A 72,089-nucleotide genomic window follows, 5' to 3' on the forward strand; every position below is an offset into this window, starting at 1 on the left:
ACAAATTGAAAGATAAAAACCACAAGATCATCTCAATAGATGCAAAGAAAACCTTTGACAAAATTAAAAATCCATTTGTGATAAAAACTCTCAAGAAAGTAAGCATGGAAGGAACATGCTGTTGTTGTTTAGTCACTAAATAATGTCCAACTGTTTGTGACCTCATAGAATTTGTAGCCCACCAGGCTCCTCTATCCATGGGATTTCCCAGGCAAGAATCCTGGAGTGGGTTTTCACGCCCCAGAAATTAATACACAGAAGCCCCTTTCATTCCTATACACTAACAATGAAAAATCAGAGAGAGAAATTAAGGAAACAGTCCCATTCACCATTGCCACGAAAAGGATAAAATACTTAGAAATAAATTTACCTAAACAGACAAAAGACCTGTATGCAGAAAACTATGACACTGCTGAAAGAAATCAAAGATGACACAAACAGGTCGAGAGATGTACTATATTTCTGGGTTGGAAGAATCAATATAGTGAAATGCCTATGCTACACCGTTCGTCCTTTAATGGACCGGAACCTGGTGGTCTGGAGTCGATGATAAGAAAGTAAGATAGAAAGAGGCTGATAGTGCTTGTTGGTCCTTTAATGGACAGGAACCTGGTGGCCTGGAGAGTAAGAGAGAGAAAGAGGCTGATATCCCTTGGTTTAAGCAGAAAGCCAATAGAGTCATGTTCTTAGGGCTTGCGCTGCTGCACATAGGCACTGGGCACCCTCTCGAGTGCGTGAAGGCACAGTGTGCCTTCTCAAGAGGGTCTTAGAAGCCCGGGCAAGAAAGTGAGCTCAGCGGGCCTCCGTGCTCCAAGGAATTAGCCAGAAATAGAGAGAGAGAGAGAGAGAAAAGAAAGAAAGACACGGGGACCAAAGCTCTGATGGAGTAAAGGTGTTTTAATCAACATGGCGTGGGCATATATACTGTCTTACAAGGTGGTTATTCTCAGCAAAGACAAAGATTAAAATTCCAGACTTACAAAACATAAGACGATCCCTATCAAAGAGAGAGAGTTGCAAACAATCACATTTTACCATATGGCTCATAAAAAGGAAGAGGGTACTTATCACTGTAATGAGAAATGCCTGGATTCCTCAGCCCCCGGAAAAGCGTGCCTCTCCTCTTAATTCCTGAATATTCAGGAATCAATAAGGGCCAGAGGGTTCCTGACAGATCCAAAATAGCACACAGGAAGCCTCTTGTTAAATGCTTCCTGACACTACCCAAAGCAATCTATAGATTCAATGTATCTGTATTAAACTGTGCTGTGCTGTGCTGTGCTTAGTTGCTCAGTCATGTCCAACTCTTTGTGACCACATGGACTGTGGCACACCAGGCTCTTCTGTCCATGGAGATTCTCCAGGCAAGAATACTGGAGTGGGTAACCTATCCTTTCTCCAGCAGAACTTCCTGACCCAGGAATCGAACCAGGGTCTCCTGCATTGCAGGCAGATTCTTTACCAGCTGCGGCTACCAGGGAAGCTACCAATGGTATTTCTCACAGAGCTAGAACAAGTAATTTCACAATTTGTATAGAAACACAAAAGACCTCAAGTAGCCAAAGCAATCTTTAGAACCAAGAATAGAACTGGAGAGATCAGCCTTCCTGATTTCAGACTACACTACAAAGCTACAGTCATCAAGACGGTATGGTACTGGCACAAAAACAGAAATATAGACCAGTGGAACAAGATAGGAAGCCAGAGATAAAACCACACACTTATGGGCACCTTATCTTTGACAAAGGAGGGAAAAATATACAGTGGAGAAAGTCTCTCCCACAAGTGGTTCTGGAAAAACTGGCCAACTACATGTAAAAGAATGAAACTAGAACATGTCCTAATACCATACACAAAAATAAACTCAAAATGGATTAAAGACCTATATGTAAGACCAGAAACTATAAATCTCTTAGAGAAAAACATAGGCAGAACACTGCCTGACATAAACAACAGCAAGATTCTCTATGAACCACCTCCTAGAATAATGACAATAGAAACAAAAATAAGCAAATAAGAAACAAAAATAATCAAACTTAAAAGCTTTTGAACAATGAAGGAAACTATAAGTAAGGTGAAAATATAACCCCCAGAATGGAAGAAATTAATAGCAAATGAAACAACTGTCAAAGAATTAACCTCCAAAATATCCAAACAGCTCATTCAGTTCAATACCAGAAAAACAGACAATGTAATCAAAAAGTGGGCATAAAACCTAAGCAGATACTTCTCCAAAGAAGACATACAGATGGCTAAGAAACACATAAAAAATATTCAATATCACTCATCATTAGAGAAATGCAAGTCAAAACTGCAATGAGGTACCATCTCACACTGGTCAGAATGGCCATCATCAAAAAGTCTACAAACAATAAATACTGGAAAGGGTGTGGAGAAAAGTGAGCTCTCTTCTACTGTTGATGGGAATGCAAATTGATATGGCCACTATTGAGAACAGTATGGAAAGTCCTTAAAAAACTAGAAATAAAGTCACCAGTAGGGCTTCTCTGGTGGCTCCAGATGGTAAAGAATTTGCCTGCAATTCAGGAGACCTGGATTTGACCCATGGGTTGGGAAAATCCCCTGGAAGAGGGCATGGCAACCCACTTCAATATTCTTGCCTGGAGAATCCCTATGGACAGAGGAGCCTGACAGGCTACAGTCCATGGGGTTTCAAAGAGTTGGACATGACTGAGTGACTAAGCACAGCACATCATCTAGTAATCCCACTACTGGGCATACACCCTGAGGAAACCAGAATTGAAAAAGACACATGTACTCAAATGTTCATCACAGCACTATTAACAGTAGTAGGACATGGAAACAAACTAGATGTCCATCAACAGGTGAATGCATAAGGAAGTTGTTTTATATATACACAATGGAATATTATTCAGCTATTAAAAAGAATGCATTTGAATCAGTTCTATCGAGGTGGATGAACCTAGAGCCTGTTATACAGAGTGAAGCAATTCAGAAAAAGAAAGACAAATATTGTATATTAATGCATATATATATGGAATCTAGAAAGGTAGTACTGATGATCCTATCTGCAGGGCAGCAAAGCTGACACAGACATTTTGGACACAGTTGGGAAAGGAGAATGTGGGATGATATGGAATAGCATTGAAACATATACATTACCATATGTACAATAGGTAGCCAGTGGAAGTTCAATGTATGATACGGGGAATCCGAAGCCAATGCTCTGTGACCATCTATAGGGGTAGATGTGGAGGGAAGTGGAGGGGGCTTCAAGAGGAATGGGATATATGCATATCTTGCTGATTCATGCTGATGTATGGCAAAAATCATTGTAATATTGCAAAGTAATTATCCTCTAATTAAAAAAAATTATATATAAAAATGCCCATACTACCCAAAGCAATCCACAGATTTAATACAATCCTTATCAAAATACCCATGACAGTTTTCAAAAAACTAAAAGAAATTATCCTAAAATTTATGTGGAACCGCAAAAGACACTGAATTGCCAAAGCATTTAAAACAGAGCTGGAGGTATCAGGCTCTCTGACTTCAGATTATACTACAAAGCTACAGTCATCAAAACAGCATGGTGCCAGGACAAAAACAGGCACACAGATCAACTGAATAGAATAGATAGCCCCAAGAAATAAACCCATACACTTATTAATACAGCAAACAAGGTAAGAATGTGCAATGGAAAAAAGACAGTCTCTCCAACAACTGATGTTGAAAAAAAACTGGACAGCTACATGTATAAAGGTGAGATTAGAACATTTTCTCACATGATTTTTAAAAATAAATGCTAGATATAGATGGCTAACAGGCACATGAAAAGAGGCTCAATATCACTAATCACTTGAGAAATGCAAATCAAACCCACAATGAGATATCACCTGACATCTGTCAGAATGGCTGTCATCAAAAAGTATACAAATAACAAATGTTGGTGAGGATGTGGAGAAAAGGGAACTCTAGGTCTTAATTTTTAATGATTCTTTGACTAAGTCATACTTTTTTCTGAACCTTTACAACCCCCTATTGCACCCTTTGTCTCAGCTCCATTACAGATTCCTTTGGCCCTTGAGTTCTCTTCCTTTACCTTCTCCAGTACTGTTCTGAGAAAAAGCCTTACTTTGAGACCTTAACCCATGAACATGTGTGGGGTAATCCTGGGCTTCTCATTCTGAGCCTTATTCCTCATTGTGAAGTAAAGGACTCTAGAGAAAGGTGTTTAGGCCTAAGCCACTGCCAAGACAGGGCTTATGACTTGTGAAAGTATACCAGTTGGTAAATCATCTACTTTGATGTTTTTGTAAAGCTTATCCTAGTGAGATAAGGGCTTGCCAGGTGGTGCTAGCAGTAAAGAACCCACCTTCCAATGCAGGAGTTGTAAGAGACACAGGTTCGATCCCTGGGTTGGGAAGATCTCCTGGAGGAGGAAATGGCAACCTACTCCAGTATTCTTGCCTAGAGAATCCCATGGACAGAGCAGCTTGGCAGGCTACAGCCCATAGGGTTGCATAGGGTCAGACATGACTAAGGTAACTGAGCACAGCACATCAGGTGAGACGGCTAAGAACATAGCATAATTCCACAAACATTCTGAGGATTCAGAATAGTCACATACTATGACCAGAAATTGTAGCTACAAAAATTAATTGAGCTAATTTTTCCCAACTCTTCTGTTATATCAAAGAAACTCATAATCCAGGGGGTTAATAAAGGCCCTTCTGATCTCCCTCACTATGATGATTCCTACCTACCAATAGGTAAGAAGATAGATAAGAGAAGTTTGTTGATTCCTAACTAATGGGGGAGCACATGGAAATAGAGCTATGAAAGTGGTGAAATTTCCTCACTGCAGGTATAAATATGAGCTAAGATAAAATGGATCTGGCTGGCCATGGGCGTAGGCCAGGGCACCAGATGGTGGGAAATGGTACTTGTTTCCTAGTAAGGACCTCAAGAATTAGCTTGGAAATGCTAATGACAGAGTATAGACACACTAAAGAAAGTTGACTAGAAAAGGCTTCTTGCTGAGATATAACCAATCCAGAGTCAGGTAGGAGTCAATAATACAAAAATCTGTCCCTTGAAGCTTATTATGCCAGAGCTTAGGAGAGGGAGGAACCCTCAGTAAAGCCAAGTTCTGGCAGCAATTATACAAGATAGAGGTCAGACTGAGAGAAGCTGAAAAATCCAGAGTACCCTGATGGAAAAACAAAGACTAAAAGGGAAGCCAAAATCCAAAGCCATGTAACGGTTCACCAAGCAGGGAAAAGGGAGGTGTCAAAAATTTGATCTGAACTCAATACTCTCTCAGATCCCTCTGCCTCTTAAAGTGACTAATTTCTGGAATCAATCCTGGTAACAGCCTGAGTAAAGGGATAAGAAGGCAGGGAAATAAGGCAATGCCAAAGATATTAGCTCTGGGAGAAAAACAAAGATGATTAGTAATAGCTTAAGAAACCATACAAATTCACAGAGGAGCAATAGAGAATGAGTTGGAAAGCTAGCAATTAGGCAATATGCTACATGACAACAGACACACTGCTCTGCACTACCCGCCTTGGTCCCTAAAAGTCTCTTAGAAATAAAAGAGAAAAAGACTGAAAAGTAGTGAATAATGGCGCTTTATTTCCCTTACCACCAGTGATTTCTTCAAGTGTCAAAGCTAGGAATAAAAATTGGAGAGAGGAAGAAGGCTACCTATCTAAACCTCCTCTTGTTTTTCACTTTTAAAATCTTGAAATGAGGGCCAGGTTCTGTGGGGACAGCTGTCTACTGGTCATTCTTTAAAGTAGCTGTTGCAGTATGGAAGCTGTCTGTGTGAAAGAGACAAGAATATTCCAAAAGCAGGGTGAATGGAAGAAGAGGTAGTTTTGGGTGGTAGTTTGGGGCTTGGCACTCTGCCTCTCTAGGCTTATCTTGTTCCCGTATCAAACTGTTTGTAGTTTCTCAAATGCAGCATGCTCTTTCTCTCTTCCATACATTCTCATAGTGTGCCCTATCCGTGGAATCTTCTTTCTCCCTCTGCTTGGTTGAAAAGGCCAACTATTATTCTTCTGTGAAGGTTTACATGCTTCCGTGACTTGTTCCCACTCATCAACTCCTAGGACTCATATATTGTATTATTTATTTACATATGTGCTCCCCCCCACCAAAATATAGGCTCTAATCAATTTTGAGAATCTGATAGAAACTATAGGTTTTCTACAGAAAAATGCATGTGTGCTCACATGCCTACTTTTTCTCAGGTCTATGACTTCTGAATTTTATCCATTAAGTCCTGCTGAGAATCCCTTTTATTCTAGGGGTCCATGAGGATGGGGACCATGTCTTACTCCTCTTTGTATCCCCAGTATCTAGCACAGAGCCTAAGATAATCAGTGAAAGAATAATTGAATTAGTGAACCTTTGGTACTTAGCAGAAAGACAAAAGAAGTGTAACATTGTGATCAAGGGGCTTGCAGTATAATTGGGTGACTATTCATACACATGATACTGCAATTAACAAGACAATATGTGATAAAGTAATACAAATACCTGCTGGGAATTCATAAAAATCTTGCTGTTGTCCTTCTGACCTCTTCCCACCATCTCTGGAATTCTGATATTAATCCAGGTAAACAATTTGTCCACTGTTCCTTACTATCCCCCATCCTACTCTAGTTTAGATTTAAAACTAACTTGGCTTTGATAAATTGCTTCAGACCCTCTAGTTGGATGCCCTATTTAAACAAACTATTCTAGTTTGAATGAAGCACACTCTATTAGGAAAATGTAGTTTATTCCTCCTCTACCACAATCCAAAACAGAAGCTAACTATACCTCCTTTTGCCCCTCCTTGCTCCTCCTCCACCTCACCACTATACCTACTCTCTCCAATAGCCTCATTAGTCCAGGCCTTGTCCTTCTACATCCTTACCTATATCATGGCCTCCCTTTCAGGGAACTGGGTCATGCATACTTTTATAATTAAGCTCATAGGCTTTGAAATCTTACCTCACTTTCAGTCATGATTCTGCTGCTGGCTAGCTCTAATCATACAGAAATTGCTAACCTTTCTAAGCTTCAGCGGGGGTAAAAACAGGAACTCCTTAAGAAAAAATTTAAGAGGATTACATGAGATAATGTGAGTAAAGATAACTTTAAAGAGTAGAGTTCCACCAGCATACTGATGAAAATAAAATTCATTGCAACTTTAGAATGTTGAAAAATTTGGAGTTTTATTTCTGATGGTTATGTCTGAATTACTTGATGTAGAAGCTCAGAAACTAGGCAAGCACTTGACAGAGGATATGAGGAAGTACTTGCCAAACCAGGGAAGGCTTTTTTCTAGCGAAATGGATTTGAAAAGGGTTGCCAGTGGGAGGACCCTGTGTGAAGACATGGCACTATCTTAGTCTGTTAAGACTACTATAAAAGAATGTCATAAACTGGGTGGGTTATACACAACAGAAACTTTTCTCACAGTTCTGGAAACCAGGAAGTCCAAGATCAAGGTGCTGGCTGATGTGGTGTCTGGTGAGAGCTCGTGTCCTGTGTATTGTTGATCTAGCTCGCTGCACCAATTGTATTGTTGTTCACACTGTTCGATGAACCCACGGTAAGCAAGGCACGAGCTAAGAGGCTGAAAGAAGACTTGAGGAGCCATGGGAACTGCAGACATGTTTATTCTCTCCTAGCTGACACAGCAGCCATAGCAGTAGACATGCTATATTCTCTCCTCTCATGGCTGACCCAAAGGACACAGCCGTGATGCAGCAGTAATGCCACCACTTTTTTTAGGTGGAGCTCATACAGACGTACCACACACAGTAACCCATGACCAAGTGAGTATCTCATGGTGTGCATGCACAGTGCTATAAATGATCTCAGCTGTTACATAGTCATTATTTACAAAAGTGGGGTGAGAGAGCCCGGACACGCCATCTTTGCTAATTTGCTCTCTCCCCATATCCTGGTTCATAGATGACCATCTTCTGCTATGTCTTCATATGGTGATGGGGGCCAAGGGAATTTTTTGAGGTCACTTCTATAATGGCACTAAGCCCATTTGTGAGGTCTCCATTCTTATAACATGATCACCTCTCAAAGTCCCCACCTCCAAATACCACAAGGCTGAGATTAATTAGGTTTCAAGATATGAAATTTGGGGTGACACAAAACATCCATTGTATACAAGAGATCATAAAGTGTTTCATAAAAGATAGGGAGCTTTCTGAAATTGATAATGGAATCTCTTACCCTGAAACCTTCCCATCTCTTCCCCAATATTCTATGACTGCTGCTGCTGCTGCTAAGTCACTTCAGTCATGTCCGACTCTGTGCGACTGCATAGACGGCAGCCCACCAGGCTCCACTGTCCCTGGGATTCTCCAGGCAAGAACACTGGAGTGGGTTGCCACTTCCTTCTCAAATGCATGAAAGTGAAAAGTGAAAGTGAAGTTGCTCAGTCATATCCACTCTTCGCAACCTCATGGACTGCAGCCTACCAAGCTCCTCCATCCATGGGATTTTCCGGGCAAGAGTACTGGAATGGGTTGCCATTGCCTTTCCCACTGACCCCAGATAGACTGAATCAATATATTTGGGGATAAAGCCAGATTGAGTTTTTCCCCATAGCCCAAGTTATTTGGTTGCCATCAAAGTCTGAGAAGAATTACCATAGAAACTCATGGTACAAAGTTATCTCTTTGCTAAGGCTATTTTTGAATAGGTAACAGTTACCTGTAAACTTTGAAAATTCAAGAGAGTGGTTGCAAACTGTGGTAGGAAGGTCAAAAGTAACTATCCACCTATGCTTTAGCAGGAGGAGATAAGAGGTCTAAGGGAATTCCTGGCCTCCTATTTATCAAGAATTTTGGTGGTGTTTTGCAATGGTCATATACAAGATTGAGCTGGAATAGGCAACAGTTCCAGGAATTGTGGCCTGAAAATTTTATGACCTTTGAGATTGACTGAGTTTAACACCTGGAGTTATATTTCAAAGCGAACAGTCAGCTGCTTCAGACTTTGCAGAGGACAGGAGTCACATGCTCGGAACAGCCCTATTCGCAGGGGATAAGAAGGGAAGAAATGCACCTGGGGTTAGTGAGGGGAAATCCCTGTCTGAAGAAATTCTTTCCTTCCCAAGTTGTAGACATTCACCTGCATCTCTATAAGCTGTTCCAGCCACACATCACACACACACTACACTTGAAATTTTTGACATGCCATGGCATTTCGATTTTAGGGACTTTATGTTTGAATCAATTTCCTGAAAAACTCCAAACTTAGTATTGGGGAGCTACACAGCTTTCATTTTGCTGGAAGAACAGCAAAATAGTATAATAGAACGAGCACAACTGGGAAACAGGAGACCTATGTTCTAGCCAGGTATTTCTAATGAGTTCTGTGACCTTGAGCAAGGTGCTCTCCTATCTCCTGTCCCTCAGTTTCACCATCTGACAATATGAGGGATGAGCAAATTGTTTTAAAGGCATCTAAGTTCTGTATTACTCAGCCATGAAAAAGAATTCATTTGAATCAGTTCTAATGAGATGGATGAAACTGGAGCCCATTATACAGAGTGAAGTAAACAAGAAAGATAAAGACCAATACAGTATACTAACACATATATATGGAATTTATTTTTTTTTTTTTTTTTTTTTCTTTTTTTTTTTTTTTTTTTTAATTTTTTTTTATTATTATTATTATTTTTTTTTTCCAGTGGGTTTTGTCATACATTGATTAGAAAGATGGTAATGATAACCCTATATGTAAAACAGAAAAAGAGACACAGATGTACAGAACAGACTTTTGAACTCTGTGGGAGAAGGCGAGGGTGGGATGTTTCGAGAGAACAGCATCAAAACATGTATATTATCTATAGTGAAACAGATCCCCAGCCCAGGTTGGATGCATGAGACAAGTGCTCAGGCCTGGTGCACTGGGAAGACCCAGAGGGATCAGGTAGAGAGGGAAGTGGGAGGGGTATCGGGATGGGGAACACATGTAAATCCATGGCTGATTCATGTCAATGTATGACAAAAACCACTACAATATTGTAAAGTAATTAGCCTCCAACTAATAAAAATAAATGAAAAAAATAATAAAGGCATCTAAGTTCTGACACTCTGGCTTAGTAGCTTTTCAGCTGCTGAATTATCTGAATAGGGTCAAATGATGAGGGTCAAGTGATGTAGTGCTTAAGAGCACAGGTATTGTTATCAAACTGTATGGATTCAAATCCAAGCTCTACTACCTAGCTGACCCTTGACCAGCTTCTAAAGTTATCTGATAGTCAATTTTATCATCTATAAAATGGGATTATTAACTCATGGAGCTATAAAGGAAATAAAAAATATCTGGTGTATTAACCCTCAATAAGTTCATTATTCTTCTTATTCTTGATTCTTGTCACTCTCTGCCTGAATTAACATACTGGACATGGAACAACAGACTGGTTCCAAATAGGAAAAGGAATACATCAAGGCTGTATATTGTCACCCTGCTTATTTAACTTATATGCAGAGTACATCATGAGAAATGCTGGACTGGAAGAAGCACAAGCTGGAATCAAGATTGCCAGGAGAAATATCAATAACCTCAGATATGCAGATGACACCACCCTTATGGCAGAATGTGAAGAAGAACTAAAGAGCTTCTTATGAAAATGAAAGAGGAGAGAGAAAAAGTTGGCTTAAAGCTCAACATTAAGAAAACTAAGATCATGGCATCCGGTCCCATCACTTCCTCGCAAATTAGATGGGGAAACAGTGGAAACAGTGGCTCACTTTATTTTGGGGGGCTCCAAAATCACTGCAGATGGTGATTGCAGCCATGAAATTAAAAGACGCTTACTCCTTGGAAGGAAAGTTATGACGAACCTAGACAGCATATTAAAAAGCAGACATTACTTTATCAAAAAAAGGTCCATCTAGTTAAGGCTACGGTTTTTCCAGTGGTCATGTATGGATGTGAGAGTTGGACTATGAAGAAAGCTGAGCACCGAAGAATTGCTGCTTTTGAACTGTGGTGTTAGAGAAGACTCTTGAGAGTCCCTTGGGCTGCAAGGAGATCCAACCAGTCCATCCTAAAGGAGATCAGTCCTGGGTGTTCATTGGAAGGACTGATGTTGAAGCTGAAACTCCAATATTTTGGCCACCTGATGCCGAGAGCTGACTCATTTGAAAAGACCCTGATACTGGGAAATATTGAGGGCAGGAGGAGAAGGGGACGACAGAGGATGAGATGGTTGGATGACATCACTGACTCGATGGACATGGGTTTGGATGAACTCTGGGAGTTGGTGATGGACAGGGAGGCCTGGCGTGCTGCGGTTCATGGGGTCACAAAGAGTCGGACATGACTGGGCGACTGAACTGAACTGAACTGAATTGAAACTATAAGATGTCAGTAGATATTGAATATTTGGGAAATAGAGGGCCCCTGATATAAAACTACTTTCCATACTATCTGAAATTACAATTCTAAAGAATTATTAATGTTTGTTTTCTTATTCTTTGCTATTCTTTGTTAAAAAATAAATCTGGCCATGCCACTTTGCTACCTGTTTTTAATGGTGTTCTATTATCCTTGGAAGAAATAAAGTCTCAGCTCCTTAGAGTGGTAAACGAGTCTCTGTATTATATGGTCCCTGCATATTCAAGCTTCACATTTCACTGACCTCTTCATAAACTTTTATTCTGGCCAGAGAGAACTAAAGGTAGAGTTCTTCGTTTACATCATTTCCTTTCCTATCTCTGTGCCATTGTTCCAGCTCTTCTTTCTGCAATAAATGGCTTTTCCTGGTATTTACAACTTTCAGAACTTGCACAGGGCCATCTTTTGAGGCCCAGCTCAAATGCTACTTCTTCCACAAAATTTTCTTTGCTTCTTCAATCTGTAGTCTTATCTCCTCCCTCTGAACCTCAAATACATTCGCTTGTATCCTTCAGTGTTTAAATTATTCTGATCGGGATGCTCCTTAATCTATGTCTTATCTACAGAATTGTCCAAAAAACACAGAGTAAATACTAAGATTAGAATAATTGAGTTGGAGGTTACTAATTAAAATTACTTTGGCTAGTTCATCAAGTTCAAAGGTAGAAGTCATATGGGGTTAATTAAAGAGGATTTCTGGGGTGGTGCAAGGATTTCTAATCTGGAGCTTAAAAAAGAGGGATCCTACCATCTTACACGAGTCAGAATGATTGCCATCAAAAATTCTACAAACAGTAAATGCTGAAGAGGGTGTGGAGAAAAGGGAACTCTCTTACAGCCTTGGTGCGAATGCAAACTAGTACAGCCACTATGGAGAACAGTGTGGAGATTCCCTAAAAAACTGGAAATAGAACTGCCATAGGACCCAGCAATCCCACTGCTGGGCATACACACGGAGAAAACCAGAGTTGAAAGAAACATATGTACCCCATTGTTCATTGCAGCACTGTTTACAATAGCTAAGACATGGAAGAAACCTAGATGTCCATCGGCTGATGAATGGGTAGGGAAGTTGTGATACATATACACAATGAGATATTATTCAGATATAAAAAAGAACACATTTGTGTCCATTCTAATGAAGTGGATGAAGCTGGAGACTATTATACAGGGTGAATTAAGCCAGAAAGAAAAGCACCAATACAGTATATTAACACATATATATGGATAATGCATATACATATATAGTGCATATATATATAACACATACATATAATGCATATATATAATGCATCTTTATTTTTTAATTAATTATTTATTTTTTTAATATAAATTTATTTATTTTAATTGGAGGCTAATTGCTTTACATTATTGTATTTGGTTTGCCATACATTGACATGAATCCACCACAGGTGTACATGTGTTCCCCATCCTGAGCCCCCCTCCCACCTCCCTCCCCATCCCATCCCTCTGGGTCATCCCACTGCACCAACCCCGAGCACCCTGTCTCACGCATTGAACCTGGAATGGTGATTCGTTTCACATATGATAATTTACATGTTTCAATGCCATTCTCCCAAATCATCCCACCCTTGTCCTCTCTCACAGAGTCCAAGACTGTTCCATACATCTGTGTCTCTTTTGCTGTCTCGCATACAGGGTTATCATTACCATCTTTCAAAATTCCATAGATATGTGTTAGTATACTGTATTGGTGTTGTGCTTTCTGGCTTACTTCACACTGTATAATAGGTTTCAGTTTCATCCACCTCATTAGAACAGATTCAAATGTATTCTTTTTAATGGCCAAGCAATATTCCATTGCATATACATACCATAGCTTTCTTATCCATTCGTTTGCTGATAGACATCTAGGTTGCTTCCATGTCCTGGCTATTATAAACAGTGCTGTGATGAACATTGGGGTACATGTGTCTCTTCTAGAAAAGGAAGAAATAAAGAACCCCAGGGTTAGTAGAAGGAAAGAAATCTTAAAAATTAGGGCAGAAATAAATGCAAAAGAAACAAAAGAGACCATCACAAAAATCAACAAAGCCAAAACATGGTTCTATGAGAAGATAAATAAAATTGACAAACCATTAGCCAGACTCATCAAGAAACAAAGGGAGAAGAATGAAATCAACAAAATTAGAAATCAAAATGGAGAGATCACAACAGACAACACAGAAATACAAAGGATGTTAAGAGACAATTATCAGCAACCATATGCCAATAAACTGGACAACTTGGAAGAAATGGACAAATTCTTAGAAAAGTACAACTTTTTGAACCTGAACCAGGAAGAAATAGAAAATCTTAACAGACCCATCACAAACATGGAAATTGAAACTGTAATCATAAATCTTCCAGTAAACAAAAGGCCAGGACCAGACGGCTTCACAGCTGAATTCTACAAAAAATTTAGAGAAGAGCTAAAACCTATCCTACTCAAACTCTTCCAGAAAATTGCAGAGGAAAGTAAAGTTCCAAACTCATTTTATGAGGCCACCATCACCCTAATACCAAAACCAGACAAAGATGCCACCAAAAAGAAAACTACAGGCCAATATCACTGATGAACATAGATGCAAAAATCCTTAACAAAATTCTGGCAAGAAGACTCCAACAACATATTAAAAAGACCATACATCATGACCAAGTGGGCTTTATCCCAGGAATGCAAGGATTCTTCAATATCCACAAATCAATCAATGTAAACACCACATTAACAAACTGAAAAATAAAAACCATATGATTATCTCAATAGATGCAGAGAAAGCCTTTGACAAAATTTTTATCCATTTATGATAAAAATCTTCCAGAAAGCAGGGAAAGAAGGAACATACATCAACATAATAAAAGCTATATATGACAAACCCACAGCAAGCATCACCCTCAATGGTGAAAAATTGAAAGCATTTCCCTTAAAGACAGGAACAAGACAAGGGTGCCCACTCTCACCACTACTATTTAACTTAGTTTTGGCAGTTTTGGCCACAGCAATCAGAGCAGAAAAAGAAATAAAAGGAATCCAGATTGGAAAAGAAGAAGTAAACTCTCACTGTTTGCAGATGACATGATCGTCTACATAGAAAAGCCTAAAGACTCCACCAGAAAATTACCAGAGCTAATCAGTGAATATAGTAAATTTGCAGGATATAAAATCAACACACAGAAATCCCTTGCATTCCTATACACTAACAATGAAAAAACAGAAAGAGAAATTAAGGAAACAATTTCATTCACCATTGCAACGAAAAGAATAAAATACCTAGGAATATATCTACCTGAAGAAACAAAAGACCTATATATAGAAAACAATCAAACACTGATGAAAGAAATCAAAGAATTCACAAATAGATGGAGAAATATACTGTGTTTATGGATTGAAAGAATCAATATAGTGAAAATGAGTATACTACACAAAGCAATATATAGATTCAATGCAATCCCTATCAAGCTACCAACGGTATTTTTCAGAGAACTAGAACAAATAATTTCACAGTTTGTATGGAAATACAAAAAACCTGGAATAGCCAAAGCAATCTTGAGAAAGAAGAATGGGATTGGAGGAATCAACCTGCAAATGAAGCAAGGGACAAAGAATTAATCTCAAAAATATACAAGCAACTCCTGTAACTCAATTCCAGAAAAATAAATGACCCAATCAAAAAGTGGGCCAAAGAACTAAAAAGACATTTCTCCAAAGAAGACATACAGATGGCTAACAAACACATGAAAAGATACTCAACATCACTCATTAACAGAGAAATGCAAATCAAAACACAGTGAGGTACCATTTCACCACAGTCAGAATGGCTGCTATCCAAAAGTCTACCAGCAATAACTTCCCTGGTGGCTCAGACGGTAAAGTGTCTACCTACAATGTGGGAGACCCAGGTTCAGTTCCTCAGTCGGGAAGATCCCCTGGAGAAGGAAATGACAACCCACTCCAGTATTCTGGCCTGGAAAATTCCATGAACGGAGGAACCTGGTAGGTTACAGTCCATGGAGTCGCAAAGAGTTGGACACGACTGAGCGACTTCACTTCACTTCACTTCACAAGCAATAAATGCTGGAGAGGGTGTGGAGAAAAGGGAACCCTATTACACTGTTGGTGGGAATGCAAACTAGTACAGCCACTATGGAGAATAGTGTGGAGATTCCTTTTAAAAAAACTGGAAATAGAACTGCCATATGACCCAGCAATCCCACTGCTGGGCATACACACCGAGGAAACCAGAATTGAAAGAGACACATGCACCTCAATGTTCATTGCAGCACTGTTTATAAGGCATCTTTAGAAAGATGGTAATGATGACCCTATATGTAAGACAGCAAATGAGACACAGATGTAAAGAACAAACTTTTGGGCTCTGTGGGAGAAGAGGAGGATGGGATGATTTGAGAGAATAACATTGAAACATGTACATTATCATATGTGAAATAGATCACCAGTCCAGGTTCAATGCATGAGACAGGGTGCTCAGGGCTGGTGCACTGGGATGACCCTGAGGGATGGGATTGGGAGGGAGGTGGGAGGGAGGGCCAGGATGGGGAACATATGTAACCAATGGCTGATTTATGTTGGTGTATGACCAACCTAGATAACATATCAAAAAACAGAGACATTACATTGCCAACAGACGTCCGTCTGGTCAAGGCTATGGTTTTTCCAGTGGTCATGTATGGATGTGAGAGTTGGACTGTGAAGAAAGCTGAGCACTGAAAAACTGATGCTTTTGAACTGTGGTGTTGGAGAAGACTCTTGAGAGTCCCTTGGACTGCAAGGAGATCGAACCAGTCCATCCTAAAGGAGATCAGTCCCGGGTGTTCATTGGAAGAACTGATGCTGAAGCTGAAACTCCAATACTTTGGCCACCTCATGCGAAAAGCTGACTCATTGGAAAAGACCCTGATGCTGGGAGGGATTGAGGGCAAGAGGAGAAGGGGACGACAGAGGATGACATGGCTGGATGGCATCACTGACTCGATGGGCATGAGTTTGAGTAAACTTTGGGAGTTTGTGATGGACAGGGAGGCATGGCGTGCTGCGATTCATGGGGTTGCAAAGAGACGGACATGACTGAGTGACTGAACTGATGATGGCAAAATACCCCACAATATTGTAAAGTAATTAGCCTCCAATTAAATTAATTTTTATAAACAGAAAAAATAAAGAGGGATCCAGATTTCCAGAAGTGAAGTTAGATTATGAGAAATTAGGAAATTATTCTCTGCACTGAAATGGAAAAGTTTATTTGGATTTAGAGTAAGAATAAATCAAATTGACTAGCATAGGAAGTTTATGTTGGAGAGTGGTAGATATCAATAAACTATTACTGTTGCCTATAAAAAATTTATATTTATTGATGAGATAAAGAAATGTAGCCTTGATAAACAACAACTACATGATTCAAAATTAGCAAGGTATGAAAAGAGCTGTCATTGAATCAATATTGGATCAGTACCTGCTCATTTCTCTGTATTTGATTCTCTCCTATTTAAAATTTTGGTCACCTACTCACAGATGAGAAATTTCCAATAACCAGATGGATTGGGTCATTACGAAGTGAGATACCCATCACTGGAGGGCATCAGAAAGAGTCCAAATATTATAAAAAGAAAACATATGTTGGATAGGAAGCTAAACTAGTTTCTTTTTAGTTTCTTTCCAAGTCTAAGATTCTTGGAGTTAGCGATACTTTGACTAGTCTGAAATGACTATTCTTGTTGGTGAAACAAAAAGAAATTCAAAAGGAATACATTTTGACATTTAGGTTAAGAAATGCACAAATAAAGATTTTTGTAAGATACCATAAAAATGTCTTCCCTATGTAAATCCGTGAGCCTCTCTGAGGATTCCAGATTGTGGAGAGCACATAGGGAATTGATTATTGGCTAAATCACTCTCATCCCTTTTGATACCCCCTCTTCTCCTCCTGGTCACCTCTATCTCCCTCCTCCCTCTTCTCTTCTCCAGTAACACTGTGAACCTCTCTGGGTGTTCCTCACTGTGGACAATCTTTTCACCATTAACCTAGATGTTTTATGATCAGTGCTGTATGGATGGAGAAATCTTGAGGCTACAGTAAGAATAAGACTGAAAACCAGAGGCAAGAGGCTTAATGTAGCTTAAGACTAAAATTTTTTTTCTTCAGTGATTCATTTAAGTTTTCAGTTAACTACATGTAAGAAACAGTGGTCAAACTGGTTGATTGGAAACAATCTATCCATCCACTTTCATTTGAATCTCTTAATAAGGATTGAGGCAAAGCACTTTTAAGACAGCTTTTTCTCTGTAGATGCTTTATTATCATTTTGTCCCTTCTTGAAATGTGGTGAATGAAAAAAGCAAAACAAACAAGAACAAAAAAAAAACCTTAAGCCAACTGAGAACTATATTGAAAATAACAACAAAACTCTGTTCTTTTACAGTGGTATTTCGCAGACACACTTTATTCTAAATGTTGTTAAATAAATAACTTGAGTAATCTCACAGTTATAGTTAGAATTAGTAGTTACTTTATATGTACAACAGAAATTATAGCATGGCATTATTATGAAATAGAATGCTGAAATTGACATATTTTGAAAAAGGTTATGAAAACATTGCTTCTACAAATTTAGTTAATATCTTTAAATGTAAAGAATATTTTTCCGTTGACTTTTTTCCAGCCTTATTGATATATGAAAGTCAAGTGAAAGTGTTAGTTTCTCAGTCATGTCCAACTTTTTGTGACCCCGTGGATTGTAACCCACAAGGCTCCTCTGTCTATTGAATTCTCCAGGCAAGAATACTGGAGTGGGTAGCCATTCCCTTCTCCCAGGGATCTTCTTGACCCAGGGATTGAACTCAGGAGTTATTTTGCTTTTTTAATATTGTATTTTTGAGAGTGTAACCTCTACTTTAGATTTTTAATCTTTGCTTTCTGGTATTTGTTATCAAATTTGTACCTTTAAGAATCCAATCTTCAGTACCCATTTTTATGAGGAGGGTGATTACTGGCTTGATTACTCTCCCCCACTTTTGACTCTCCTTTTTCTCCCCCAGGTCACCTCTATCTCCTCCCTCCTGCTTCTCTTCTCTACCCAACTCTGTGAAACTCTGTCTGTGTTCCGGGCTGTGGAGAACACTTAGGGAACTGATTACTGGCTGGATCTGTCTCTCTCCTTTTGATTCCCCCTTTTCTCCTCCTGGTCAACTCTATCTCCTTATTCCCTCTTCTCTTCCCTATGTAAATCCTTGAGCCTCTCTGAGGATTCCAGATTGTGGAGAGCACATAGGGAATTGATTATTGACTAAATCACTCTCATCCCTTTTGATACCCCCTCTTCTCCTCCTGGTCACCTCTATCTCCCTCCTCCCTCTTCTCTTCTCCAGTAACACTGTGAACCTCTCTGGGTGTTCCTCACTGTGGACAATCTTTTCACCATTAACCTAGATGTTTTATGATCAGTGCTGTATGGATGGAGAAATCTTGAGGCTACAGTAAGAATAAGACTGAAAACCAGAGGCAAGAGGCTTAAGCTCAAAACCTGAGGACACCAGAGAACTCCTGACTCCAGGGAACATTAATCGATAAGAACTCATCCAAAAACCTCCACACCTACACTGAAACCAAGCACCACCCAAGAACCAACAAGTTCCAGAGCACGACATACTATGCAAATTGTCCAGCAACACAGGAACATAGCCCTGAGCTTCAAGATACAGGCTGCCCAAAGTCACACCAAAACCATAGACATCTCAAAACTCACTACTGGACACTTTACTGTACCCCAGAGAGAAGAAATCCAGCTCCACCCACCAGAACACAGACGCAAGCTTCCCTAACCAGGAAACCTTGACAAGGAACTCGTCCAACCCTACCCACAGGAAGTAACCTCCACAATAAAGAGGAACGACAAGCTGACAGAATACAGAAAGGCCACCCCAAACACAGCAATCTAAACCAGATGAAAAGATACAGAAATACTCAGCAGGTAAAGGAACATGATAAATGCCCACCAAACCGAATAAAAGAGGAGGATATATGGAGTCTACCTGAAAAGGAATTCAGAATAATGATAGTAAAAATGATCCAAAATCTTGAAAACAAAATGGATTTACAGATAAATGGCCTGGAGATAAGGACTGGGAAGATGCAAGGAACGTTTAAGAAGGACCTAGAAGAAATAAAGCAGAGTTAATCAATAATGAATAATGCGATCAATTCAGTTCAGTTACTCAGTCACATCCAACTCTTTGCAACCCCATGAAACGCAGCACGCAGGCCTCCCTGTCCATCACCAACTCCCAGAGTCTACCCAAACCCACGTCCATTGAGTCGGTGATGCCATCCAGCCATCTCATTCTCTGTCATCCCCTTCTCCTTCTGCCCCCAATCCTTCTGAGCATTAGGATCTTTCCCAATGAGTCAACTTTTCACATGAGGTGGCCAAAGTATTGTAGTTTCAGCTTCAACATAAGTCCTTCCAATGAACACCCAGGACTGATCTCCTTTAGGGTGGACGGGTTGGATCTCCTTGCAGTCCAAGGGACTCTCAAGAGTCTTCTCCAACACCACAGTTCAAAAGCATCAATTCTTCAGCACTCAGCTTTCTTTATAGTCCAACTCTCACATCCATACATGACTACTGGAAAATTCACAGCCTTGACTAGACGGAACTTCATTGGCAAAGTGATGTCTCTGCTTTTAAATACGCTATCCAGGTTGGCCATAACTTTCCTTTCAAGGAGTAAGCGTCTTTTAATTTCATGGATGCAATCACCATCTGCAGTGATTTTGCAATAAATGAGATAAAAAACACTCCGGAGGGAACCAACAGTACAGTAACAGAAGTAGAAGATAGGATAAGTGAGGTAGAAGATAGAAAAGTAGAAATAAGTGAAGAAGATGGGGAAAAAGAAAAAAAAAAAGAATTAAAGGAAATGAGGACGACTTCAGGGACCTCTGGGACAATGTCAAATGACACAACATTGGAATCATAGGAGTCCCAGAAAAAGAAGACAAAAAGAAAGGCTATGAGAAAATACTCAAGGAGATAATAGTTGAAAACTTCCCTAAAATGGAGAAGGAAATAGTCACACAAGTCCAAGAAACCCAGAGTCCCAAACAAGATAAACCCAAGGCTAAACACCCCAAGACACATATTAATCAAATTAAAAAGACCAAGCACAAGGAACAAATATTAAAAACAGAAAGGGAAAAGCAGCAAATAATACACAAGGGGATTCCCATAAGGATAACAGCTGATCTTTCAATAGAAACTCTTCAGGCCAGAAGGGAATGGCAGGACATACTTAAAGTGATGAAAGAGAAAAACCTACAACCCAGATTACTGTACCCAGCAAGGATTGCATTCAAATATGAAAGAGAAATCAAAAGTTTTACAGATAAGCAAAAGCTGAGAGAATTCAGCACCACCAAACCAGCTCTTCAGTAAATGCTAAAGGATCTTCTTTAGACAGGAAACAGAAGAAGGATGTATAAACTCAAGCCCAAAACAACAAATTAAATAGCAATGGAATCACACTTCTCAATAGTTACCTTAAATGTAAATGGGTTGAATGCCCCAACCAAAAGGCAAAGACTGGCTGAATGGATTAAAAAAAAAGACCCCTATATATGCTGTCTACAAGAGACCCACATCAAAACAAGGAACACATACAGACTGAAAGTGAAGGGCTGGAAAAAGATATTTCACGCAAATGGAGACAAAAAAAAAAAAAAAACAGGAGTAGCAATACTCATATCAGTTAAAATAGACTTTAAAATAAAGGCTGTGAAAACAGAAAAAGGACACTACTAATGATCAAAGGATCAATCCAAGAAGAAGATATAACAATTATAAATACATATGCACCCAATATAGGAATACTCCAATAATGTAAGGCAAATGCTAACAAGTATGAAAGGGGAAATTAGCAATAACACAATAGTAGTGGGAGACTTTAATATCCCACTCACATCTATGGATAGATCAACTAAACAGAAAATTAAAAAGGAAACAAAAACTTTAAATGATGCAATGGACCAGTTAGACCCAATTGATATCTATAGGATAGATAGATAGACATTTCACCCCAAAACAATGAATTTCAACTGTTTTCTCAAGTGCACATGCAACCTTCTCCAGGATAGATCACATCCTGGGCCATAAATCTAACCTTGGTAAATTCAGAAAAACTGAAATCATTCCAAGCGTCTTTTATGACCACAATGCAGTAAGATTAGATGTCAATTACAGGGGAAAAAACTATTAAAAATTCCAACATATGAAGGCTAAACAACACGCTGCTGCATAACAAACAAATCACGGAAGAAATAAAAAAAGAAATCAAAATATGCATAGAAACGAATGAAAATGAAAACACAACAAACCAAAACCTATGGGACACTGTAAAAGCAGTGCTAATGGAAAGGTTCATAGCAATACAGGCTTACCTCAAGAAACAAGAAAAAAGTCAAATAAATAACCTAACTCTACACCTAAAGCAACTAGAGAAGGAAGAAATGAAGAACCCCAGGGTTAGTAGAAGGAAATAAATCTTAAAAATTATGACAAAAACCACTACAATATTGTAAAGTAATTAGCCTCCAACTAATAAAAATAAATGGAAAAAATATAAAATGGATAACCACCAAAAAATAAAAATAATAAAAATTTTAAAATAGGCCAGAAATAAATGCAAAATAAACAAAAGAAATAATAGCAAAAATCAACAACTAAAAGCTGTTTCTATGAGAAGATAAATAAAATTGACAAACCATTAGCCAGACTCATCAAGAAACAAAGAGAGAAGAATGAAATCAACAAAGTTAAATGAAAATGGATAAATCACAACAAACAACACACAAAAACAAAGGATCATAAGAGACTACTATCAGTAACTATATGTCAATAAAATGGACAACTTGGAAGAAATGGACAAATTCTTAGAAAAGTACAACTTTCCGAAACTGAACCGGGAAGAAATAGAAAATCTTAACAGACCCATCACAAACATGGAAATTGAAACTGTAATCAGAAATCTTCCAGCAAACAAAAGTCCAGGACCAGACGGCTTCACAGCTGAATTCTACTAAAAATTTAGAGGAGAGCTAACACCTATCTTACTCAAACTCTTCCGGAAAATTGCAGAGGAAATAAACTTCCAAACTCATTTTATGAGGCCACCATCACCCTAATACCAAAACCAGATAAAGATGCCACCAAAAAGAAAACTACAGGCCAATATCACTGATGAACATAAATGCAAAAATCCTTAAAAAAAATTCTAGCAAACAGAATCCAACAACATATTTAAAAGATCATACATCATGACCAAGTGTGCTTTATCCCAGAAATGCAAAGATTCTACAATATCTGCAAATCAATCAATGTAATACACCACATTACCAAATTGAAAGATAAAAAACATATGCTTATCTCAATGATGCAGAGAAAGCGTTTGACAAAATTCAACATCCATTTATGATAAAAAAAAAAACAGGAATAGAAAGCAGGAATAGAAGGAACGTACCTCAACATAATAAAAGCTATATGTGACAAACCCTCAGCAAACATTATCCTCAATGGTGAAAAATTGAAAACATTTCCCCTAAAGTCAGGAGCAAGACAAGGGTGCCCACTCTCACCACTACTATTCAAAATAGTTTTGGCAGTTTTGGCCACAGCAATCAGAGCAGAAAAAGAAATAAAAGGAATCCAGATTGGAAAAGAAGTAAAACTCACTGTTTGCAGATGACATGATCATCTACATAGAAAACCCTAAAACTCCACCAGAAAATTACTAGAGCTAATCAGCAAATATAGTAAAGTTGCAGGATATAAAATCAACACACAGAAATCCCTTGCATTCCTATACACTATCAATGAGAAAACAGAAAGAGAAATTAAGGGAATAATTCCATTCACCATTGCAATGAGTTGAATGAAATACTTAGGAATATATCTACCTAAAGAAACAAAAGACCTACATATAGAAAACTATAAAACAGTGATGAAAGAAATCAAAGAGGACACAAATAGATGGAGAAATATACCATGTTCATGGATTGGAAGAATCAATCAAGATAGTGAAAATGAGTATACTACCCAAAGCAATCTATAGATTCAGTGCAATCCCAATTAAGCTATCAATGGTATTTTTCAGAGAACCAGAACAAATAACCAGCAATTCCTGCAGCTCAATTCCAGAAAAATAAATGATCCAATAAAAAAAAATGGGCCAAAGAACTAAACAGACGTTTCTCCAAAGAAGACATACGGATGGCTAATAGACACATGAAAAGATGCTCAACATCACTCAATATCAGAGAAATGCTAATCAAAATCACAAATTAGGTACCATCTCACGCTGGTCAGAATGACTGCTATCCAAAAATCTACAACAATAAATGCTGGAGAGGATGTGGAAAAAAGGGAACCCTCTTACACTGTTTGTGGGAATGCAAGCTAGTACAGCAACTATGGAGAACAGTGTGGAGATTCCTTAAAAACTGGAAATAGAACTGCCATATGACCCAGCAATCCCACTGCTGGGAATACACACTGAGGAAACCAAAATTGAAAGAGACACGTGTACCCCAATGTTCTTCACAGCACTGTTTATAATAGCCAGGACATGGCAGCAACCTAGATGCCCATCAACAGACAAATGAATAAGAAAGCTGTGGTACATATCCACAATGGAATATTACTCAGTCATTAAAAAGAATGCATTTGAGTCAGTTCTAATGAGGTGGATGAAACTGGAGCCTATTATACAGAGTGAAGTAAGCCAGAAAGAAAAACACCAATACAGTATACTAACACATATATATGGAATTTAGAAAGACGGTAACAATAACCCTATATGTGGGACATCAAAGGAGACACAGATGTATAGAACAGTCTATTGGACTCTGGGAGAGGGCGAGGGTGGGATGATCTGAGAGAATAGCATTGAAACATGTATATTATCATATGTGAAACAGACCACCAGACCAGGTTTGATGCATGAGACAGGGTGCTTGGGGCTGGTGCACTGGGATGACCCAGAGGAATGGGATGGAGAAGGAGGTGGGAGGGGTGTTCAGGATGCGGAACACATGTATAACCATGACTGAATCATGTCAATGTATGGCAAAAACTACTACAATATTGTAAAATAATTAGCCTCCAATTAAAATAAATAAATTTCAAAAAAATAAAAGAGGGTGGAGTATCAGAGAGATGCTTTCTTGTTGGCCTATTAGAAAGTATGTTTTAAGAGGAGGAGGCTGCACAACAAGGACCAGAACGCAGTGTCTCGGTAATGACAGTGGTTCCAGACAACAGCCAGCAGAAAAAAGGGACCACGGTGTGTATGCCCAGGAAGTTCTAATGAGATGGATGAAACTGGAGCCCATTATACAGAGTGAAGTAAGCCAGAAAGATAAAGACCAATACAGTATACTAATGCATATGTATGGAATTTAAAAAGATGGTAACAATAACCCTATATGCAAAACAGAAAAAGAGACACAGATGTACAGAACAGACTTTTGGACTCTGTGGGAGAAGGCGAGGGTGGGATGTTCTGAGAGAATAGCACTGAAACAAGTATACTATCAAGGGTGAAACAGATTATCAGCCCAGGTTGGATGCATGAGACAAGTGCTCAGGGCTGGTGCACTGGGAAGACCCAGAGGGATGGCATAGGGAGGGAGGCAGGAGGGGGGATCGGGATGGAGAACACATGTAAATCCGTGGCTGATTCATGTCAATGTATGAGAAAAACGACTACAATATTGTAAAGTAATTAGCCTCCAACTGATAAAAATAAATGAAAAAAAAGAAAAGAAAAGAAAAGAAAAAAGGGACCACAGTCATACAGCTGCAAGGAAATAAACCCTGCTGAGGACTGAACCTGAAAGGGAACCCCAAGCCTCAGATAAGATCACAATCCCAGCCAGCACCTTGATTTTGGCTTGCAAGACCCTGAGCAAAGTATTCAGCTAATATGTACTTGGACTCCTGACTCACAGAAACTCCGAGATAGTAAATTTGTGACAACTTGTTATGCAGTAGTAGAAAACAAATATGTCATCTTTCCTATCTCAACTCATGTCACTTCTTTCAAGAAGCCTTCTCTAAACACTGTAATGCCCCATTATTGTACTTTATTTTCTTAATAGCTCTTAATAGAATTTAAAATCATCCTATTTGCTTTCACTCTTTGCTTACCATCTTGGTAGCTGTGTTCCCCAGCACCTAGAGTCTTATTTTACACACAGTTGGCACTCAATAAATATTTCTTGCCTGGATAAAAAAATAAAACTCTAATATTTCAAGTTTATATAGACAAAGCATTTGGATATGTTTTGGCATAAGAGCAAATAGTGCAACACTGGGCATTACAGATGTAACAAACAGATTGTTAAACACTTTGAGCCTAATGCTTATTAAAACCTACCCCTCAATTTTTCAAAAGCCTAAGCAACACAATAAGCAAAGTTTGCTTTTGACTAAGTAACAAAGATGAAGTATTTAAAGCTTTAACTGCTTTAAGTGTTTAGCTCATTTCTAGGATTAGTACTCAGGTGATGGTACTATCTTTACCTTAGTAGAATCTGCAGTCCAAAACAGTTCCCATTTTCCTGGCACACTGGTCACTTGCTTCCCTCTGTATACAGCCCAGTTAGAATGAACAGAAGAGAGAATTTTCAGGGTAAAACCTTTGTTGGCCATGATTCTGGTCATTGTTATGTACTATGTGTTAATAAAAATAACTCCAGTTTAACAGAGATAAATGTTAGCAAACTAAACTTGATCTAGTCTGCCAATACATGAGGACTCATGGCACTGGTGAGGGGGGTGGGCGGGAAGGAGAGAGGATAAAATGTAGATGACCTCTAAGTTATTATGTCTTAAAATTTCTTAGCCAAAACTTGTGGGCTAGGATGTGTCTGTGGGTGCTCAGTCGTGTCTGGCTCTTTGCAACCCCATGGACTGTAGCCCACCAGGACCCTCTGTCCATGGAATTTTCCAGGCAAGGATACAGGAGCGGAGTTGCCATTTCCTACTCCAGGGGATCTTCGCAACTCGGGGATCCAACCCGTGTCTCTTATGTCTCCTTGATTGGCAGGTGGATTCTTTACCACTGCTTCACCTGGGAAGCTTAGAATACTTTGCAAAATTCTTTGTCTGGGTTTTCTCAACTATTTTTTATTTCATTGAATCTGAAGACAAAACTTATCTTCATATCAAACATTAGGTATTTTACACATTTGATTGGCTGAACAATATACCATTGAAAATGAAGCATATAGTAATATCTATCGATGAAAACAGAGGCAATTTAATCCTTTGGTGTCCAAAAGCATCTTCGGGTGAATTTGCTTAGGGGATAATCTCTCTCACTACATAAAACAAAACTTTCCAAATTTGGAATAGAGAAGAATTCTGAGAATGAAGTTTCTAAATAGTACAGTATGGCTTGAAATAGTTTCTCCCTTGTACCTTTTTAAAAATTCACATCAAAAGACACTGCTTCTCCATTAGACTCAGACAATTTTTGACATAAAAATATCCCTTTTCTTTGTCAGCTTTAACACAGTTTATGTGGCTCAGTGGTAAAAGAATCTGCCTGTAATGCAGGAAAGGAGGGAGTTGTGGGTTGGATCCCTGGGTCGGGAAGATTCCCTGGAGGAGGAAATGGCAACCCACTCCTGTATTCCTGCCAGGAAAACCCCATGACACAGGAGTCTGTCTGCCTTCAGTCCATAAGGTCTCAGAACCAGACACGACAGAGTGACTGAGCATGCAGGCATGCAGAAATACTATAATTGTCCAAAGAAACACTACTAAAAACAAAGGAAAAGTGGAAGAGAGCAGATAAAATTTTAAATATGAGTATAATCAAGCTGACAGTCTGAGTTCTGAACCTGTCATAGTTTATCTGATTTACAGATTCATTTTTACATGATCTGAGAAACTCAGTTGAAATTTCTCCTTTTTAAGATCTTGTACTATCTCTTGACTTCCATTTTCTTCTTTGTTCCTTCCCTGTACTGTAGAAAGAAAGAGTGTGGCATGCAGCTATTTTGAAAGGAAGCAATGTGTGAAAAATCAGAGGATCAGTCCTCCCATGAATAAGCATAAAATGCAAATATTTCTCTAGGAAAAGCAAAATATAAAGGGCATTGAAGCCTCCCATTTCTTCCTCAATTGAGAAGAACAAAGCATTCTTCTTTCACAGAACCAGAAAGAGTAAGGATTTAGTAGGCATTTCTCAAAGAGAACATAAATAGAACATAAATTTACTGTGTGAACCTATTTTGTTGTTGAGATAAAATTATGACAACCAGTTTTCAAAACTGGTTTATCTTTTCCCCTCCATATATTTCCATGATAATTAAAATGTAAGTGGAGCTAATGGAAATTTCTCCAGGAAAGGGCTATAGTTCATGGAAATGCTAATAAGATGTCTCACCTCAATGTTATAGGGCTTACAAACTTCCCAAATGGAACTAAATTCAGTCTTCCAATACATAAGACCTTCTAATCTCAAGGTGAAATATGGAGCTTTAGTTATAATTCAAGATAAAGCAGCTGATGTAGAACTTTTACCTCTTCCCCTTCGCCCACATTATTTCAATTACTCTGTGTTCCCGTTTGGCCTGATGTTTAGAATATACTTAACATATCCTTGGTGCTCAGAGTTATCTGAGCATAATAAAAATGTGAACTTAAAAGACTTCCCCTGTCATTCAGTGGTTAAGAATCCTTGCAATGCAGGGGACTCGGATTTGATCCCTGGTTGGGGAACTAAGATCCCATATGCCACAGGACAACAAAGCCTGTGCACCACAACTAGAGAGCCTGTTCGCCACAATGAAAGGTTTCACATGATGCAAAAAAATCCTAAGTGCCATAATTAAGACCTTACAAAACCAAAAGAATAAATATTTTTTAAGACGTGAACTTAAATCCAGGCTATAACACAGCAGAGTATCAGAAGCTTTCAAGTCCCTGCCTTCGTAAAACTTTCAGTTCACCTCACTAAAAATAAGTATATTATGTCCCTAGGAGTTCAAATAACTTCATAATCTTTGAGTGATTATTGGGTGGGGGGGCAGAAGGTGCTGAGGTTGAAAATCAGATAGATTAGACCTGATTTATTGATAAGATGGAGATAAAAGCAGTGCAAATGGCATGCAGGAAATTACGTGGAAGCCTACACACAGCTTGCAGTGTCTTGGAGTAAATAAGTCCATAAAATAAATGGCCTTTATCAAGGGACTAAATACAAGGACTGAATACAGGTGAACATTAAAATGAGATAAAATGGGATTTCCATTCTCTAAAACATTCTGCCACCCATTTTCATCATCCTTTAAAAGTATTTTCAAACATTTTCATGGTAAAGGAACTCCAATACATAAAACAGATAAAGGCAACTCTGGTCTGGTTTGAAAGCAAGCTGGGAGACCTAGAACACTGTTGGTTAATCTTCCCTTCCCAATCTTCTCCTTTCTTTTCAGTGGCCCCTGAGATACCTCTGTGGAACCCAGGGTTCTGCAAAACATACTTTGCAGATTTTTGCACTAGTCCAGCCTGCTTATTTTGTATATGAGAAAAGTGAACAACTGAGAAGAAACAGGACCAATAAGACCAAGAGATAATGTTGTGTTTGGCAAGAGATAATGCTGTAGTTGAGACCATAGACTCTAGAGTCAGACTGTCTGGTTTTGGATTTAATTCTGCTATTTAATAAATGAGTGACCTTGAGTATTGTTTAATTTTACTTGCTTCAGTTTCTCAATTTTTGAAATGCAGAAAACAAAATAATTTAGTATACCTGAAGTACTTATCTTAATGCCTGGCACCTACAGTGTGTGTATGTATATATATAGTGTGTGTATGTGTTTGTGTGTAGGACTATAGCCCAGGTTCTTCTGATACGCCATGCTGCCTTTCATGTACTCCAAAATTAAATTTTCAAGTGAATTTTGGGCTAGATCTGAGGACTGGTCAAGTAACTAGAGAGGTATTTTATGATATGTTTTTTTGTAAGCTCTCCTGAGCCTTGTTTTTGTGTGAACAGACCATGATGGGCTTTGGAATCAAGCAGATCTAGTTTTGGATCTTGAGTCTACTACTTTCTAACTCTGCATTCTTATGCAAGTTTCTTAATCCCTCTGGATCTCAATTTCCATATTTTAAAAATAGTGATAATAATATCTACCTTATGGCGTAGTGGCCATGGAACAGAACTTTTTAGGGGCCAAAAGCATCATTACTCTGTGGGAGTGTGATAAGTACATTTAAGTCCTAAGAAAGGAATAAACAATAAGGAAAGAGCAAAAAGGTTTAGGGTAGTCCCAGATATCCTAATCAAGAGTAGTGGGTTAAAGTGAAACAAAAGAAATATTAGACCAAGAAGGAAAAATTGAAAGCATGTAATATTAAACAATGAAATGATCATCCCCAAGGAAGATGTGGAAGTCGATTGGTTTGAGTCATTTCACAATGAATTGAAGTAAGGTAAAGTAGAACCTATCTGGGGAGCAATCTTTCCCTGGCTGGGAGACCAAGCAGATGAGCTAATAAGGGCTTTGCATCTGTCTTTTTTTTTAGAAAAAAAGCTGGGAATGGAAAAGTGGATGCACATCTGCATGGCGCCTGAGCCAGCTGGGAATGATAAGCAAAAGAAATCCACAGATAGGGAGGAGAAGAAAAATAGAATGTAGAACAGGAATAATGGGGAAGAATTAGGAAAGAGAGATTAAGAAATAAAAGACAAAGAGAGGTAGGAATGAAAAGAGAACAGAGGGAATCAGAAGCCAAGGAGAAAATGGAGAGAGAATAGCTGAGAAGAGTTTTAATCACAAATAATACTGAGGTGTTACTATGCACAGTTGATGCTGATATCCACTGCTCATTAATGATACATCCTCTCATTACATAGGACCTGTGACCTGGGCCTTGGCTTCAGAAAACAGTTGATTCCTAGCAGCTAATAAACAAATCCAAGCCCAGAGACAATCTGACAGAGACATCTTTTTTCCTCCTTGGTGAAAAAAAAGTGTCATTTTTTCCCCTCCTCTTCAAAAAGTAAACAATGCTCGTTTCTTAGAAACAGCTGGGAGTAGGAAAGAATATCAACTGTTCTTGCCAGCCCCAGAGTTCATTCCAGGGATACAATTCCCTTTCCCAATATACTAGTTCTTTATCCAACCCATTTGCAGAGATGAAGTTTCCCACCCATCATACCTGTGCCAAAGAAAGTAGAGGCTTTTGTACTTTTAAAGTCCCTAGTCTTTGGACAACAATTTCTGTCCTGAGGTGGCACCACCTAAACAGTCTTGTACAAATGAACAAATATCTAAAGTTTTTATTTTAAAAATACTGGGAGCATCTGCATATAACACTGACTATTTAATTCACATTGGCCTCTGTATGTTCTGTTCTTGTTTCGGCTATACCCATTCCCACTCTTGCAATCTTTTATATAGCTCTGCTATTATACTCTGTGACTTCTGACAGTCCTTTGGACAGCAAGGAGATCAAACCAGTCAATCTTAAAGAAAATCCACCCTGAATATTCATTGGATGGACTGATACTGAAGCTGAAGCTCCAGTATTTTGGTCACCTGATGCAAACAGCCAACTCTTTGGAAAAGTCCCTGATACTGGGAAAGATTGAGGGTAGAAGAACAGACATCAGAGTATGAGATGGCTGGATGGTATCACCGATGCAATGGACATGAATTTGGGCAAATTCTGGGAGATGGTGAGGGAGAGGGAGGCCTTTTCGTGCTGCAGTCCACGCGGTCACAAAGAGTCAGACATGCCTGGGCGAATGAGCATTATACTCTGCACTCTCCTACCTCCAACTACTCATTGTGTTCAATCATTTCTCTTTATTTTCCTTCCACATGGCTCTAGAGGGAAACGTAGATGATTCTAGAAGTAACTGTAAGGTTAGCAATTATTAGTCAGAGGTCCTAGAGGGAATGACTTAGCAAACCATCTACCTCTTCCTACCTTAGGGAAACTGCCCTTCTTTTGAATCTATCAGAGACCAGATTATACTTAGGTCAGTGTAACATTAATAATCCTGTATTTTTCTGTGGCACTTTGCAACTTACCAAACACCTATATATTCATTATCATATTTGAATATCAAATGTTATGACATTATAATTCAAATTACACTTGAAACAGAAAATAATGCTACAGGCTGAACAAGACATAAATTTAGAATTTGGGGAAACAATGACAAAATTGCTGAATTTAAGATGTAGTCTCTAGGGTGGGAGGACTTCCCTGGTGGCTCAGTGGTAAAGAATCTGCCTGCCAATGCAGGAGATGTGGTTTCAATCCTTGGGTCAGAAAGATCCCATGGAGAAGGGAGTGGAAAGGAGAAGGGAACCCACTCCAGTATTCTTGCCTGGGAAATCCCATGGGCAGAGGAGCCTGGTGGGCTACAGTAGGGGTCACAAAAGAATTGGACATGACTGAGTGACTAAACAACAACTCCAAGATGGCAATCAGATACTTGTCCAGAGGCCAAAGGGCAAGAATTGCATTATAAATGGTGGTATATAGGTATTTTTTCTATGTTGAATTTCTGACCTCATGATTAAAATTCCCCTCCCACTATCTTGGTGATTAACATGACTGACTCTCAGGATTTGAATGGTGCTCTAATATTTTGGATTATTTGATCTACTTCTTCACCTGATATCTGATGTCTGATAACATTTTTCTTATCAAATGGTAATTGAGTCACTCCTTAAAAACATTCAACAACAGAAACCCACCACTTCTTGAGGCATCCTATGCTTCTAAAAGTTAGCAAGACCTTCCTATTAACTTGATATCGCTCTGTTACATCTACCTGCCAAACTCCATTGTTTGAAGTCACTCTTCTCCCTCACAAGAACCCTTCAGACAGCTAAAAACAAGGTCCCAGACCTTCCTGTGGGTCTTATTCTAGCTACTTATCCCCAAGCTCTTCTGATCTTCATGTGGCATAGTTCAGAGTACCATTATCATCCTGGTCACAGTCCTGAAACCTCTTCAGCCTCTCTGTGGCCCTGACTAAAATGTGACTGTCAGCTGTAAGCATCAGACTCCTGCTTTACTGTGTGATAGGTGGTAATCATTATGTGTCTGTCACCATCTACTTCCTAGATTCTGAATTCCTGTCTATGCAGCCTCATCATAAAGCTGACTCACACAGCCCTTGCTAACTGCAAACTGGTTCAGAAGGTGTGCATTTAATCGAGAAAACATTTTATATCCCCTAGGAAGGTCACACTTTAACCAGCCTATTCATTTCTCTCCTTAAACCATTATTACCCTGAGCAGGTCAATCCCCAGCATCACTAAACTTTCATGAATTACAATATTTGAGCTGGAAGAAGTTTTAGGAAACTGAGAGGAGGTGAAATTGTTCAAGATCACAGAGGGGGTTGGTAGATAAGCATAGTCTATAACCAAGATTCCCTAAGGCTCAGGCCAGAACTCCTTAGGGCCTCAGATAGGTCAGCCTCAGGTGACTCTTGTACAGCTCTTGTCTTTTAGGACATAACTTACCAATGAAAACTCAGATTCTCAAAGCTGCTGAATATTTCTCAAGACTACATACCTTCCTCATGCATTGCACACTACTGTCTTGCTTCCCCAGAAGCCAAAATATGGGAAAATCTCAGTGTATAAATAATAAAGGCCCCCCTCACTTACATTCCTATATTCTAACAATGAAAAATTAGACAGAAAAATTAAGGAATCAATTACATTCACCGTTGCAACAAAAAGAATAAAATATCTAGGAATAAACCAACCTAAGGAGACAAAAGAACTGTATACAAAAAACTGTAAGACACTGATGAAAGAAATCAAAGACATACACAGATGGAAAGATATTCCATGTTTCTGGGTTGGAAAAAAAAATCAACGTTGTGAAAATAACTATACTACCAAATGCAATCTACAGATTCAATGCAACCCCTATCAAATTACCAATGGCAATTTTCATATAACTAGAACAAAAAATTTTACAATTCGTATGGAAACATAAAAGACCCTTAATAGCGAAAGCAATCTTGAGAAAGAAGAATGGAACTGGAGGAATCCACCTTCCTGACTTCAGACTATACCACAAAGCTGCAGCCATCAAGACAACACGCTACTCACACAAAATCAGAAATATAGACCGATGGAACAAGATAGAAGGCCCAGAGATAAACCCATGCACCTATGGGTAACTTATCTTTTCCAAAGGAGGCAAGAATATACATTGGGGCAAAGATAATCTCTTCAATAAGTGGTGCTGGGAAAACCAGACAGCTACATGTAAAAGAATGAAATTAGAGCACTTCCTATCACCATACACAAAGATTACACTCAAAATAGATTGCAGACCTACATTTAAGACCAGAAATTATAAAACTCTTAGAGGAAACCATAGGCAGAATACTTTCCGACATTAATCACAGGAAGATCCTCTATGACCCACATCCTAGAGTAATGAAAATAAAAACAAAAATAAACAAATGGGACCAAATTAAACTTAAAAGCTTTTGCACAGCAAAGGAAACTATAAGCAAGGTGAAAAGACAACCCTTAGAATGGGAGAAAATAATAGCAAATGAAACAACTGACAAAGGATTAATCTCCATAATACAAAAGCAACTCATACAAGTCAGTACCAGAAAAACAAAGAACCCAATCAAAAAGTGGGAAAAAGAACTAAACAGACATTTCTCCAAAGAAGACATACAGGTGGCTAACAAACACATGAAAATGCTCAACATTGCTCATTATTATAGAAAGGCAAGTCAAAAGTATAATGAGATATTACCTCACACTGGTCAGAATGATCATCATCAAAAAGTCTACAAACAATAAAGGCTGGAGAGGCTGTGGAGAAAAGGGAACCCTCTTGCACTGTTGGTGGGAATTTAAACTGATACAGCCATTATGGAAGACAGTTTGACGATTCCTTAAAAAACTAGGAATAAAACCACCATATGACTTAGCAATTCCACTCCTAGGCATATACCCTGAGGAAACCAAAATTGAAAAAGACACATGTATCCCAATGTTCATTGCAGCACCATTTACCATAACTAGAAGATGGAAACAACCTAGATGTCCATTGACAGATGAATGGATAAAGAAACTGTGGTACATACATACAATTGAATATTACTAAGCCATAAAAAGGAACACATTTGAGTCAGTTCTAATGAGGTGGATGAACCTAGAATCTATTATACAGAGTGAAGTCAGTCAGAAAGACAAAAACAAATATCATATATTAACACACATATACAGAATCTAGAAAGATGGTTCGAAGAAGGCAATGGCACCCCACTCCAGTACTCTTGCCTGGAAAATCCCATGGACGGAGGAGCCTGGTAGGCTATGGTCCATGGGGTTGCGAGGAGTCGGACACGACTGAGCGACTTCACTTTCACTTTTCACTTTCACACGTTGGAGAAGGAAATGGCAACCCACTCCAGTGTTCTTGCCTGGAGAATCCCAGGGACGGGGGAGCCTGGTGGGCTGCTATCTATGTGGTCGCACAGAGTCGGACACGACTGAAGTGACTCAGCAGCAGCAGAAAGATGGTACAGATTAAATTATTTGCAGAGCAGCAATGGAGACACAGACATAGAGAACAGACTTATGGACATGGGGAGAGGGAGGAAGGAGAGAGTGGGGTGTATGGAGAGAGTAACATGGAAACTTACATTACCATGTGTAAATAGATAGCCAATGGGAATTTGCTGTATGACTCACGGAACTCAAACAGGGGCTCTGTAACAGTCTAGGGGGGATGGGATGGGGAGGGAGATGGGAGGGAGGTTCAAGAGGGACAGGGCATATGTATGCCTATGGCTGATTCATGTTGATGTTTGGCAGAAACCAACACCATTCTGTAAAGCAATTACCTTTCAATTAAAAAATAAATTTAAATTTAAAAAATAATAAAGGGCCTAAGGAATCCCCAAAAATGTAAGCATGTGCCAATAATGCTGCCATCAGAAAATTAAAAATTCTGTAAGACATATGATACTTGATTGGTTCTATGTGCTGAAGGCTGATGCCAGGCCCAATATCTTAGGCAAGTATTTTGGCAGAAATTCAACTGGACATCAGAGTGTGAAAAGTACATTCACACCTTAGAGCCCTTATAGTGAACAAAAAGCCTTACAAAAATATCACTTCATTGACCCAGACTCTGGAAGTCATGAGTGGCTCTCCTCAACAGCTCAAACTGTAGCAAGTGACAGGAGTCCAAAGGATCTCAGATAGTGGGTCCAAAAAGCAGCATGTCCTTCAATTTTCCTTCAAGTTCATTTGGAGTGAAAACTTCTGAGTAAAGATGGCACCGTGAACATGCCCATCTACTTTCATTACCTCTCGAACCTAACTAAAGATAAAGAAAAGGGATCTTTCTTAAAGCCATACATCCAAAAGGAGGGGGAAATAAGAGAGGGGATAGAAGCAATTAGGTTTAGCAAATACAGTGTAGATGGGAAAGTAGCAACCAACTTATCATGCTCAAGAAAACATGATCCTGGGCTTCCCTGGTGGCTCAGTGGTAAAGAATTCACCTGCCAATGCAGGAAACACAGGTTTGATCCCTGATTCAGGAAGATCCCACATGCCACGGAGCAACTAAACCCATATGCCACAACTATTGCACCTGTGCTCTACAGCCTGGGAGTCATAATTACTGAACTCATATGCTACAACTACTGAAGCCTGCATGCTCTAGAGCTTGTGCTCCGCAACAAGAGAAGCCACTGCAATGAGAAACCTGAGTACCACAGCTAGAAAGTAGCCCCCACTGGCCTGCAACTAGAAAAAAAGCCCATGAAGCAATGAACACTCAGCACAACCAAAAAATAAATAAATAATTTTTAAAAAAGGAAAAAGAAAGCATGATCCCAAGCTAGGAATGGTAGAAAGCTAATAGCAAATAGGTTTTACGTTGAATCATATTCAAAAAGTTCAGGAATGATGGCAACAGTTAATTTGGAAGTAAGGATAAAGTGGAGTCTGTGATCAATAAGCTAAGTTATACTATGGTAACCGGAATTCCATAGGCTTAAAACATTAAAAGATTTGTTTATTGCTCACGCTACATGTCTAGTGTAATCACTCAGGAAATGAGGCTTGTGGGGGCTTCATCTTGAAACAATTGCCATAGCAGAAAAAAAGTAACATGGCAAACCATACATTTGTTTCTAAGCATTCTGCCTGGAAGTGACATGCTTCACCTGCTCACATTTCAAGGCCAAAACAATTCATATGACTGTGTTTAACCTCCAAAGGAGACTGGGAAATGAAATGAGGAAAGCTGAATTACTGTTGTATTTCCTTATTGTCTACCATAAAGGACGCTAGGAAAAGGGGTATTATTAGAAAACTGACAAAACAGATTTGAGCACTAGGTGGCACTCTATACTTCCCTCATGGCTCAGTTGGTAAAGAATCCGCCTGCAATGAAGGAAACTCTGGTTTGATTCCTGGGTCAGGAAGATCCCCTGGAGAAGGGAAAGACTCCAGTATTCTGGTCTACAGAATTCCATGGACTACAGTCCATGGGGTTGCAGATTCAGACATTACTGAGCAACTTTCACTTTTGGCACTCTATATTACCATGAGTATATATATATGAGTATATATACACCCTGACAGAGATTTGGGCATTTATTTTCTAGGGAGGGTAAAACAAAAGATATCTTGACTGAAGGACACAAAGTGTAGCTGAGGATAAGGCTATTGTACTGAACTGAAACTACCTCCCCTAAGCCTTCTTCTTCCACTGGGCTCCCAGAAAGGTGGCAGATAGGTCTTTGCCTTTTAGGCAGGAAATTTGAAGAGTATTTAGGGGGAGCAATCTGACAATTTTTATGAGAAAAGATATAATCATAACCTTAAAATGAAGTGATATAAACTTGTATAACCTTGAAATGAGGCTCACAGTCAAGAAGTCATAAATATGAACTCAAAGATTCAGTTCAGTTCAGTCACTCAGTCACATCTGACTCTTTGTGACCCCATGAACTGCAGCACACCAAGCTTCCCTGTCCATTAGCAACTCCCAAGACCTTGCTCAAACTCATGTCCATTGAGTTATTGATGCCATCCAACCTTCCAATGAACACCCAGGACTGATCTCCTTTAGGATGGACTGATTGGATCTCCTTGCAGTCCAAGGGACTCTCAAGTGTCTTCTCCAACACCACAGTTCAAAAGCATCAATTCTTCAGCGCTCAGCTTTCTTTATAGTCCAATTCTCACATCCACACATGACCACTGGAAAAATCATATCCTTGACTACTTTGTTAGCAAAGTAATGTCTCTGCTTTTTAATATGTTATCTAGTTTGGTCATAACTTTCCTTCCAAAGAGTAACCATCTTTTAATTTCACTGCTGCAATCACCATCTGCAGTGATTTTGGAGCCTCCAAAAATAAAGTCTGACACTGTTTCCACTCTTTCCCCATCTATTTGCCATGAAGTGATGGGACCAGATGCCATGATCTTAGTTTTCTGAACGTTGAGCTTTAAGCCAATTTTTCCCCTCTCCTCTTTCACTTTCATCAAGAGGCTCTTTAGTTCTTCTTCACTTTCTGCCATAAGGGTGGTGTCATCTGCATATCTGAGGTTATTGATAGTAACGCTGAAGAAACTGAAGTTGAACAGTTCTATGAAGACCTACAAGACATTCTAGAACTCACACACCAAAAAGATGTCCTTTTCAACATAAGGGAGTGGAATGCAAAAGTAGGAAGTCAAGAAACACCTGGAGTAATGGGCAAATTTGGCCTTGGAGTACAGAATGAAGCAGGGCAAAGGCTAATAGAGTTCAGCCATGAGAATGCACTGGTCTTAGCAAACACCCTTTTCCAACAACACAAGAGAAGACTCTACACATGGACATCACCAGATTGTTGACACCGAAATCATATTGATTATATTCTTTGCAGCCAAAGATGGAGAAGCACTATACAGTCAGCAAAAACAAGACTGGGAGCTGACTGTGGCCCAGATCATGAACTCCTTATTGTCAAATTCATACTGAAATTGAAGAAACTGGAGAAAACCACTAGACCATTCAGGTATGACCTAAACCAATTCCCTTATGACTGAACAGTGGAAGTGTGAAATAGATTTAAGGGACCAGATCTGATAGACAGAGTGCCTGATGAACTATGGATGCAGGTTCGTGACATTGTATAGGGGACAGGAACCAAGACCATCCCCAAGAAAAAGAAGTGCAAAAAAGCAAAATGGTTCTCTGAGGAGGCCTTACAAATAGTTGTGAAAAGGAGAGAAGTGAAAAGCAAAGGAGAAAAGGAAAGATATACCCATTTGAATGCATAGTTCCAAAGAATAGCAAGAAGAGATAAGAAAGCCTTCCTCAGCGATCAATGCAAAGAACTAGCGGAAAACAATAGAATGGGAATGACTAGAGATCTCTTCAAGAAAATTAGAGATACCAAGGGAACATTTCATGCAAAGATGAGCTCAATAAAGGAAAGAAATTGTAAGGACTTAACAGAAGCAGAAGATATTAAGAAGAGGTGGCAAGAATATACAGAAAAACTGTACAAAAAAGATCTTCAAGACCCAGATAATCACAATGGTGTGATCACTCACCTAGAGACAGACATTCTGGAATGTGAAGTCAAGTGGGCCTTAGGAAGCATCACGACGAACAAAGCTAGTGGAGGTGATGGAATTCCAGTTGAACTATTTCAAATCCTGAAAGATGATGCTGTGAAAGGGCTGCACTCAATATGCCAGCAAATTTGGAAAACTCAGCAGTGGCCACAGGACTGGAAAAGGTCAGTTTCCATTCCAATGTGAAAGAATGCTCAAACTACTGGACAACTGCACTCATCTCACACTCTAGTAAAGTGATGTTTAAAATTCTCGAAGCCAGGCTTCAGCAATACGTGAACCGTAAGCTTTCAGATGTTCAAGCTGGTTTTAGAAAAGGCAGAGGAACCAGAGACCAAATTGCTAACATCCTCTGGATCATCGAAAAAGCAAAAGAGTTCTGGAAAAACATATATTTCTGCTTTACTGACTATGCCAAAGCCTTTGACCGTGTAGATCACAAGAAACTGTGGAAAATTATGAAAGAGATGGGCGTACCAGACCACCTGACCTGTCTCTTGAGAAACCTATATGCAGGTCAGGAAGCAACAGTTAGAACTGGACATAGAACAACAGACTGGTTCCAAATAGGAAAAGGTGTATGGCAAGTCTGTATATTGTCACCATGCTTATTTAATTTATATGCAGAGTACATCATGAGAAATGCTGGGCTGGAGGAAGCACAAGCTGGAATCAAGATTGCCAGGAGAAATATCAGTAACCTCGAGTATGCAGATGACACCACCCTTATGGCCGAAAGTGAAGAACAAAGAGCCTCTTGATGAAAGTGAAAGAGGAGAGTGAAAAAGTTGGCTTAAAGCTTAACATTCAGAAAACTAAGATCATGGCATCCGGTCCCATCACTTCCTGGCAAATAGATGAGGAAACAGTGGAAACAGTGGCTGACTTTATTTTTCTGAGCTCCAAAATCACTGTAGATGGTGATTGCAGGGGTGATGACAGAGGATGAGATGGTTGGATGGCATCACCAACTCAATAGACATGGGTTTGGGTGGACTCCTAGAGTTGGTGATGGGCAGGGAGGCCTGGCGTGCTGCGGTTCATGGGGTCACAAAGAGTCAGACACGACTGAGTGACTGAACTAAACTGAACTGAACCATCTCATCCTCTGTTGTCCCGTTCTCCTCCTGCCGTTAATCTTTCCCAGCATCAGTGTCTTTTCCAATGAATCAGTTCTTTGCATCAGGTGGCCAAAGTTTTGAAGCTTCAGCCTCAGCATCAGTCCTTCCAATGAATGTTCAGGACTGATTTCCTTTAGGATTGAACTCAAAGATTGCAATCAATAAAAGGAAGTAATAACAGACAACTAAGAGTTATAAAATAGCAGAGGAGACAAACAGAAAAGGCAATTTATAGCAAATGGAGATTATGCAGGCAGAGATACAAACAAATAAGAATAGGATGTTACACAAATGAAGCACTCAGAAAACAAAAAAAAAAAACCTCATGGAACTTAAAAACATAATAGCAAAAAATTTAAAACTTGATAGGAAATTTTGAAGATATTTGAATAAATCTCAGAAAATGGAATGAAACAACAGATAATAGGATACAGAAGAGAAAAGAAAATTAGAGGACCAGTCCAGAGAATATAACAACCATATGATAAGAGTTCCAAGGGAGAGAGAACAGTAAAAGTAGAAGCAAGAAATATCAAACCATTAACAAATTCAAGAAAATCCCGGGACTTAGAGCCATGGGTTCCTAGAAAAGGTCCACAAAGTGTCTGTAATAATGGATGAAAATATTTCCACACCAAGTGACATTATTGTAAGATTTCAGAGTGCTTGTAGAAAAGAAAAGATATTAAAGATTCTAGAGAGATTTGAACAAGCCATGTGTGAAAAATTAGGAATTCAAATAACTTTCGATTTCTCAATAGGCAGCACTAGAAGCTACACAATAAATAAGTAATGTTTTCAAAATCTGAAGGAATATTATTTCCAACATTCAATGTAATGACATTTTAGGAGAGCATGAAGACATTTTCAGATATGTGAAATTTTGTGGATTGAGTTATGTCTCCTTCTAATTTGCATGTTAAAGTCCTAACTCCCAGTATTTTATAATGTGATCTCATTTGGAAATAAAGTTATTGAAGATATCATTTTAGTTAATATGATATCATGTTGGAATAGCCTGGGTCCTTAACCTCTTATGACTGATATCCTTTAAAAAGGGGAAATTCAGACACAGATATACACACATAGTGAGAACACCATGTGACCCTGAAGACAGAGATTGGGATAGTGCATCTACAAGCCAAAGAATGCCAAAGATTGACATTGGCATTGGCATTGTCCGTCCACCAGATGTTTCAAAAGCTCTATGGAACAGTTTCTCTGTTACAATCCTCAAAAGGAGTCAAATCTTCTGACTACTCAATTTTGGAATTTTAGCCTCCAGAACTGTGAGATAACACATTTTTGTTGGTCACACCACTCAGTTTGTAGTACTTTGTCATGGTGGCCCTAGCAAACTAATGTATAAAGATTCAAAAAACTTTACCTGTCATGCACCATTCCTCATGTAGCAATATGAAGATGTATGCCACCAAAACTGGTAATAAATACAAAAGAGAAAGACACAGGATGGATAAAACTGGAAAGCAAACACATGAAAGGGTCAAAATGAATCCCTAGGATAATGTAACGGGAGATCCTAGCTTTGCACCAAGTGTTGAAAGCAACCAGTCTAGACTGGTGCAGTAGAATTTAATACAGACATGTTAAGGGCAGTCATCAACAAGATTCCTGCTGCTATAAGACCATTTATTTTTGTAATCTTAGGGCAGAATACCTAGGTTGGTTTGACCCAGATTCTTCTGAGTACTTAGCTTTCTCAGAATAAGTACTCTTGGAATTTCTAATTTCCTTCCAATGCTGTATGGATCATTTGGGGATGATGACGCAGAAAGTTCACCCTGCCTACCTACATTGGACTGTGGTGTGTGTTTAAAATGGGCTTCCCTGTTGGCTCAGCAGTAATGAATCCTCCTGAAATGCAGGAGATGCAAGAGACAGGGGTTCAATCCCTGGGTCAGGAAGACTCCCTGGAGGAGAGCACAGCAACCCACTCCAGTATTCTTGCCTGGGAATCCCATGGACAGAGGAGCCTGATGGACTACAATCCATGGGATCGCAAAAGAGCCAGACACGACTTAGAGACTAAACAACAACAATGTGTTTAAAATAAAATTTTATTGTGTTAATTTACTGAACATTTGCTATGCTCACTAGCTTACACTGATTAATAAACCCTTAATAAAGTGTTTTGTTTTTAACTGCTCCAGAGAGAAGATTGGCCACGGTAAGTTTAGAAGGATATATATATATATATATATATTCACTTCTTGTCAGAAGTTCATTATCTAACTCACTCTATTGCCTGCTATATTATCTCCACATTGGTGAGCCTAAGTTCCCTGGATTCACTAGAGGCTTTGCCTAGAATGGGTTTATAAATGCTTACAGAAACTGAAGCCAGACTATGAAACTCAAAGACTTTTTTTCAGCTTTCATCTGCAGCAATGTTGTTCTTTCCTCACACAATATCAGTTGTGCTTGCTCTGAACTTTCATACTGATAACTTTCCACACTCATTTATATTTAACCATTTGTTCAAAAAAGTAACTCACTATTTTATAAAATCACAGAGTAATAAAAAATGAGAGAAGCAAATCAAGAAGGATGAGGTCAGAAGATATGGCCAATACCATAAAGCAATAGATTTTTTTTTTTGTTCTTTCTAGAACTTTTCCATGCTTTAGTAGTTTACATCATCATCCTCCTTTCCCGACATTCCAAACTTTCTTGATGGCCCCAGTCCACACTGAGTGCTGAATTTAACATAGAAACAAATATATAAGTAATATAGTCTAACCTTTGTGTTTTGCTGCTACACAAATTGAGGTGTGTCTTGTGCAAAGGGGGCTTTGCTGGTGACTCAGTGATAAAGAATCAGCTTGCAATGCAAGAGGTAGGCAGGAGATGCAGGTTTGACCCTTGGGTGGGGAAGATCCCCTGGAGTAGGAAATGGCAACCCACTCTAGTATTCTTGCCTGGAAAATTCTATGAACAGAGGAGCCTGGCAGGCTATAGTCCATGGAGTCACAAATAGCCAGACAGGACTGAGCGACTGAGCATGCATGCTTAAACAAAGACATGCCTATTAAATGATTGAGCTAGAATTTAGATTGAGATCAATCTGAAAGCATGTCCTTTAAATTGTTATGATTTAATGCTTATTCGGAGAAGGAAATGGCAACCCACTCCAGTGTTCTTGCCTGGAGAATCCCATGGACAGAGGGGCCTGGTGGGCTGCAGTCTATGGGGTTGCAAAAAGTCGGACACTACTAAGCAACTAACACACACAATGCCTCTTTAGAACTGAAGTCTAGCAAAGAGGATCTTCATGATAAAAGTGTCTGCATGATGTAGATAAAGTGAGTACCAAGATTGGAGTGGAGAATTTGTGGGCAAAAAACAAACAAAATGTACAATGAAATCTTTCAAATAGCATCAATAGAAAGGCATTCATGAAGACCATACGAGGATTTTTGTTGATTTTGTGGTCCTAAACTTTTTCTACATCCAACTTTGCAATTTTTGTTTCCTTAATCTTTCTTCCAATGGTCAACAGCCTGAAAACACAGACACCAAAGAGTTCTTTGAAAAGATAGGAAGAGAGATAGGAGTTGGATAAATGATGCCTTACTTTTTCAACCAGGTACACTTTGAAGAAAGAACAGATTTTCTGCAAATACTCAGTAATGGTAGCTCTGATTTTGTATATATGCACAAAGGATGGACTATATTACTTTTGTATTTATTTCTATGTTAAATTCAGCACTCAGTGTGGACTGGGGTCATCAAGAAAGTCTGGAATGTCTGAATATTTATATATTCAGTTCGGTCACTCAGTTGTGTCTGACATTTTGTGACCCCATGGACTGCAGCATGCCAGGCTTCCCTGTCCATCATCAACTCCCAGAGTTTGCTCAAATTCATGTCCATCGAGATGGTGATGCCATCCAGCCATTTCATCCTCTGTCACCTCCTTATCCTCCTGCCTTCAGTCTTTTCCAGCATCAGGGTCTTTTCCAATGAGTCAGTACTTCACAACAGGTGACCAAAGTATTGGAGTTTCAGCTTCAGCATCCTTCCTTCCAGTGAATATTCAGGACTGATTTCCTTCAGGATTGACTGGGCTGATCTCCTTGCAGTCCAAGGGACTCACAAGAGTCTTCTCCAACAACATCAATTCTCCAGTGCTCAGCTTTCTTTATAGTACAACTCTCACATCCATACAAGACTATTGGAAAAACCAGAGCTTTGACTAAATCGGCCTTTGTCAGCAAAGTAATGTCGCTGCTTCTTAATATGCTGTCTAGGTTGGTCATAGCTTTTCTTCCAAGGAGCAAGCATCTTTTAATTTCATGGCTGCAGTCACCATCTGCACTGATTTGGGAGCCCAAAAGAATAAAGTCTCTCACTGTTTCCATTGTTTTCCCATCTATTTGCCATGAAGGGATGGAACCAGATGGCATGGTCATTCAGTTTCCTGAATGTTGAGTTTTAAGCCATCTTTTTCACTCTCTTCTCCCACTTTCATCAAGAGGGTCTTTAGTTCCTCTTTGCTTTCTACCATGAGGGTGGTGTCATTTGCATTTCTGAGGTTATCGATATTTCTCCTGGCAATCTTGATTCTGGCTTGTGCTTCATCCAGAAGCACATATATATATATAAATGATCTGAGAGTGGTGGAGTTTCCATACAGTAAGGACATAAAAATGACTGAGTTAAGTGGTCCTAAGATGGCAGAGGAATAGGATGGAGAGACCACTTTCTCCCCCACATATTTGACCATTTGATCTCCCCCACAAAAATGATCATTTGAGTGCTGAGCAACTTCCACAAAACAACTTCTGAATGCTGGTGGAGGACACCAGGCACCTAGGAAGGCAGCCCATTCCCTTTAAAAGGAGGTAGAACAAAATATAAAACACAAAAAGAGAGACAAAAGAGTTAGGGATGGAGAACTGTCCTGAGGAGGGAGTCATGAAGGAGGAGAAGTTTCCAAACAGCAGGGAACCCTCTCACTGGCAGTTCTGTGGGGGAGTTTTGGAATCTCAGAGGGCAACATAACTGTAAGGAAAAAAAAAAAAAAAAACAGAATATGCACCTAACCACATCTCCCAGTGAAGAAGTAGCCCAGATGCTCACGTCTGCCACCAGCGAGTGGGGACTGTACAGGGAGGCACGCGTTGCATGCTTAGGGTAAGGACCAGACCTGAATGCCCTGAGGACAATCTGAGGGAGCTAACTTGAGATAGCAACCCAAACTGTGGGCTAGCCAGAGAGATAAAGAGAGAGAGAGAGAGAGAGAGAGAACTTTCCCCTGAAAAGCTCTAACCTAAGGCGCAGCCTGGCCCGCTCACAGAACAAAGAATTGAGTGAATACCAAAGAGAGCTAGCTGGCTGCGGATTGGCCCATGCCCCTGCTGGAGGCAGAGAGGCAGGCCTGCGACAGCCAGAGCCAGAAGGCGAGGGGCAATCTCGGCCCCAGAGATGGCATCCTCCACCAAAGTGTGAGCGGGTTTCCAGTTGCTAACCAAGTCTTCCTGGGATCCTGGATGGTTGACATCTGCCAGGAGGGTCACAGCCTGAGATCAGATTCCCAGAGGAGACACATGATGGCGCTCTCGTGGTGCACCTGGGAAACGGAGTGGCCAGGACCAGGGAGGTGATTAAGATACACGGCCCACTTGGGACAGTGCGCTCGCCAAGGACCTGGTCGCCTGAGCTGCTTGGACCTGGGAAGGGCACAAAACACACTCCCAACCGAGTCTGTGCCTTTGTGGAGTACCCAAGAACCTGAACATGAGCAGCTTAGACCTGGGAAGTGCACGAAACGCAGGACCCACTTTGAAAAGTACCCCTGCAGAGCAACCTGGAGTGTGAGCAGTGTAGACCAGAAAAGCACACACCGCCATGAGTTGGAGCAAACCCAGTGTGGTCCATACACTGCAAGCACTCCCCACACATGCCAGTGATATTTGCTTGCCATGTTTTTCCCTTCCCACAACACAACTGAACAAGTGAGCTTAAATAAGTGACCACCTTTGACCCATTGTGTCAGGATGGAAATTAGACACTGAAGACGCTTGCAAACAGAGGAAGCCAAAATAAACAAAGAAGAGAGAACTGCTCTGGAAGTGACAGGTACAACAGATTAAAACCTTGTAGTTAGCATTGACTAAGCATTGGAAGGGGCCTATAGACCTTGAGAGGAAGTATAAGCTGGAACAAGGAACTATCTGAAACCGAACTGACCCCACACTTCTCTCAACAGCTCCAGAGAAATTCTTAGATATATATTTTACTATTATCATTTTTTATATATTTAAATTTTTTAATTTTTAATTTTATGTTCTTTATTACTCCTTTAATTTTCATTTTTATAACCTACTATTAACCTCACAAAAAAGAGACCCTTTTTAAAAGAAAATTTCATATATATATTTTTCATAATTTTTGTGATTGATTTTGTTTTGTATATTTAATATTGTATTTTTGAGAGTCTAACCTCTACTCTAGACTTTTAATCTTTGCTTTTTGGTATTTGTTATCAATTTTGTACCAAGAATCTAATCTTTAGTACCCATTTTTACTTAGGGGTGTGATTACTGGCTTGATTGCTCTCTCCTTTTTTGACTCTCCCTTTCCCCCCAAGGTCATCTCTATCTCCTCCCTCCTCCTTCTCTTCTCTGCTTAACTCTGTGAATCTCTGTGGGTCTTCTGGACTGTGGAGAACATTTAGGGAACCGATTAGTGGCTAGACTGGTCTCTCCCCTACTGACTCTCCTTCTTCTCCTCCTGGTCACCTCTATCTCCCTACTCCCTCTTCTCTTCTCCATGTAATTCCATGAACCTCTTTGGATATCCCTTACAGTGGAGAATCTTTTCTCCCTTGATCTAGATGTTTTATCATCTGTGCTGTATGGATGGAGAACTCTTGAGGCTACTGTAAGAATAAGACTGAAAGCCAGAGGCAGGAGGCTTAAATCTAAAACTTGAGAAGACCAGAAAATTCCTGACTCCAGGGATTATTAATCAACAAGAGCTCATCCAAAAGCCTCCATACCTACACTGAAACCATGCTCCACCCAAGAGCCAACAAGTTGAGAGCAAGACATACCATGCTAATTCTACAGCAACGCAGGAGCACAGCCCTGAGCATTAAAATACAGGTTGCCCAAAGTCATACCAAACCCATAGACATCCCACAAGTCACTATTGGACACTTCATTGCACTCCAGAGAGAAGAGATCCAGCTCCATCCACCAGAACACAGACAAAAGCTCCCCTAACCAGGAAACCTTGACAAGCCACTAGTCCAACCCCACCCACAGGGAGGAACCTCCACAATAAAGAGGAACCAAAAACTGCCAGCCTACAGAAAGGTCACCTCAAACACAGCAATCTAAAAAAAAAAAAACAATAAAAAGGTGGAGAAATACTCAGCAGGTAAAGGAGCATGATAAATGCCTACTAAACCAAACAAAAGAGGAGGAGATAGGGATCTACCTGAAACAGAATTCAGATTAATGATAGTAAAGATGATCCAAAATCTTGAAAACAAAATGAAGTTACAGATAAATAGTATGGAGACAAGGATTGAGAAGATACAAGAAATGTTTAACAAGGACCTAGAAGAAATTAAAAAAGAGTCAATCAATAATGAATAATGCAGTAACTGAGATCAAAAACACTCTGGAGGGAACCAACAGAAGAATAACAGAGGCAGAAGATAGGATAAGTGAGGTGGAAGACAGAATAGTGGAAATAAATGAAGCAGAAAGGAAAAAAGAAAAAAGAATTAAAAGAAATGTAGACAACCTCAGAGACCACTGGGACAATGTTAAAAACACCAACATTCAAATCATTGGAGTCCCAGAAGAAGAAGACAAAAAGAAAGGGAATGAGAAAATACTTGAGGAGATAAAAGTTGAAAACATCCCTAAAATGAGGAAGGAAATAGCCACCCAAGTCCAAGAAACCCAGAGAGTCCCAAACAGGATAAACCCAAGGAAAAACACCCCAAGACACATATTAATCAAATTAACAAAGATCAAGCACAAAGAACAAATATTAAAAGCAAAAGGGGAAAAACAACAAATAACACACAAGGAGATTCCCACAAGGATAACAGCTGGTCTTTAAATAGAAACTCTTCAGGCCAGAAGGGAATGGCAGGACATGTTTAAAGTGATGCAAGAGAAAAACCTACAACCCAGATTACTATACCCAGCAAGGATCTCATTCAAATATGAAGGAAAAGTCTAAAACTTTACAGACAAGCAAAATCTGAGAGAATTCAGCACCACCAAACCAGCTCCTCAACAAATGCTAAAGGATCTTCTCTAGACAGGAAACACAGAAAATGTTTATAAACTCAAACCCAGTGACATGCAGATGGCTAACAAACACATGAAAAGATGCTCAACATCACTCATTATTAGAGAAATGCAAATCAAAACCACAATGAGGTACCATTACACGCCAGTCAGGATGGCTGCTATCCAAAAGTCTACAAGCAATAAATGCTGGAGAGGGTGTGGAGAAAAGGGAACCCTCTTGCATTGTTGGTGGGAATGCAAACTAGTACAGCCGCTATGGAAAACAGTGTGGAGATTTCTTAAAAAACTGGAAATAGAACTGCCATATGACCCAGCAATCCCACTTCTGGGCATACACACTGAGGAAACCAGATCTGAAAGAGACACGTGCACCCCAATGTTCATCGCAGCACTGTTTATAATAGCCAGGACATGGAAGCAACCTAGATGCCCATCAGCAGATGAATGGATAAGGAAATTGTGGTACATATAAACCATGGAATATTACTCAGCCATTAAAAAGAATTCATTTGAACCAGTCCTAATGAGATGGATGAAGCTGGAGCCCATTATACAGAGTGAAGTAAGCCAGAAAGAGAAAGAACATTACAGCATACTAACACATATATATGGAATTTAGAAAGGTGATAAGGATAACCCTATATGCAAAACAGAAAAAGAGACACAGAAATACAGAACAGACTTTTGAACTTTGTGGGAGAATGTGAGGGTGGGATATTTCAAAAGAACAGCATGTATACTATCTGTGGTGAAACAGATCACCAGCCCAGGTGGGATGCATGAGACAAGTGCTCCGGCCTGGTGCACTGGGAAGACCCAGAGGAATCGGGTGGAGAGGGAGGTGGGAGGGGGGATCGGGATTGGGAATACATGTAAATCCATGGCTGATTCATATCAATGTATGACAAAACCCACTGGAAAAAAAAAAAAAAAAAAAAAACTCAAACCCAAAACAACAAAGTAAATAGCAATGGGATCACACTTATCAATAATTACCTTAAATGTAAATGGGTTGAATGTCCCAATCAAAAGGCAAAGACTGGCTGAATGGATAGAAAAACAACACCCTTGTATATGCTGTCTACAAGAGACCCACCTCAAAATAAGGGACGCACACAGACTGAAAGTGAAGGGCTGGAAAAAGATGTTTCATGCAAATGGAGACCAAAAGAAAGCAGGAGTCGCAATACTCATATCAGATAAAATAGACTTTGAAATAACGGCCATGAAAAGAGACAAAGAAGGACCCTACATAATGATCAAAGGATCAATCCAAGAAGGAGATATAAAAATTATAAATATATATGCACCCAACATAGGAGCAACACAATATATAAGGCAAACGCTAACAAGTATGAAAGGGGAAATTAACAGTAACACAATAATAGTGGGGGACTTTAATACCCCACTCACACCTATGTATAGATCAACCAAACAGAAAATTAGCAAGGAAACACAAATTTTAAATGATACAATGGACCAGTTAGACCTAATTGATATCTATAGGACATTTCACCCCAAAACAATGGATTTCACCTTTTTCTCAAGTGCACACAAAGCATTCTCCAGGATAGATCACATCCTGGGCCATAAATCTAGTCTTGGTAAATTCAAAAAAATTGAAATCATTTCAAGCATCTTTTCTGATCACTATGTGGTAAGATTAGATGCCAACTACAGGAAAAAAACTACTTAAAAATACAATGGCATCTTACTCAGCTATTAAAAAGAATGCATTTGAATCAGTTCTAATGAAGTGGATGAAACTGGATCCTATTAAAGAGAATGAAATAAGTCAGAAAGAAAAACACCAATACAGTATAGTAACGCATATATATATGGAATTTAGAAAGATGGTAACGATGACCTTATATGCAAGACAGCAAAAGAAACACAGAGATAAAGAACAGACTTTTGGACTCTGTGGGAGAAGGCGAGGGTGGGATGATTTGAGAGAATAGTATTGAAACATGTATATTACCATATGCGAAATAGATCGCCAGTCCAGGTTTGATGCATGAGACAGGGTGCTCATGGTTGGTGCACTGGGATGACCCTGAGGGATGGGATGGGGAGGGAGGTGGGAGAAGGGTTCAGGATGGGGGACACATGTACACCTATGGCTGATTCATGTCAATGTAAGGCAAAAACCCCTACAATATTGTAAAGTAATTAGCCTCCAATGAAAATTAATTAATTAATTTAAAAAATTACTGAGTTAGAGATAGCTTCAACTGAAAAGGTGACCATTGCTGAAGTGATTGCTATTTACTTTTTATGAAGCATTCTAGTCCACTGCAGCCATAAAATTAAAAGACACTTACTTTTTGGAAGGAAAGTTATGACCAACCTAGACAGCATATTAAAATGCTGAGACATTACTTTGCCAACAAGGGTCCATCTTGTCAAGCCTATGGTTTTTCCAGTAGTCCTGTATGGATATGAGAGTTGGACTGTAAAGAAAGCTGAGTGCCGAAGAATTGATGCTTTTGAACTGTGGTGTTGGAGAAGAGTCTTGAGAGTCCCTTGGACTGCAAGGAGATCCTACCAGTCCATCCTTAAGGAGACCAGTCCTGGATGTTCATTGGAAGGACTGATGTTGAAACTGAAACTCCAATACTTTGGCCACCTGATGTGAAGAACTGACTCATTTGAAAAGACCCTGATGCTGGGAAAGATTGAGGGCAGTAGGAGAAAGGGATGACAGAGGATGAGATGGTTGAATGGCATCACCAACTCAACGGACATAAGTTTGGGTAGACTCCAGGAGTTGATGATGGACAGGGAGGCCTGGTGTGTCACAGTCCATGGGTTCACAAATAGTCGGACACAACTGAGCGACTAAACTGAACTGAACTAGTCCACTATTTATGTGATAGTTTTGGTTCCATGACTATTCTTCTGGGTTATATTTTTATTGTACCAGGTATTACAATTTTGGTTATAGCAATAATAAGAATCCTATACTTCCTCTACTATCTATTGCTTCTCCATCTCTGGAATGGATGTTTGAGTATGGTGTAGTAGGTGGAAATGTGTGACCCAGATGTATAAGAGTGATGGAAAACTAAGTGGATCCTTATAAATAGTGGAGATGGAGGAGGGGTGCTTAGTAATTCACATACTTAAAAAAATTAAATCAGGAAAAAACCAAAAAGGACTGAGCTCATACGTAGTACATGGAACTTTCTAATTAGCTGTGCCAGATATCTGTCAGTTACTATCTCAAACCCTAAAGGTTGCCTTCATCTCCCATAATTCCTGGGTATAAAAGGATAGGTTTTCTTGGTTAGAAGAGCAACTTCCTTTAAAAACATGTGCAAGATATACATATGACTGATTCATGTTGATGTATGGCAGAAACCAACACAATATTGTAAAGCAAATACCCTTCAATTAAAAATAAATAAAATTTTTAAAAATGTGTAAGAATGCTGATTTCATGAATTTAAGCTCTTTTGGATAGGCATGATACAATTATAGGATTAAGAACATCAGTTTCAATGATTTATTGCTTGTTTGTTTCAGAGTAGACCATAATTAAAGAGATACTTGAAAACTGTGCTTTAGATTCTTTTAAGTTCTAGAGGAATTTCTTCTACTTCTTGAATAGGTGACTTGGGGAAGTCAGTATGAAAAAGTACCTCAATATCTTCAATATAAGGTAGAAACTTATTGCCATTCAGTCTTTATTTCCTCAAAGATGCATTTTGCCCATTCAAATAAGGAAGCACCCAGTTTGTTCATTCAATAGAAGTATTATTTAAAATAGTGTTATCTTAAAATTTTTATTTATTTTTGATATACAAGCAACTCCTGCAGCTTAATTCCAGAAAAATAAATGACCCAATTAAAAAAAATGGGCCAAAGGACTAAACAGACATTTCTCCAAAGAAGACATACAGATGGCTAACAAACACATGAAAAGATGCTCAATATCACTCATTATCAGAGAAATGCAAATCAAATCCACAATGAGGTACCATTACACGCCAGTCAGGATGGCTGCTATCCAAAAGTCTACAAGCAATAAATGCTGGAGAGGGTGTGGAGAAAAGGGAACCCTCTTACACTGTTGGTGGGAATGCAAACTAGTACAGCCGCTATGGAGAACAGTGTGGAGATTCCTTTAAAAACTGGAAATAGAACTGCCATATGACCTAGCAATCCCACTACTGGGTATACACACTGAGGAAACCAAAATTGAAAGAGACACAGTACCCCCAGTGTTCATCACAGCACTGTTTATAATAGCCATGACATGGAAGCAACCTAGATGCCCATCACCAGACGAATCAATAAGGAAGCTATAGTACATACCCACAATGGAATATTATTCAGCCATTAAAAAGAATACATTTGAATCAGTTCTAATGAGGTGGCTGAAACTTAAGCCATACAGAGTGAAGTAAACCAGAAAGAAAAACACCAATACAGTATACTAACACATATATATGGAATTTAGAAAGAGGGTAATGATAACCCTATATGTGAAACAGCAAAAGAGACACAGATGTAAAGAACAGTCTCTTGGACTCTGTGGGAGAGGGCGAGGGTGGGATGATTTGGGAGAAAGGCTTTGAAACATGTATATTATCATATATGAAACAGACCACCAGTCCAGGTTTGATGCATGAGACAGGGTGCTCGGGGTTGGTGCACTGGGATGACCCAGAGGGATGGGATGGGGAGGGAGATGGGAGGGGGGTTCAGGATGGGGAACACATGTACACCCGTGGCGGATCCATGTCAATGTATGGCAAACCACTACAATATTGTAAAGTAATTAGCCTAGAATTAAAATAAATAGATTTATATTAAAAAAATAAATAAAAAGTGAAATCTGCACACACACACACACACACACACAAATAAATAAAAGTTCATTTATTTATTTTTGGCTGTGCTGGGTTTTTGTTTCTGTGATCGGGCTTTCTCTTGTGGAAAGCAGGGACTACGCTTTGTTGCAGTGCATGGGTCTCTCATTGTGATGATTTCTCTTGTTGTGGAGCACATGCTCTAAGTGTGCAGGCTTCAGTAGTTGCAACATGTGGGCTCAGTAGTTGTGGTGTGCATGCTTTAGAGTGTACAGGACTCAGTTGTTGCAGCACACAGTCTCAGTAGTTGTGGCACGTAGGCTCAGTAGTTGCAGCTTGTGGGCTCTAGAGTGCGGGCTTAGTAATTGTGGCTTCTTATCCACTGTGCCACCAGGGAAGTCCTAAAATAGTGATATTTTAGAAGCAACCTAACTGTCTCATCAGAAAAAGCAACAATTAGCATATGCTACATTCATATAAAGATTATTCCAGCCATTAAGAATGATAAATTAAGAATGTTTCAAATTACAGAGCATGGAAACATGTATATTATATATATATGATAAAAACTAGAATTCTAGGTTATATGCACCATATGATCATAATTATGTTTAATGTGTACAAAGAAAACACACTGGAGAGACTTTCTTCAAGATTTTAACAGTAGTTCTCCCTCTTGTTTATGGGGTTATAAATATTTATTTTCTTCTTTAATCTTCTCTGTATTTTCCAAATTTTCTACAATAAGCAGGTGTATATTTTATAGCTATGGAAAAGTCATTGAAAAAAAAAGAAACATGAAGAAAAGAAACAGAGAGGAGATCATGGGATCTGCTTGACCTTCCTTTCCTATATAATCAAGAAAACCTGGGCAGAGAATTATTAGGGATGAGTTCCAGGAAACCTTAGACACAAATCTCAGACTCAGATGCAAGTCACTTTTACAAATAAAATGATTGCCACAATTGTAGGTGTTTTTCAAAAGCAAAGGGTGGGAGGAAGGAATGGTTTTATTTTAGTGGAACAATACTGCCACCAAAAGAAAAATATTAAAGAAACCCCCATGACAAGAAGGAGGAAAATAAAAGAAAGGAGAAAAAGGCTTTTTACGTAGACTAACCCTGACTTTGCCAGTCACTCACCAGAGATCATAAGGGAACCAGTCTTAACCCTCTCAATAGTCGATAATAAACTGGTTATAGCTGGCCTACTCTTGAGCCATTTAAGTGCCTGGAATGAAGGGTAGATCTCTTAAAGGGCAGGGAATCTTCATCAGAGAAAATAAGAGAATTTTTAACAAGTGGATGGAATGATGGAATGTGTTAAAAGACCAGGTAAGAATTAACATCTCTGGGGAAATCATGGAACAGTAGTTGTTAAACTGTGCTCTACGAAGTGCAAGGGATAGAGTGGAAGTGGTTCAGGAAGGTTCTTATTTTAACCAGCAAGGCCCCCATTTATAATTTTTACTATACAAAAATTGTTTTGTATTGTATTAAATTTTCACATGTAATCTTATTTAAAGAATAATAAGAATATCCAAGGGCTTCCCTGGTGGCTCAGTCGGTAAAGAATCCACCTGCAATGTGGGGGACCTGGGTTTGATCCCTGGGTTGGGAAGATCCCCTGGAGGAGGACATGGCAACCCACTCCAGTATTCTGGACTGGAGAATCCCCAAGGACAGAGGAGCCTGGTGGGCTACAGTCCATGGGGTCACAGAGTCAGACATGACTGAGCAACTAAGTACAAGAATATCCAAACCACTTGGCCTAATATGTGTGCTTAGTCCCTCAGTCATATCCGACACTTTGCAACCCCATGGTCTAGAATATCACCAGTTTTTTTTACTTTGGCTTTTATATGCTTATAGGATCATAATGTATGGGAGGTTCAGTTGGGTTTGTGGAAATAAGACTGGAGCACTTATCTCTCTCACTTGGTCCTTTCCTCACAATTAGATGAAATCAGGGTATCTGTAGGTTCATTTATCTTCTGGGAAACACTACATTCTGAGGTGTTCTGGAAATGAGAGGTAGGTTCCCATGCTGGCATTAGAGCTAAACATGGTACTATTGGAAATTCAAAAGTCACTTCCCAGTTTATCATTTGGGGTTACTATGACAAGGCCCAGGAGGTATCAGGAAGATGAAAGTCCTGACTGTTTTAAGTAGTGGAACAATATATAAAAGGTTCTATTTTTATTGGATTAAAGGTTTCTAATATTCATCTTTTAAAAAGAAACATTTAAAAAGAAACAAAAAAGTGAGGGCAGCCCAAGTATGAAAACATAAATAAATCTACAGTAATTAAAACAATGTGATAAACATAATTAACACTGCTGTATTTTATATATAAAAGTTCTTAAGAGAGCAAATCATAAGTTTTCATTACAAGGAATTTTTTTATATTTCTTTAATTTTGTATCTACAGAAGATCAAGGATGTTCACTAAACTCATTGTGATAATTAATTCATGCTGTAAGTCAAATCATTATGTTGTACTCCTTAAATTTATGCAGTTCTATATGTCAATTACATCTCAATAAAACTGGAAGAACATAACAAGATGCATGTACAGAAATAGTCTGACAAAACACTGGAACAGACAAAGGTCTAAAATATATTCAAGTTTGTGTAATTTAGTATATGTATATAATACATGCAATATTTAAAATTATTAGGTAAAATATGAGCTAACAACTTCTGAAATAAATTTATTTAATTTAATTTGGCTTTTAACTTCATTTATTACACTGAGATAAATTCATATAGTTAAATATTCTAAATGTATAAAATGAAACTACAGAGCTGTAAAGTTTTACTTGCATATATTTTATAATTTTGTAAATATTTTATAATTATGACTTAGAGAAAGATTTTTCCTAAATATGACCTAAAAGCCACAAATTATAATGGAAATAATTGACAGATTTGACTAATAAGATTATAAGTCTCCTTAATAGGGAAATGACAAGAATGATAATAGAATAAATAAAATTAAAATGCATGTACAACACTGAAAGTAATTTGTAATATACACATAGGCAAAGACGAATATGTCTAGTGCCAGAAGATCTGCCAATTAATGAAAGGATTTGTGAATAGTTAGCTTATACTATAATACTAGGATAAAAAATAACCTCAAGATTTCAGTAGTTTACAACAATAAAGGTTTACTTCTTGCTCAGGCTTCATGTCCCTCTCAGGTCAACTGTGGCTCTTCTCTCCTCATCTTCACTCCAAAATCCAGACTAAAAGAGAAGCAGCCCTTATTTAAGACGCTACTGATCTTGTGGAAGAGGAAAGTTGGTGGACTATACAGTCTTAAATCTTTCTCCCAAGTGGTATATGTCATTTCCACTTGCGTTCTATCAGCTAAGGCTAGTCACACAACCAAACTCAGTAAGCATGGGGCAGGACCAAGCTTATCCTAAGGAAGGGGCCCCATAGGGAAGAACAGAAAGTGTTTTGAATGACAATACCATCTATCCAAACTCTAGAGAAAACAAAGAGAATATACCATTCAAATATATTTTAATGCTCAGTCTCACTAGTAGTCATCTAAATGTGAACTGAAACAATCACTACCATCTGTCAGTTTGGAGTTAACTTAAAAGAAAAAAAAGACAACAACTGTCCAGAATAGATGAGAATGCAGGGAAAATAAGTGTTTTTACACATTGGTTTTGAAAAATGTAAATTAGGTAAAAATTTTGGGGAATACTTTGGCAATATCAATAAAATTTTAAAGTTCATACACTTTTTGCCTTGAAGTACAGAATGAAGCAGGGCAAAGACTAACAGAGTTTTGGCAAGAGAATTCACTGGTCATAGCAAACACCCTCTTCCAACAACACAAGAGAAGACTCTACATATGGACATCACCAGATGGTCAACAAAAAAATCAGATTGATTGTATTCTTTGCAGCCAAAGGTAGAGAAGCTATATACAGTCAGCAAAAACAAGACCAGGAGCTTACTGAGGCTTTGATCATGAACTCCTTATTGCCAAATTCAGACTTAAAATGAAGAAAGTAGGGAAAATCACTAGACCATTCAGGTATGACCTAAATCAAATCCCTTATGACTAGACAGTGGAAGTGAGAAATAGATTTAAGGGACTAGATCTGATAGAGTGCCTGAGGAAATATGGATAGAGATTTGTGACATTGTACAGGAGACAAGAACAAGACCATTCTCAAGAAAAAGAAATGAAAAAAGGCAAATGGCTGTCTGAGGAGGCCTTACAAATAGCTGTGAAAAGAAGAGAAGTGAAAAGCAAAGGAGAAAAGGAAAGATATTCCCATTTGAATGCAGAATTCCAAAGAAGAGCAAGGAGAGATAAGAAAGCCTTCCTCGGTGATCAGTGCAAAGAAATAGTGGAAAACAACAGAATGGGAAAGACTAGACATCTCTTCAAGAAAATTAGAAATACCAAGGGAACATTTCAGGCAAAGATGGGTTCTATAAAGGACAGAAATGGTATGGACCTAAGATAAATAGAAGATATTAAAAAGAGGTGGCAATAATACACAGAAGAACTGTACAAAAAAGATTTTCACGACCCAGATAATCACGATGGTGTGATCACTCACCTAGAGCCAGACGTCCTGGAATGTGAAGTCAAGTGGGCCTTAGAAAGCATCGCTATGGACAAAACTAGTGGAGGTGATGGAATTCCAGTTGAGCTATTTCAAATCCTGAAAGACGATGCTGTGAAAGGGCTGCACTCAATACGCCAGCAAATTTGGAAAACTCAGCAGTGGCCACAGGACTGGAAAAGGTCCGTTTTCATTCCAATCCCTAAGAAAAGCAGTGCCAAAGAATGCTCAGACTACCACATAATTGCACTTATCTCACACGCTAGTGAAGTAATGCTCGAAATTCTCCACCCAGGCTTCAACAATAGGTGAACTGTTAACTTCCAGATGTTCAAGCTGGTTTTCGAAAAGGCAGAGGAACCAGAGACCAAATTTCCAACATCCTCTGGATCATCGAAAAAGCAAGAGAGTTCTAGAAAAACATCTATTTCTGCTTCATTGACTATGCCAAATCCTTTGACTGTGTGGATCACAAAAAACTGTGGAAAATTCTGAAAGAGATGGGAATACCAGGCCATTTGACCTGTCTCTTGAGAAATCTGCATGCAGATCAGGAAGCAACAGTTAGAACTGGACATGGAACATCAGACTGGTTCCAAATAGGAACGGAGTACATCAAGGCTGTATAGTGTCACCCTGTTTATTTAACTTATATGCAGAGTACATCATGAGAAAGGCTAGGTTGGATGAAGCACAAGCTGGAATTAAGATTGCTGGGAGAAATATCAGTAACATCAGATAAGCAGATGACACCACTCTTATGGCAGAAAGCAAAGACTAAAGAGCCTCTTGATGCAAGCGAAAGAGGAGAGTGAAAAAGTTGGCTTAAAGCTCAACATTCAGAAAACTAAAATCATGGCATCCAGTCCTGTCACTTCATCGCAAATTGATGGAGAAACAGTGGAAACAGTGGCAGACTGTATTTTTTGGAGCTCCAAAATCACTGCAGATGGTGATTGCAGCCATGAATAAAAAGATGTTTACTTCTTGGAAGAAAAGTTATGACCAACCTAAACAGCATAGACATTACTTTGCCAACAAAGGTCCGTCTAGTCAAAGCTATGATGTTTCCAGTAGTCATGTATGGATGTGAGAGTTGGACTATAAAGAAAGCTGAGCACTGAAGAATTGATGCTTTTGAACTGTGGTGTTGGAGAAGACTCTTGATAGTCCCTTGGACTGCAAGGAGATCCAGCCAGTCCATCCTAAAGGAGGTCAGTCCTGAATATTCATTGGAAGGACTGATGTTGAAGCTGAAACTCCAATACTTTGGCCACCTGATGTGAAGAGCTGACTCATTTGAAAAGACCCTGATTCTGAAGGTCAATATACAGGCTGCCCAAAGTCAAACTAAACCCATAGACCCATCTCAAAACTCACTACTGGACACTCCTTTGCACTCCAGAGAGAAGAAATCCGCCTCAACCCACCAGAACACCAACGCAAGCTTCCCTAACCAGGAAAACTTGACAAGCCAATTGTCCAACCCCACCCACTGGGAGAAACCTCCACAATAAAAAGGAACCGCAGACTACCAGAATACAGAAAGGCCACCCCAAACACAGAAATCTAAATCAGATGAAAAGGCAGAGATATACCAAGCAGGTAAAGAAACATGAAAAATGCCCACCGAGCCAATCAAATGAGGAGGAGATAGGGAATCTACCCAAAAAAGAATTTAGAATAATGATAATAAAAAATGAATTTAGAAAGGTGGTAACGATAACCCTATATGCAAAACAGAAAAAGAGACACAGAAATACAGAACAGACTTTTGAACTCTGTGGGAGAATGTGAGGGTGGGATATTTCAAAAGAACAGCATGTATACTATCTATGGTGAAACAGATCACCAGCCCAGGTGGGATGCATGAGACAAGTGCTCCAGCCTGGTGCACTGGGAGGACCCGGGGGAATCGGGTGGAGAGGGAGGTGGGAGGGGGGATCGGGATTGGGAATACATGTAAATCCATGGCTGATTCATATCAATGTATGACAAAACCCACTGAAATGTTGTGAAGTGATTGGCCTTCAACTAAAAAAAAAAAAAAAAAAAAAGGCCCTTATAGGCACAGAGCCCTTTGGGGGGTGAGGAAGCCCTATTAGAAAACACAAAAAATATTATTTTAAAAGTGGTTATTGGATCAACATTTGATTGCTGTTAATGTGCTGAGGTTGTGCAGTGGAAACTATTGTTAATATAGTTAAAGATCTAGAAAAATAAGAGTTTAGCCCTAGTGTGAAAACAATAAGATAATTGTTAATTTTAACCAGGAGTGCTAAACAGGGGCTGCCTCACCAGAGCTGCAGAGTCTTTGTGCGTTAAACTTTTTAGATAAATTTAGCTGAGAACTTCTGCAAAGACTGACTTTTGTGTTAACAGGATTGTATTTCTATTATGTTACAACCTGCTGTATCATGAGACTGCCACTTTTCTGTTTTTGCTAAGCTCAAGGCCAGAAGATAATGTACAAAAAATCTATGGGTAAAGACTCTCATAAACAAAAAGTATACAGAGCACACCTGGTTTCGTGAAGGACAAGCTGATGTAATGTTAAACTAAGTCTGTGTGCTTATCTCCCCCTTAGAAATGTACCAACTTAGGGTATAAAGGGCTACAGTAAAAAATTAAAAAAAAAAAGATCCAAAATCTTGAAAACCAAATGGAGTCACAGATAAATAGCCTGGAGACAAGGATTGAGAAGATGCAAGAAATGTTTAACAAGCAACCAAGAAGAAATAAAAAAAGTCAATTAAAAAGGAATACAGCAAAACAAATGAATAATGCAATAAATGAGATCAAAAACATTCTGGAGGGAACCAAGAGTAGAATAACAGAGGCAATGATAGGATAAGTGAGGTAGAAGATAAAATGGTGGAAATAAATGAAGCAGAGAGGAAAAAAGAAAAAAGAATCAGAAGAAATGAGGACAACCTCAAGGAACTCTGGGACAATGTGAAACACCCCAACATTCGAATCATAGGAGTCCCAGAAGAAGAAGACAAAAAGAAAGGCCATGAGAAAATACTCGAGGAGATAATAGTTGAAAACTTCCCTAAAATGGGGAAGGAAATAGTCACCCAAGTCCAAGAAACCCAGAGAGTCCCAAACAGGATAAATCCAATGCCAAACACCCCAAGACACATATTAATCAAATTAACAAAGATCAAACACAAAGACAAATATTAAAAGCAGCAAGAGAGAAACAACAAAAAACACACAAGGGGACTCCCATAAGGATAACAGCTGATCTTTCAATAGAAACTCTTCAGGCCAGAAGGGAATGGTAGGACATACTTAAAGTAATGAAAGAGAATAACCTACAACCCAGATTACTGTACCCAGCAAGGATCTCATTCAGATATGAAGGAGAATACAAAAGCTTCACAGACAAGCAAAAGCTGAGTGAATTCAGCACCACCAAACCGGCTCTTCAACAAATGCTAAAAGATCTTCTCTAGACAGGAAACACAGAAAGGTTGTATGAACGCGAACCCAAAACAACAATGCAAATGGCAACGGGACCATACTTATCAATAACTACCTTAAATGTAAATGGATTGAATGCCCCAAACAAAAGACAAAGACTGGCTGAATGGATACAAAAGCAAGACCACTATATATGCTATCTACAAGAGACCCACATCAAAACAAGGGACACATACAGACTGAAAGTGAAGGGCTGGAAAAAAATGTTTCATGCAAATGGAGACTGAATAGGAGTAGCAATATTTATATCAGATAAAATAGACCTTTTAAATTTTTTTTCCATGTGTCTTCTTTTCCATTTATTTTTATTAGTTGGAGGCTAATTACTTTACAATATTGTAGTGGTTTTTGTCATACATTGACATGAATCACCCATGGATTTACATGCATTCCCCATCCCGATCCCCCCTCCCCCCTCCCTCTCCACCCAATCCCTCTGGGTCTTCCCAGTGCACCAGGCCTGAGCACTTGTCTCATGCATCCAACCTAGGCTGGTGATCTGTTTCACCACAGATAATATACATGTTTTGATGCTGTTATCTTGAAACATCCCACCCTTGCCTTCTCCCACAGAGTCCAAAAGTCTGTTCTAAACATCTGTGTCTCTTTTTCTGTTTTGCATATAGGGTTATCATTACCATCTTTCTAAACTCCATATATATGCGTTAGTATACTGTATTGGTCTTTACCTTTCTGGCTTACTTCACTCTGTATAATGGGCTCCAGTTTCATCCATCTCATTAGAACTGATTCAAATGAATTCTTTTTAATGGCTGATTAATATTCCATTGTGTATATGTACCACAATTTCCTTATCCATTCATCTGCTGATGGGCATCTAGGTTGCTTCCATGTCCTGGCTATTATAAACAGTGCTGTGATGAAGATTGGGGTGCACGTGTCTCTTTCAGATCTAATTTCCTCAGTGTGTTGCCAAGAAGTGGTATTGCTGGGTCATATGGCAGTTCTATTTCCAATTTCTTAAGAAATCTCCACACTGTTCTCCATAGTGGCTGTACTAGTTTGCATTCCCACCAACAGTGTAAGAGGGTTCCCTTTTCTCCACACCCTCTCCAGCATTTATTGCTTGTAGACTTTTGGATAGCAGCCATCCTGACTGGCGTGTAATGGTACCTTGTTGTGGTTTTGATTTGCATTTCTCTGCATATCAGATAAAATAGACTTTAAAATAATGGCTGTGAAAAGAGACAAAGAAGGACAATACATAATGATCAACAGATCAATCCAAGAAGAAGATATAAAAATTATAAATATATATGCACCCAACATAGGAGCACCACAGTATGTAAGGCAATTGCTGACAAGAATGAAAGGGGAAATTAACAATAACATAACAATAGTGGGTGACTTCAATACCCCACTCACACCTATGGATAGATCAACTAAACAGAAAATTAACGAGGAAACACAAACTTTAAATGACACAATGGACCAGCTAGACCTAATTGATATCTATAGGACATTTCACCCCAAAACAATCAATTTCACCTTTTTCTCAAGTGCACACGGAACCTTCTCCAGAATAGATCACATCCTGGGCCATAAATCTAGCCTTGGTAAATTCAAAAAAAATTGAAATCATTCCAGTCATCTTTTCTGACCACAAGGCAGTAAGATTAGATCTCAATTGCAGGGAAAAAAAAAAAAACTATTAAAAGTTCCAACATATGGAGACTAAATAACATGCTTCTGAATAACCAATAACTCATAGAAGAAATAAAAAAAGAAATAAAAATATGCATAGAAACAAATGAAAATGAAAACACAACAACCCAAAACCTATGGGACACTGTAAAAGCAGTGCTAAGGGGAAGGTTCATAACATTACAGGCTTACCTCAAGAAACAAGAACAAAATCAAATAAATAACCTAACTCTAGACCTAAAGCATCTAGAGAAGGAAGCAATGAAGAACCCCAGGGTTAGTAGAAGGAAAGAAACCTTAAAAATTAGGACAGAAATAAATGCAAAAGAAACAAAGGAGACCATAGCAAAAATCAACAAAGCCAAAACCTGGTTCTATGAGAAGATAAAAAAAAAAATTGACAAACCATTAGCCACACTTATCAAGAAAAAGAGGGAGAAGAACAAAATCAACAAAATTAGAAATGAAAATGGAGAGGTCACAACAGAAAAGACTAAAATACAAGGATCATAAGAGACTACTACCAGTAGATATATGCCAATAAAATGGACAACTTGGAAGAAATGGACAAATTCTTAGAAAAGTATAACTTTCCAAAACTGAACCAGGAAGAAATAGTAGATCATAACAGACACATCACAAGCATGGAAATCGAAGATGTAATCAGAAACCTTCCAGCAAACAAAAGTCCAGGACCAGATGGCTTCACAGCTGAATTTTACCAAAAATTTAGAGAAGAGCTAACACCTATCTTACTCAAACTCTTCCAGAAAATTGCAGAAGAAGGTAAACTTCCAAATTCATTTTATGACGCCACCATTACCCTAATCCCAAAACCAGAAAAAGATGCCACAAAAAAAGAAAACTACAGACCAATATCACTGATGAACATAGATGCAAAATTCCTTAACAAAATTCTAGCAAACAGAATCCAATTACATATCAAAAAGATCATGGATCATGACCAAAGGGGCTTTATCCCAGGAAAGCAAGGATTCTTTAATATCCACAAATCAATCAATGTAATACACCACATTAACAAATTAAAAGATAAAAACCATATGATTATCTCAATAGATGCAGAGAAAGCCTTTGACAAAATTCAACACTCATTTATGATTAAAACTCTCCAGAAAGCAGGAATAGAAGGAACATACCTCAACATAATAAAAGCTATATACGACAAACCCACAGCAAATATTATCCTCAATGGTGAAAAATTGGAAGCATTTCCCCTATAGTCAGGAACAAGACAAGGGTGCCCACTCACACCACTACTATTCAACACAGTTTTGGAAGTTTTGGCCACAGCAATCAGAGCAGAAAAAGAAATTAAAGGAATCCAGATAGGAAAAGAAGAAGTAAAATTCTCACTGCTTGCAGATGACATGATCCTCTACAGAGAAAACACTAAAGACTCTACCAGAAAATTACTAGAGCTAATCAATGAATATAGTAAAGTTGCAGGATATAAAATTAACACACAGAAATCCCTTGCATTCTTATACACTAACAATGAGAAAACAGAAAGAGAAATTAATGAAACAATACCATTCACCATTGCAACAAAAAGAATAAAATACTTAGGAGTATATCTACCTAAAGAAATGAAAGACCTATATATAGAAAACTATAAAACACTGATGAAAGAAATCAAAGAGGACACAAATAGTGGAGAAATATATCGTGTTCATGGATTGGAAGTATCAACGTTGTGAAAATGAGTATACTACCTAAAGCAATCTATAGATTCAATGCAATCCCTATCAAGCTACCAACGGTATTCTCCACAGAACTAGAACAAATAATTTCACAATTTATATGGAAATACAAAAAAACCTCGAATAGTCAAAGCAATCTTTAGAAAGAAGAGTGGAACTGGAGGAATCAACCTGCCTGACTTCAGGCTCTACTACAAAGCCACAGTCATCAAGGCAGGCAGTATGGTCCTAGCACAAAGACAGAAATATAGATCAATGGAACAAAATAGAAAGCCCAGAGATAAATCCATGTACTTATGGACACCTTATCTTTGACAAAGGAGGCAAGAATATACAATGGAAAAAAGACAAACTCTTTAACAAGAGGTGCTGGGAAAACTGGTCAACCACTTGTAAGAGAATGAAGCTAAAACACTTTCTAACACCATACACAGAAATAAACTCAAAATGGATTATGGATCTAAATGTAAGACCAGAAACTGTAAAGCTCCTAGAGGAGAACATAGGCAAAACATTCTCAGACATAAGTCACAGCAGGATCTTCTATGACCCACCTCCCAGAATACTGGAAACAAAAGCAAAAATAAACAGAATGGACCTAATTAAACTTAAAAGCTTTTGTGCAACAAAGGAAGCTATTAGAAGGTGAAAAGACAGCCATCAGAATGGGAGAGAATAAATGCAAATGAAGAAACAGACAAAGGATTAATCTCAAAAATATACAAGCAACTCCTGCAGCTCAATTCCAGAAAAATAAATGACCCAATCAAAAAATGGGCCAAAGATCTAAACAGACATTTCTCCAAAGAAGACATACAGATGGCTAACAAACACATGAAAAGATGCTCAATATCACTCATTATCAGAGAAATGCAAATCAAAACCACAATGAGGTATCACTACACGCCAGCCAGAATGGCTGCTATCCAAAAGTCTACAAGCAAGAAATGCTGGAGAGGGTGTGGAGAAAAGGGAGCCCTCTTACACTGTTGGTGGGAATGCAAGCTAGTATAGCCACTATGGAGAACAGTGTGGAGATTCCTTGAAAAACTGGAAATAGAGCTACCATATGACCCAGCAATCCCACTCCAGGGCATACACACCAAGGAAACCAGATCTGAAAGAGACATGTGTACCCCAATATTCATCACAGTACTGTTTATAATAGCCAGGACATGGAAGCAACCTAGATGCCCGTCAGCAGACAAATGGATAAAAAAGAAGTGGTACATATACACAATGCAATATTACTCAGCCGTTAAAAAGAATTCATTTGAATCAGTTCTAATGAGATGGATGAAACTGGAGCCCATTATACAGAGTGAAGTAAGCCAGAAAGATAAAGACCAATACAGTATACTAACGCATATATATGGAATTTAGAAAGATGGTAACAATAACCCTATATGCAAAACAGAAAAAGAGACACAGATGTTTAGAACAGACTTTTGGACTCTATCGACAAGGCGAGGGTGGTATGATCTGAGAGAATAGCACTGAAACACGTATGTTATCAAGTGTGAAACAGATCGCCAGTCCAGGTTGGATGCATGAGACAAGTGCTCAGGGCTGGTGCACTGGGAAGACCCAGAGGGATGGAATGGAGAGGGAGGTGGGGTGGGGGATCAGGATGGGGAACACATATAAATCCATAACTGATTCATGTCAATGTATGGCAAAAACCACTACAATATTGTAAAGTAATTAGCCTCCAACTAATAAAAATAAATGAAAGAAAGAAAAGAAAAGACCCCGAATCTGGGAAAGATTGAAGGCGAGAGGAGAAGGGGATGACAGAGGATGAGATGGTTGAATGGCACCGCCAACTTAATGGACAAGAGTTTGAGTAAACTCTGGGAGTTGGTAATGGACAGGGAGGCCTGACGTGCTGCAGTCCATGGGGTCGCAAAGAGTTAGACACGACTGAGTGACTGAACTGAACTGAACACATAGCAACGAATGTTTAGTTATGATTTGTAACATTAAAAAGCTTTAGTAACTTTCAAGATGTCAAGATAAAGTTACAGCTAATAGAAGGTTATAAGTAGAAAGTGGGGGAAAGCAGTGAAAGAAAAGATGAGAACATTGTTAGCTTCTTTTTATGAAGCTGAACCATATGAATTTGCTGATACTTAACTATTTTTGAACTATAAAAATGGCAATTTCTTATTCAACATAGTACTAGTGAATATATGAGAGATACACTATCAAATAAAGATGTAACAAGATATAAGAACTAAGATTTAAACTTTGAAAGGGAAGTGTGACCTAGATTTTCATTATTGTCATGAAAGAGGATGTCCAAAGCCTATAAATAAATTGCAATATATTACATAGACTTAAAGATGTTACCACTGAAAATAAAACCAGAAACCTTTAAAGTGAAGAAATGGAGGAGGCAACAGGAACTCAGGATAGTTTATTTTTTATGAGTGTTTGCCAGCAATTCAATTTCATCTTTATTGTATGTATATATTGCTCTGATAAAAAAGAAAATAGAATAAAATAAATTCTTCTACTGGAAGCCAGCTGCTGTCATATTAGATAAAGCAAGAAAATAAAATATAAAACCCAGCACGTTGCTGTTTATAAGAGATAGCTCAAAACAAAATGACATAGATTAGCAAAATTGAATATGTAAAAATATATACCAGCTAAAGTGAAGTGAAAGTGAAAGCCTCTCAGTCGTGTCCAACTCCGTGTGATCCTATGGACTATACAGTCCATGATTTCTCCAAGCCAGAATAGGAGAATGGGTAGCCTTTCCCTTCTCCACGGGATCTTCCCAACCCAGGAATTGAACCAGGGTCTCCTGCATTGCAGACAGATTCTTCACCGACTGAGCTGTCAGGGAAGCCATAGATATCAGAGAACCCCTATATACCAGATATGTGCTATAATATAGTTTTTGTTCAGTCTCTCAGACGTGTCTGACTGCAACCACATGGACTGCAGCATGCCTGGCTTCCCTGTCCTTCACTAACTCCCGGAGTTTGCTCAAACTCATGTCCATTGAACTGACGATGCCATCTAACCATCTCATCCTCTGTTGCTCCCCTTCTCTTCCTGCCTTCAATCTTTCCCAGCATCAGAGTCTTTTCCAGTGAGTCAGCTATTTGCATCATGTGGCCAAAGTATTGGAGTTTCAACTTCAATATCAGTCCTTCCAATGAATATTCAAGGTTGATTTCTTTTAGAATTGATTGGTTTGATCTCCTTGCTGTCCAAGGGACTCTCAAGAGTCTTCAACACCAGAGTTCAAAAGCATCAATTCTTTGGTGCTCAGCCTTCTTTATGGTCCAAATCTCACATTCATACTTGACTATGAGAAAACTGTAGCCTTGACTAGATGGACCTTTGTTGGCAGAGTAATGTCTCTGCTTTTTAATACACTGTCTAGGTTTGTCATAGCTTTTCCTCCAAGGAGCAAGCATCTTAATTTCATGGCTTCAATCACTGTCCACAGTGATTTTGGAGCTCAGGAAAATAAAGTCTGTCACTATTTCCATTTTTCTCCAATTATTTGCCTTGAAGTGATGGAACTGGATGCCATGATCTTAGTTTTATGAATGTTGAGTTTTAAGCCAGTTTTTTCACCCTCCTCTTTCACTTTCATCAAGAGTTCTTTAGTTCTTCTTTGCTTTCTGCCATAAGGGAGGTGTCATCTGCATATCTGAGGTTATTGGTATTTCTCCTGGCAACCTTGATTCTAGCTTGATTTTCATCCAGCTTGGCATTTCACATATTAGGCAAAATGGAATTTGTGGTAAAGATCATTAAGCAGTACAAATAGTTCTGATTTATAATGATATAACAGTTAAGCAGGAATATAGGATAATGGCCAAATTTTACCTACCTATCAACATGATTTTAAAATATATAAAGCAAAACTGCCTGAAATATTGGGTAAAACTGGAAAATTCGCCACTGTAATGGACTCCTTCATGCATCAGTTTTAGAAATAGACACATTGAGAACATACAACAACAAGATTATAGAATATTTGAACAACAACAAACATGGTGAAATAAGTAAAATATATATAAATTTGCATTTAATAGAAAATTGCACATTCTTATCAAGATTACTAGAGATAAGAGATGCATATGCTATCATTTGCCTACTTTAAAGTAAGGAAAACAACACAAAGCCCCTCTTGGTCTTAAAGAAAACAAAACATCTCCTGAGGTCTTGTAAACACTTAATGTGCAAGTCCAGCTTTCTGATTTAGATACATTCACTTGCCCACTCTTGCCCCCAACCACAGAAGTGTCTTGCTGTAGTATTTGCACCTGAGGGAGGAGTGAGGAGATGGATGGGTAAGAGCTTATATAGCATGCCCTCTGCTCTTCTTTTCTACTTTGATTCTGAGGATTGTTGTGTGGAATTAATAGTGAATAAAGAATTGTTAAACACAAAGGAGCACATGTGGGTCAAACATTTCTAGTTCCCAATCAAAAGTTATATAGATTAAGAAGAAGAATAAATTTGCAAGTATCACTGATAATAGCAACACCAATAAAATTTGATCAAAAACATTTGCTCTCACCATCCCTCATTTCCCAGGTCACATCTTTAACCTTATATAATTGTCAAGAATTAAAGGATTCCAATATCTCTAGTTTGGAATAAGTGAGGTGAGTAGGGATTTAAGAAGCTCATCTTTAGTGTATATAGCAAAGCAATACAAGTTGGGATGGGTAAGAACTGTCTAGCTCGGTTTCAGGAAGCTATCTTAAATTCAAATCTGGATTTTTCTATTTATTTCTGAATGATATCCTCACTTTTATCGTCCAGACTGGCTTCCTAACTGTGAGGGCAAGTTCTTCAAATTAGAACTTCATCATTATTTTCAACACACAGTTGCATGTGGTGACAATATTGAGATGGTGACTTAGGTTGTTTCTAACTCCAATCTCCCTCATAAGAAGACAAACATCCTAAGTCCTTATCTTCTTGCCAAACCCTCCCTGCTGCTTTGTCTAAACACAGAGTCTAGCCAGTGGCATGTCTAACTGGGAAACATAGCCTGAGACCCCACTAGAATAAGCAATTTCTGAGACCAGTTTTCAGCTCTGCCCAATTGAATAGTCCAACCAGTGGCACTGCCCTGACAGTTTCAGAAACACAGTGTGAAATCCTAGCTGCCCAGAGGTGATTGCTGAGTCCAGCTAGTGGTCCTGTGCAGCACAGCCAGTAGCCCTACACAACCAGGGATTCTACACAATAGTCTCATTTAAATATTGAGCCCAGCAAGCAGGTCCACCCAGCTGTGGACCTAGAAAGTGACACTCTCAAACCCATGACCTCAGCATGGACTTCACCCAGCTAGAGAACCTGATAGAAAAACCTGCCTGCTTGTGGGTGCAATCAGCTATCCTGTCCAGTACCCCAAACTGAACTGGCTGATGAAGGTATTTTCCTTTTGAAATAAATCCATAAGACCTGGAAGAAGAGACTATGTTATCAAATGTGCAGACACCAATGCAAGGAATCAAAGATCATGAAGAATCAGGAAAACATGATACCACTAGAGGAAAATAATTAAAGTTCCAATAACTGACCCTAAAGAAGGAAAATTATGAACTGTCTGAGAAAGAATTAAGAATAATTCTCTTAAAGAAGTTCAGTGAACTACAAAACAGACAACTAAATGAAATTAGGAAAACAAGGCATGAACACAATAAGTTCATCAAAGAAATAGAAATATTAAAAAAAAAACCAGAAATTCTAGAGCTTAAATATATAAGAAAATGAAAAATTTAATAGAAAGCTTCAAGAGCAAACTTGATCAAGCAGAAGAAAATATCCATTAACTTGAAAACAGGTCATTTGAAATTATCTAGATAAACAAAAAGAAAAAAAAATTAGAGAAGAAAGCCTACAGGATTTATGGGATATCAAGATAACAATAGAAGAAAGGAATAGAAAATCTACTTAAAGCAAAGACTGAAGACTTTCCAAAAATGGAGAGAGAAATAGACATCCAGATATATGAGACCCAAAAGACCCTAAAAAGATTGAACTCACAAAGGGCTATATAGAGAAATTATGTCACCAAGATGGCATAGTAGGAGAACCCAACCCCCATCCCCCACAAATGATCAATAATTAAACTGCTATTAACGAAAAAAAACTGCCATCTGGGAGCTCTGGAGTTCATTTAAGAAACTTGACTAGCACAGTGAAACATAAAACTTGAGAATAATCACACAACAAAAAATCGCTCAGCACCAAAGGAGAACTCTCAAGCTAGAAAAAGTTGTCCTACTAGATAACAGAAGAATGGGATGAGCAACCAGTTTCACCAGCCTTTTAGGACACTGCATGAAGGTCCCACTTTGGTTTCACTCCACCAAGACCATCAAATGTGAGATGTACACAGCCAGGAAAAAGGAAGAAAACCAGGCATTACCATTAGCAGCAATGCAGCAGAAGTTATTGTCATTCCCAGTGATGTGCTATGTAGGTAAATCCAGCAGCTTTTGACACTGAAGAAGCCAATGGACGGTACAGCCACTGTGGACTTCCTGCAGATTTTACTGGTTTTCACTTCACATGTATCTGCATTCGCTATCACCAGTCATCTGAGTCCTTACTCACTCTCTGCCCTCATACCCCTACCAGAGCCCAGAAACCACATCAGCAGCCATCCCAGGCCTTTGAGGCTACATGCGTGCAAATGCCATCCTACACTTGTGTAGCTGATTCCCACTACCATGCTTTTGCCTGGGGCTAGTTCTTCCAAGCAGCATGATTGCACATCATCAGTCTGACACCATCACTGACCTCCATTTTGATGTACCTGGCCACAGGAGGGACTGTGCAGCCACAGGAGAGCATACTGACATCCAGGGCTCGTGAAGCTGGGCTAAGATCAAGCCTTATTTTTTGTCTCTGACATTAAGCCTGCACTCACCTGCAGCTAGCTCTTCCAAAAGTGCACCTGCCCAGCTCAACCCCTATCACTGGCCTCTGCTTTCATGCTCCAGTGTGAGACCCAGCAGCCATAGTAGTGCATGCTGACAGACAGGGTCCCCACAACAGCCAGTATAACTGTAGTTGGCCCTGCAGTTGCTGCCTGTGTTGGCTGCCACAACTATGTTTTCAACCAGCATCTACTACTACATTGTCACTTGTGCTGTGTGTACATATCATTGGTTTGACCACTACAGCTGCTTGCTCCAATCCCTACCTGCTGGACCTGGAGATGCTATTGATTACCCCAATAGTCCTTGCTGTTTCAGGGTTCCCCCCATAATGTTTG

This window comes from Dama dama, chromosome X (assembly GCF_033118175.1).
Source record: "Dama dama isolate Ldn47 chromosome X, ASM3311817v1, whole genome shotgun sequence".
Lineage (NCBI taxonomy): Eukaryota > Metazoa > Chordata > Mammalia > Artiodactyla > Cervidae > Dama > Dama dama.